Raw genomic sequence first — 68,355 nt, forward strand, 5'->3', positions numbered from 1 at the left:
CGAAGGGTTGTCATTTTCACCACTGGTGAAAAAATCTCGTCGAAGTCGACGCCATATTCTTGTCGGAAGCCCTTCGCAACTAATCTGGCCTTGTACTTTGGGGTGGTCGAATCAGACGTCTCTTTTAGTCGATAAACCCACTTGCAAGGAAGAGCACGTCGGTTCCTAGGTAATTCGACCAGATCCCAAGTCTTGTTTGCCCGGATGGAGTGCATTTCCGACTCCATCGCCAGATGCCAGGTGGCCGAATCGACAGATGTCGATGCTTCTTCGTAAGACGTCGGTTCGCCGGCGTCGGTGAAGAAAATTCCAGGAGAATACCTCTCCGGAGGTTGCGACAGTCTCTCGGATCGTCGAGGTATGATTGGACTGGTCGCATCGGGTATCGTGGTCGGATGGTCCGAAACCGAATCATTCGGCTGTGCCGAGTCAGAGTTGTCCGAGTCGGTAGTATAAGGTTCAGCTACCCGTGAAGCTGACCGTGTGTTGAGAGCGGGGCCTTCTTGAAGGGTCGGCACATCGGAGAATGTTACCCTTCGGACTTCGATCGGTTTGTCGACCGATGGATTCATAGCCGACTCGTTGAACACAACGTCCGAACTTCGAACGATTTGTCTGCGTTCGGGGTCCCAGAGTCGGTATCCCATTTCGCCGTCTGATCCATATCCAAGGAAAATGCATTTCCTGGACCGAGGTGCAAGTTTTCGGCGATCATCTTTCGGAATAAGGGCGTACGCCTCGCATCCGAAGATCCTCAGCTTGTCGTAATTCGGCTTGCTGCCGATCCATAATTCCTGAGGAATTTGAAGTCCTAGAGGTCTACTTGGCGACATATTGATTATGTGTACTGCCGTGAGTAGAGCCTCTGCCCAGAAGCCATCCGACAGTCCGGAGTGTTGGAGCATGGAAACTGTCCGTTCTTGGATTGTCCGATTCATTCGTTCTGCAATCCCGTTTTGCTCCGGACTGTGTGGTGCCGTAAGTTCACGTCGGATGCCGCGTTGTCGGCAGAATTTGACGAATTCTTCGGATTTAAACTCTCCCCCGTTGTCGGTTCGAAAGCATTTCAGCTTTCGGTCGGTTTGATTTTCCACCATAGCGAGCCAATCGGTGAAGATCGAGAAGGCACGATCTTTGGTGCGAATTGGATAAGCCCACACCTTTCGAGTCGAATCGTCAATAAAACTGACGAAGTAAGAGGCACCGCCTAGAGACTGATGCGGCATTGGGCCACAGACGTCCGAATGGACTAAATCAAGAGGTCTCGTTTCTCTTGGTGCTGATGTCGGGTGTGATGCGGCTGCTTGTTTGCCATACTGGCAATGCTCGCAGAATTGATGGTCGGAGAAGGAGAGTTTGGGAATGTATCCGGCTCTAGATAGGTGCGTGATGCCGGCCTTGCTGAGGTGTCCTAATCTTCGGTGCCATAATGATGACACAGGAATATCCACCAAAAACAGGTTACCCTCTCTGAGCGTAACATGTAACGGATACAGTGAGTGTATCTTGGGTCCTCTAGCAAGCAGGAGGTTCCCCCTGTGGAGTGTCCACCCTCCCGAAGAAAAACCGGCACGAATGCCGTCTTCATCTAGTTGTCCGACTGAGATCAATGGCCTTGAGAGCTCGGGTACATGTCGGACATTGTGGAGTACAAGTGTAGAGCCACCTGCAAGGTTGAGCTCTACTGTGCCGATTCCAATGATGTCACAGTGTTGCGAGTTGCCGACCCGAACTGAGTCGGAGTGACGGATCGTATATTGCCGAAATTGGGATCGATGAGGAGTCACGTGAAATGACGCGCCCGAATCTAAGAGCCATGTGCTCGATTCTTCAGTCGTGAGCAGAACTTCTGAGCCGACTGGATTTTCGATTGATAGTATATTCGGGTCGTCTGGTAGCACATCAGCTGAGAAGCTGACGTAATTGATCTCCTCATGCCGGCCACTCTTCTTGTTGTTCTTGTTCTTGAGTGCGCGGCAGTCGGCTTTGATGTGTCCGGGTTTCTTGCAATAGTTGCAGATTCGGTTATCCCGTGACTGGCTCCGTCTTCGCTGATTGTTCGGCGGTCGTGAGGAATCTCTTCCTCGTATGTTTGATCGGTCTGTCGAACCTTGTACTACGTAGGCGTCGTCTGTTGAGTCTTTGGCGAAAGACTTTCTCCGAGCTGCTTCGGTCAGGATTGCGCTCGTGACTTCGGAGTATTTAACAGCCGTGGTTGACGCGTTGCACACGGTTGTGACGAAAGTTTCCCATGATGGGGGAAGGCTGCTCATGAGTATCATTGCTCTGAGTTCATCCTCGATTGCCGTCCCCTGTGACGAGATTTGGGAGCTTATGCTTTCGTACTCATTGAGGTGTGCTTGGACCGAGTCGGATTCTTTCATCCGCAAGTTGTAGAGGCGCCGGATCAGAAACATCTTCGTTGCGGCGACCTTCTTTTCGTAAGTGTCCGACAGTGTTTTCCACAGTTCGAATGCTGTTGTACACGATTGCACCGTGAAGTATACCGATTCCGATAGGTGCATCCGAATCGTGGCGCGGACGATTCTGTCCAGCTTCTGCCACTCAATTGGTTTGTATCCTTCTGGAGGTTCTTCATTTTCGATGGGATCGATTTGCCCCTTGACTATGAGATAGTCCTGCATTTGTTCCTTCCAGAAGTTGAAGTTCGATCCATCGAACTTGCGTAGACTCATTTCTGACGAGCCGGATGTTGATGCCATCAAATTCGGTTTTGGTTGACGAAGCTCGGTTCGGAGTTGACTGTGAACCTTGTTGGAGTGCAGCCGGTTGGCTCACCCGATATCGTTCTAGTCGGATTTGAACCCGAGTCGGTTCGGCTTCGGAACTTGCTCGAATTGACTCCGGTAGCTTGAGGGACAGAACCGACTGGTCTTCCCGAATGTTGCCGAGTCGGAGTGAGCCCGGTTCGCTTCGGATATATGTGCCGAATACCGATTATTGAAACCGATTATCTGAACCGATTCTGCTTCGGGTGGCTGCAGCGACGAGAGAGACAGATCCAACTGATCCTCTCGAATGTCAATTAGCCGGATGAAGCACGAATTGGGGTTGTTGTCTTGAGACCGATCTGCACCGAGTGGTTACAACGAGCAGCGTTTGGAGACCTCTTCGGATGCCGTTTAACCGAATGGAGCACGATCGTGTCAATGATGCACAAGGGGATTTCACCTCGAGCGGTTACGATCACAAGGAGGGAAGTACAACCTGCTGGCTTACTCCAAGCAAAGATGATCTAACGCGATGAGATGCAAACCTGTTTTTCTTCTTCTTCTCTCTTCTTCGAATGACGCAGGAAACCGAATGCAGAGACGACGGCCGACAGCGGATTGAAGGACCGACTACTGTGCAGGCTCTGATACCAGATGTTGGAAGCAATGTCGTCTGTGCGGAAGATCGAGAAGCACTCGATTCCTGTTTATTCCCTGTGTATGACAGAATGTAGGTCGTTGCACAGAGAGAGAGAGAGAGAGAGAGACACAAAAGTACTTCTTATTTCATAAAGCAACAATACAACAACCAACCTCACAAAGAGGTTACAAGGTCACTATATATAGTGACCGACTTAGGGCAACTACCCTTTATGCTAATTACATAAATGGCCGAGACGGGATGGTGTGAATACGTCCATTATACACATGTATTCGACAGTACAGCCACACAAAGAAGCCGACAAAGTGATCAAAGAAATCGACACAGAGGTCATAACGGCAGAGGCGATTCAAGCGTTAACAAGCCTTACGGAGGGAGGCATACTCACGATCGACAATCCAACCCCGGAGCAACTCATCAGGTATTTTGGTGAGTACTCTCTAGCCAGCAAGGGCTACCGGACACAGGGCGGCGGAGATATGTTGTTCCGCGAGATTGCTCGTGTGCTCCACGAATACGACCACGTGTACCCTAGACCCCCTGTCATGCCGCAGAACCGGGCAGGGATGATCATCGCCACCTATGAAGGGATCAAGGTGGATTGGCCGGTATTGATCGCAGACGGGTTGTGTGCGGCGATCGAGATTGTCAGAGGCAAAGACGACAAAGAAGGCCGAGACGGACGGAGGATATGGCACGCCGTAACGCAGTGGCTCACCTTGCATGTGCCACCTGTCCAGCCCGTCCAGCCCAAGAAGCGAGGAAGAGTGGCGGACGGCACCCCAAAGACGGCTTCCAAACGACAACACCTGTTGGCCTCTAAGGCCAGTAAGGGAAAGGCGGCGGATGCAGAACAGGCGGCAGCCGGAAGTGCCCAACGGAGGCGCAGGAGGAACCACCGGCACGGCCCGTAAAGGTTACACTCCGCCGACCGGTGAATAAAGAAGCGGACCCCTTGGCGGCAAAACTCAATGCCGGGGCTCAGGAAGAGGAAATAGAGGAGGAGCCTACGGAGCACCTCCAACGACGGTCGTCGGCAAGGACCGTTGAGGCAACCGGGAAACGGCTCCCCATACTGAGACTCCCACGCCAAGGAACGAACCGGAACCGGTGCGCATGGCACCGGACTCAGAAGCCCCGGCACCACCGGCAAGTCCCATCCCGCCAGAGCCGGAAAGGTCAATGCAGCCTCCCTCGGCCAGCCCAGAAGAAGCGCAAGGGGAATCAGGATAGCAGGGTGGTCCACGGGCAGAAACAGAACTGCAACTCGGCACAACCAGGTGGGACCACCCATCTACAAGTGAGCCCATCTGTCAAACCTCCGTGCAAACACAACAAGGCACCGGTAGCCTGTGGGTCTGGTGGATAGGCGAACAGATAGCCGGAGCAGTGGGGTACATTGAGGCGGAAGAAAGAGCGCAAAGCGAACGGTTGCTCGTCACAACCGAACAACTAGAGATGGCCAAAATGGATCAGGTGCCTTGAAAAAGACTTGGATCAGGTCACGACAGAGATGGCCAAAATGGCCTTAACGGCAACATAGATCCAATCACCGGTGACTCTGGTAAGTGTACAGAATAAAGAAACGGATCGACCTGTACATAGCAATAAGACCCCGGCAACGGAAACCGTTCCCGCAAGAGATGCGGCGCAAGCCCAGGAGCTTGCGGAAGCGAGAGATGCGGCGCAAGCCCAGGAGCTTGCCGCACAAGAAGTGCTAAGGAGCCGCGAACGAGAATTGAAGACAGCGGCCGAAGCCAAATTAAAGAAGACTGTTGAGAACCTCCGCCGGGCAGAGGAGAGCCTCCGGAAAGGCCATCAAGCGTACGACCTGCTAAAGGAGGAGAAAGACAAAGTGCTGTAGGAAAAGGACAAGTTGCGGAAAACTGCGGAAACAGAGATTGAACGGCTAAAGGAAGAGCTCAGCCAGCAGAAGGACTTCGAGGACCGGGCCCATCGACAGATCAACGCACGGCTCAAGCAAAAGACAGATGATTTTGAGCACCTACACCGGGACTACAAACGGCTGGAAACGGATCATAAGGAACGGATGGCCGAGCTCCAGCAGGAAGTTGATCGGGCCGCGACGGCAATCGCCGACGAACGTGCGGAAAATACAAGACGCTTGGACGAGGCGAAGAAGGTCCGGATGGAGCTCCAGAGGTAGCAACAGGAAGATAAAGAGAGAGCGTCAACAATATTGCAAAAATTACAAAGCACATATCAAAGGCAATTGACGCATTACAAGGCGTAGGCGGAAGACAATGTAAAAATCATCAAGCAACTGAAGGAGGAACGGCAAGCGGCGGAAACCAAATCGCAATTGGGAACGAACCGGATTCAGTCCATCCTCCGGGCATGGCTGAATCAGACAAAACACTTGATTGATGAAAGCTCCGTAAAATGGTGGACAAAGTGGGCACAAAACGCAGCGGAACTCCAGTTGCTACGGGCAGACATGGCAAACCGGCGGAAGGAAGGAGATGATTGTTATACGTTGACTTCTGAGGACTTCACCGCCATACGGGACGAGCTGGCCGACGACTTCCAAGTCCTGGCGGATGAACAGCTAGCGCAGGTCAGGCAGCTCGTAGCTCAGCTAGACGATGATAGGCTGGACGCTCAAATCCAGTTTGAAAGCTACGAGCGATCCCGGGTTCGGGAAGAAAAAGCACGGGAAGCGGCAACAGTTAACCTTAGTGATGAGGAACCGTCGCCGGCTGAGGGCCAGCCGGGAACCAGTCAACCGGAGACCACTACGATGAAGGGAGCAACGACGGAGATGCCGGTGTCAGGGCAACAAACGGAGGAGCAACCGCAACAGCCACCAACGGACCCGCCGCAGCAGACATCAACAGAGCAGCAACAACAACAAAAACAACAACCACTTCCAAATGAACCATTGGAGCCTCTCGAACAAAGCATTCTGGATATTTTGGACGAAGAATAGCAAGGGTCGGTTGTGGATTCTACGTACAAGGTACTGTCCCACGGGCGTGCCATGTGTTACCGGCCGGCAAAGGAGTCCAGAGTGGGAAACGGAGAGTTATTTAAGTAGTAGGAATGTGGTTGTAATTAAGTTATGAGTGTGGACGGACGGACCGGAATCGGTATGCTGTTCCGGATCCGGACCGATCCCGAACAGGTGCGGATGGCACCGTTTTGTAATACAGACCGGAAACCTATTTAAAGGCCCGGACACAATGTAATGAATAGCGGTTAATTAATGAAAGCTTAGCGTTGTTATCTCTCTATGCTAATTGCCGTTCTGTCTTAATTGTTATATCTTACGTGTGTGATTAGGAAAGACGATCATGCTTAGTAACTTAATTAAGTCGGAGTAAGCGTTGAGTCTAATCTGGTTGCCGTAACACCCTTTGGTGAAGTGTCTTCCGTAGACACCCTGTGTTAGGCCATTGTCCGGCCCTAAGAGTTAACAACTATTAAAAGGACTAAATGCATGCACAAACTCCTAGATCAAGAACACGCGACACCACGATGGCTCACCGCCCAATGAACCCTAAGCCATAAAAAGAAGGAAATAGAAGATCTTCTGCACAAAATAGAAACCCACCTTCTAACTATCAGCGCTCCCATCGCTCCTCCCCCTCACCTTTTCCTCCATCCTATCACAAAGCTCCAACCCCACTGCAACCACCAGTCTCCCCCCCACGAACCTACTCTTGCGATGCCGATCTTCATCTCTACTGCCTTACGCCGATGGCTAATGGAGAAACGCTTGGATGGGTACATCCGGGTCGCAGAAGCACCCCCACACCCGGATGCCATGGACATCGCTAGAAAGCTTAACATCGACACGGTCACCAACTCTTCCATCCGGAAAAAGTTGGACCTGTCATCGCTAGGTGAAAGGCATTTCGAAATCCCTCCTGCAGAGGCGTTGTAGAGATATTTCAGGCCATATTCCTCCTCAACCAAGGCCTATAGAACGAAGCAGATCCCGGATCCCTTCTTTCGTGAAGTCGCCAAGTTCCTGTTAGAGGTCGGTTGCATACACGTCAACGCATATGGGATGCCCAAGCAGAAGGCGGGTATCATTATTGATACCTTTGAAGGGCGTGCGGTTGATTGGGGGGTCATCACAGGGCCGACGTTAAGGGAAGGCCTGCATGCGTATCAGGCAGGCAAGAAGCTCAAGCCGATCATACAACAGTACCTTACGGTTTAGGGTTTGCCTTACGGCTTTGCAAGGAGTGCGGGTCGATATACTGCTCGAATACGGAGCATGTCCACTCTTGATAGCAATGGCCCCCCCCGAACCCATTACTACAGTAGATGTAACCAGGACTTCCCGGGAGGTCACCCATCCTAGTACTGTTCTAGCTCAAGCACGCTTAACTTGCAATGCTTGAAGCATCCAAACAACCACAAAACTCATGGCATGTGAGTTGCCAAGGTAGGTAGGAATGTGCTACACATTGATCCCCGACAAGTGGTTGGCGGTCACCCGTACTGTTGCAACCTTCATCATAAAGGCGTAATGGTATGCCATATATTCATCATAGCTATTAGAGACATGTACTAAACTAAGCATTAGATAAGGATAGATCTAGGTAGATAGAAAGAAAGTGGAATGCACAATCCTTCCACTTGTGAACACGAACGTGTTTCAAATGTATGCATAGGTTTGATTGCGAGAAGGTCATTGAAGATAGTAAACAAACGCACTTGAGCATGAATTTTAAACGAGCGCCCATGTATTCCAAGATGGTTGAGAATATGTTACAAATGACAAAGACACAATATGGTGCCACACTAGAATGCAAATGGAAAGCTTTTAAGAATGTCATTCTCTCTTGTACAAACAAATGTTTTTCGACCAACCGCACATCAGGGAAATGCACCAAGAAATGTAATAAAAAATGGTTTGATAAAGAATGTCATGAAGCTCGAAAGTGCCTTATGGTTTTGGATGTAGTTAAGGATAAAGAAAATTACCAAAAGCATTTGCATGACTATAAAAGGCTTATTCAAAGAAAGAGACGAATATGGGAAGTTACTCAACAACGTCTTCATGGAGATTGATGCGTTATCTAAAGGGGAAACGTGTTGAGAGTTATGGTGACTTAACTCTTCATGACTTGTCTATGCATTGCAAGAATTTATATGCGTTATCTCTTGCTGGAAAGATAACGAAGCCGTACACATCGATACATGTTAGAGCCCATCCCAATATCTGCCATTCGAACCATTGCTTCCATGTGACTTAGCTCGCACGCATTGAGATGTGAGACGGGGCATTGGGCCACACGTGATGAGAGTGGTCGACTATGCACACTTTGCCCTAAACAAGTTCAAGAGTCTAAGTATTACACTTTGATACAATGCTCTGCCTTTGATCATATTCGACCATGCTTTCTACATCTCTTCGATTGAGCCCAATCCTTGCACGAATTTCTCTCACAACCACAATGTGCACTCTCGATTGCAACATTCATCGGTAAAGTTCTTGAACATCAAGAGTCACTACTCACCTTCACACATATCACATGAAATGTAATATTTTTGCTCTCATAGGTCATATTTGACCTCCAAAGACGATAATATAATCTATCTATCTATCTATCTCTCTCTTACACATAAACACACATATCCCTTCCGCTGCACAGAATCATTCCCGATTCTTTACATGGTATTAGAGTGATTGGTAGTGTGATCCAAGCCCATCTATGTGTGTTATTTCTAAGGACACGTTCACGAAGAACCGACCGATCGCTATAGCAACGACCTGCACTGTCGGATAGACTGAAATGCCAAAGAAGTCGTTGTAGAAGAACCTCAAACCCAATACCCCTCAAGCAAGAAGAGAAAAGAAAGAAAGAAAGATATATTAACGTCTTCTAAGGCCAAATTTTGGCCCATGAGACAATTGGTGTACAATAAAATAGGTTGTCTACCCAATCATCAAAAACAAATAAAAATAAAAAACTCACACTCACACAAACCAAAACTCTCGTAGAAGAAGAACCCTTAACCTTCCCAACTAATAGAGAAGAAGCAAGCAAACTCAACCCTAAGTCCTCTCGTAGGAGAACACCAACCCTAAAATGAAGAAGAAGAAGATGGGAAAGAACTCCATAACCCTAAACCCAAGAGGAAGTCGAAGGAAAGAAAACTACGGAAACCCTAATGGTGCTATCCCCAAACAACAAAATGGTCATTCCGAAATAAGCCCTTTGCCCTTTTTATAGAGGAAATGAGGCACCTATATTAGGCATTTAACAAATTTAATATTCCCTTGGCCCAAAAGCAAAGGGAATAAATTTTAAAATGCTCCTTAAATTGCAGTAGCAAATACTCAAACTTTGCACCTGTCTATCTAAACTTAATGGCCTTAACCACTAAGGCATTGCCCCTTATTTATTATTTTCTTGTTTTACATCTATTCGTGAAATGTGCATGTATTCCCACTTTTTCTCGTTTTCTCTCACTTGACATGCCACATCACGATGACGTAAGTCCTTTTCCTTGCAAACATATGTGTCCTAAAGCTCCACCATAATGTCCATCGCTTTCATAACCGCTTCACACACATCTAGATCTTCTTGGAAGGTTATTTGCAATACATGTGCTTTGTTTGTTTCTCAAGAAAACTGGTAATTGCTACTTGTAGCTACAAATTCCATGGCATACTGTTGTAAATACATTCATACACATTAGCACTAACTGTGTATAAACCTGAGCAGCTATAGTATTGCGACATTGGGACATTGATGCACTTGACCAAATGAGAGTACATGTACGCCACTGCTTTGTCTTCTAATAGCCTATACACATAATCGTAATCATCTAGTCTTGCATAAAAAATACCTTCGATGTAGAATGTCCCGGTAGATTCTACGTTGCACATTGTTTACTAACCGTGCACTTCAATATATAGAAATCAGCACCCTCTGAATTGCCTTCTTTTGCATTTATAGTGAAATTTTCCCCAACATTTAAGACATCACTCAGAGTATCTCCACGTCCTTGATATGTGAAGTCAACATTCTTTTCTGTTTCTCCAACAACTGCTTCCTTATCGTTCAATGTATGATACTATCATACTCCCAATTCTGAATATAATATGCTTTGTTTAAACAATACCTCCAATTTCCCTGCACACAATGGAAGCAAAAACAAGTTAATTCTCTAACCGCAATACAATGACCATCCAACCTAGAATAACAGCGAACAACATGGAGAGATTGCAATTCGGGAATTCCTTGGCACTCCTAGGTCTTCTTCCTCTTTACTTCATCTATCTTCACTTCCCAAAATTCACGTTTGATATCTTGGACCTGCGAGGAATAAACATCAGTTGCAGTCATTGACATATTAGCTCTTAAAAATTCAACTACATCTGCTGCACAATTCATCTACACACCATCTGCCTTTAGTTGTTCATGGGTAAGTGCCCGCTTTATAACAACACCTACACCATCATGTTCACGTTTACCATGGCCATACCCAAAAAATTTCCATCTCATCTCCAAACCTGTTATAGCAGGATACCTCCCCACAAAATAAAATGGACGTCTAGCCTTGAATTGTGACGCAACTCCGTCAGACCAAACCCAATGTTGAGTAAGTTGTAAACGTTTCGCTAATAACCATTGCCAATGTAAGTTAAAACAATGTTGGACGAACAAGGTATCATGCTTCTTATCATCAGAAATAAAAAAATGAATTACTTTTTTAACATCGCTTGAAACTCGAAAATATGTTATGTGCACAAAAATGGTTACATGCGTTGAACACCAATGTATAGATTGAATTTCATTCTACTGCTTGAAAGTATAATTTTCTATGAAATCTACTACGGAGACTACTACATCATTTGGAAAATCAAATATGCAAGTCTTAAATTGATGGGCTTGCCATGAATAAATGAAGTTGTGTTTAATGAACTTTGTTAGAGATACTACAAATAGAGATGCCAAATCCCTTGGTTTAAGCGACTTCCTAACTAGATCCTTTCTTTTACACACCTTTCCTTCGAAATTGGTGTCAACTAACTCAAATAACTTGACAGAGATTAATATTTCACTACTCAATTCATTTGGACATCACCTAAATCTACTAGGGCCACAATCTTGACATAAACCCATGACACATTTATGACTGTAGAAGATAGCCTCAGTTTCTCTTGGACACAATATTGAATCTAAAAGACAACTCATGGAAGAGATAACTGCATTAGTTAGGGAGGCGCTATGGTGACATAGTAGATTAACAAAGTCCTTGAGAAAACCCATTTGTACATGGTAAATGCAACAACATGTGTATCGATCCTTCAAGCGTCTCCCAAAACTTTGATATTTGGATGCATTCGCCTGAACCTAATAAATAAATCGACACGCATAATAAAATGGACATACTGATTAGCTATGCTCCAAACCTGTTATATGAGCTAATAAGCTATTTTGGTAGCTAATTAGTTATTCCGGTAGCTAATTAGCTTATTAGTTGGTAATAACTATTGGGAATAGCTAGTTAGCTAATTTGAAAGCTAATTACCTATAGTCATAGTCAGCTAATTAGCTATTCTGGTAGCTAATTAGCTATGCTCATATTCTTAGGCAACTAATTAGCTATTCCAATAGCTAAATAGCTATAGTCAGAGGCATCTAATTTGCTATTCTAGTAGCTAAATAGCTATAGTCAGAGGCAACTAATTTGCTATTTTGGTAGCTAATTAGATATCCTAGTAGCTAATTAGCTGGTAATAACAAAATTAGCTATTAGGAATAGTTAGTTACCTATTCTGGTGGCAAATTAGCTATAGTCATACACAATTTATTAGCTATTCTGGTAGCTAAATAGTTATGCTCATATTCTTAGGTAGCTAATGAGCTATTCTAGTAGGGGATTAGCTATTATGGTAGCTAATTAGCTATAGTCATAAGCAGCTAATTAGCTATACTCATAAGTAGCTAATTAGCTATTGTCATAGGTAGCTAATTAGCCGTTGTGGTAGCTAAATAGCTATGATTGGTAGCTAATTAGCTATTTTGGTAGCTAAATATGTATGTTCGATATTCTTAGGTAGCTAATTAACTATATTGGTAGAGAATTAGTTGGTAATAGCTAAATTAGCTATTGGCAATCGCGATTAAGCTATTACTAGTAGCTAGTTAGATATGTTCATATTCTGAGGTAGCTAATTAGCTATTCTGGTAGTTAATTAGCTATTACTGGTAGCTAGTTAGCTATGGTCATATTCTGAGGGAGCTAATTAGCTATTATGGTAGCTAATTAGCTATTGCTGGTAGCTAGTTAGTTATGGTCATATTCTGAGGTAGGTAATTAGCTATTCTGGTATGGTCATATTCGGAGGTAGCTAATAAATGTTGAGATAAATGCAAATACCTAAGGTATATCAAGAAGATGAATGGGATGCTCCTCGTATTGACTCCTTCCAACACGTTTCCTGCATAAATCCTTCTTATTGGGTGAAACCATACTCTCATTAGTCCAAAATATGTGATTATATCCTTGATTTCTGATGTTATGGGTGTCATTGGCTCACATCTTGTTGTTAGCTTTAGCACACTAGTTCCTTCACCCGAGGAAACTATCTGGTTCAATGCATTGTACACACTTTTTCTACTAACTCCTTTATCGATGGATCAACTAACTCCTTGTTGTCTTCATTGCTGATGTGCTTGGTTTGAACATTGAAATAGTCTACAACCTTTCTCTCTATGATAGTAGTCTCATTACTTCCATTCTCAATGATATTTGGACCTATATCGCAACCAATACTATCTTTACCTTTAGTGAGTGTGGCTTTCGTATCCTTCAACAATTGACGATGTTTTCTTTTTTTTTTCTGCCCAATACTTTCGTATCGCTTATTGTGTCCTGATAGCGTCATCCCTATCCTGATGATCATTGAGAGGTAATTCTAAACACCCTCCTTCCCCTTCCATTTGCCTTGACGGGTTTAAACCCTAATTTTCCTGAAAAAAAGACACGTATTAAAGATGGCTATGGGCAACAACAATACACAAAAATATTCTGCAATACACAAGATTATACACAACAATACACAAGATAATTAATAGACAGAATAATTATTGAAATCCAAGATCCAACAATGGCGGTAATCAAGGGTTGAATAGTGGCAACAACTGAGTGTAGAATGGCGGCAGTGGAGGAGTGAACTCTGTTTGATCAAACAGTTTTGGCAATCCATGACCGAACAATGGTGGCAATTGAGTGTAGAATGATGGCAATGGAGGAGTGAATCCCGTCGGATCGAACAGTGGCAAATGATGCTTGGAACGCACAGTGACAACAACTGAGAGTAGAATGGCAGCAGTGGAGAAGGAGTGTAGAATGATGGCAATGGATGATGGCAGCGGATCGAAACAACTGAGAGTAGAATGATGGCAGCGGATCGAAAAGTCACAACAATACACGACCAAATAGTAGTGACAACTGAGTGTAGAATGATGGTAATGGATGAGTGAATCCCGTCAAATCGAAAAGTGGTAGCAATCTAGGACCAAACAGTAGCGGCAACTGAGTGTAGAATGATGGCAATGGAGGAGTGAACTCCATCAGATCGAACTATTGCAGATGATGATTGGAAGGCATAGTGACGACAATTGAGAGTACAATGGCAGTAGTGGAGAAGGAGTGAACTCCCTCAGATCGAAAAGTGGTAGCAATACACAACCGAACAATAGCGCCAACTAAGTGTAGAATGATGACAATGGATGAGTGAACTCCGTCAAATCGAAAAGTGGCAACAATTCAAGACTGAACAATAGCGGCAATTGAGTGTAGAATGATGGCAATGGAGGAGTGAACTCCATCAGATCGAACAGTGGCAAATGATGCTTGGAACGCACAATCACAACAACTAAGAGTAGAATGGCTACAATGGAGAAGGAGTTAACTCCGTCGGATCGAAAAGTGGCAACAATATACAACCTTCATAGTAGTGGCAACTGAGTGTAGAGTGGCGGCAATGGAGGAGTGAACTTGGTAGATGATGCCTAGACTGAACAGTGGTGGCAACTGAGTGTATCATGATATGGCAAGACTCGAACCCATGACCTTATGATATATGGGTCGAGCTCTTAACCATCACACCATCTATTGTAATTCGTAAGATATTATTTTCATTTATGCTTTATTATAAGAAATTAATGTATATTCCAGATTTCTCTGGAACATTCTAGAAGCTTTAGGATTACTCCTGAGAACACTATAAAAGAAGGCACTAGGCATTATGTTGAACCAAATTGGTTCAACGCCAATCTTAAGCCTCTTAGCCACTTTGTACCTATCCTTCACATAATATATATAGTTGTTATCATCATCTCTCTCTCTCTCATCCTCACTATTTCTTTCTCCTCTTCTCTCTCTCTCTCTCTCTCTCTCTCTCTCTCTCTCTCGGGAATCTTATGCAATCCCGTCCTCTTAGTACTAATAGTACTTCTCTTCTTTAATATCCTTGCAAGGATGTACTGATATGGCAAATATCATCCTTACGCCGACGTATTTGACAAGGTAAAAGCCGGTACTCTTCCTCATCATCGTCCCTACGATTGTCCCATCGATTTACAACCAGGAGCAGAGCCACCATGGGGACCAATCTACAACTTGTCACCCACCGAGTTAGAAGTCCTTCGAGCCTACATAGAGGAGAACTTGGCAAGCCGGTTTATTCGTCATTCGAAATCTCCGGCTGAAGCACCCATCTTCTTTGTCAAGAAGAAAGATGGCTCACTTCGTTCGGTTATGGGCATTTCGAATATACGGTTATGTCGTTCGGTCTAACCAATGCACCCGCAGTCTTCCAACACATGGCAAATGATATATTCAGAGACCTCTTGGATATCTGTTTGATCATCTATCTGGATGATCTATTGATTTTCGGTGCCAACTGGGAGGAAGGAAGAGACCCGAATCTGGCCGGAGTCGGGGTCGGCATCGAACGACGTGGTCAGAGGCCCATCCGGAGGAGTGGCTCTGGAGGAGCTAACACAGATGGTGCGCGACCTGCAGATCGCATAGGCCCGAAGAGACAATAGTGAACAACCTCGCGACCGGAGGCCGCCGGTTGGGCAGTGGTGCATGTGGTGTGACGCGATCGGTCACATTCGGAAGGATTGCGTGGATTTCGCCGACGCGCTCAGGACCAACGTGGTGTACCTCTGGAACGGGCGGGTGCACGCGAGCAAGACCCAGAGAGCCCTGGAACTGAATACGGGGCGCAGCGGAATGAAGAGGTTGATGGAAGAGGCCGCGGCACGGCACGTCGAAGCCATTAACTACTCAGTGTCGGCGGGAATTCGGGTCGGGGGTGATGAGACCCGGGAGGCGAAGGACTCCGGATTCTGGCCCTGAATACGGGGCGCGGCGTGTTGGGAGACAGGTCCCTCCGGATGGGAAGCGAGAAGAACAGTGCCGATGAACAAACTCGGGTGAGGCCGAAACCGTATAAGGTGGACCCGGCTACGGAGAGCCGGATGGTGCAGACCTGGTATGAACCGGATGAGGAGTACCCGGCTACGGAGAGCCGGATGGTGCAGACCCGGTATGAACCGGATGAGGAGTACTCGGCTACGGAGAGCCGGATGGTGCAGACCCGGTATGAACCGAATGAAGAGACATATTCGTAAATATGTTTATGAGAGTCCATCGAGGCTATATTTGTAAATAGCCGAAAAGTCATATTAGTATAAATATGACTTAGGGCAAACGTAAAGTTGTGGTTGTCATTTCTTGTTGGTGCAAGAAAAGAGAGAGTGCGTAACTGTACAGAGAGAGAGAGAGAGAGCGAGAGAGAGAGATAGAGGTCGTTGCCTCTATTGTAACCGCCGCCTGTGGCGAAGATCCGTGAGCACGAGGTCGGTGCCTCAGTGAACTCACTATTGTACATTCTTACATAGTGACAGTTTGCAGCCTGTGGGTTGCCGTGGTTTTTCCCCCCTAGTTTGGGGTTTTCCACGTAAACCTCTTATGTATCTTCCTCTTCTTTGTGTCGTGTTTTATCTCCCGTTTTTTGTGTATCATTCTAAGCTCGGTTGCGGCCGAGCGTTGCGCATAGGTGCGTTGAGTTCCCGACACGGCGGAATGAAGAGGTTGATGGAAGAGGCCGCGGCACGGCACGTCTAAGCCGTTAACTACTCAGTGTCAGCGGGAATTCGGATCTGGGGTGATGAGACCCAGAAGGCGAAGGACTCTGGATTCTGGCCGCTAGTGCTAGAAGGCCTCTCCGGAGTTCGGCTAAGGAAGGAAGAGGCGGACCGCGCGGAACAACGGGTCTAGGAGGTCACCGGTTGGGACGATCCGGTCGAAGAGAAAACGGCCTTCGTAGAAGCCGCTTGCCAGAACAACGAGGTTCTGGTGGAGGACAAACGGGCAGGAAAGGCCGGAGGGATTGGCCCCCCGAGGTATGAGACCCGGTTCGGACCGAAACCAACCGGTGCCGGCAACCCAGGCGTGCCAGATGGGAAAGAAACAGGCGGGGTTTCGGTTGAACACCGAAATCGAGAGAGCAACGGACCTACGGAAGGTCCTTGAAGAGCGAATCCTCAACAGTAAAGTGGAGTTGTCGTTGCGGGAGGTGCTGGGAATCACCAAGAGGGAGTTCCACGACTCTATCGTAGACTTGGTGAAGCAGAAGAGGCTCTCGACGGAGCCGGAACCGGAGAAGCCGATGGAAGTGCGGACCAGGCACCTGGAAGACGGAGCCCTGGAAGATGAGCTGGTGGGAAGCCACTACACAAAGCCGCATTGGGCCAGGGCAACTACGGAAACCCCTGTACGGATCGGCAACGTTCTGGAACCGGTGGTAGCGTTGGTAGACCATGGATCCGAAATCAACCTGATGTCCATGGATTTCTACAAGAAGGGTAAATGGCCGATCAACACCAAGCATGGCTGGAAGATACGGGCAGCGACGCGCGCCACGAAAGAACTACATGGGGCCTGTCCGAACGTACGGGTGAAAATCGGCGATGTCGAGATCGACCAGCACTTCTTCGTGCAGGAGACGTCCTCACATCCGGTTATACTAGGAGAGCCATATATCACGGCGGCACGGATGGAGACCAAGGTTTTGGACAACGGTTCAACCTATGCAAGAGTCAAGAGCCAGGACGGGTATCACTCGGTCCAATTCCTAACGGTGCGACCAAACCACGAGCGTAACCACGAGGCCCTCGACAGCGAAACCCGAGGGGATTTTTTGAAAGGGCTATCAAGGCGTGGGGCCGCGATAGTCCGGACACCCGAGAAGAACCCCACAAATGTACAGTACGAAAGAAGACCTGTACCATAGGTAGGAAATTTTGGTTCTCCGACAGCGGAGGTTGTACTATAACCAGCGTCAGCGGTAGGGAGAGGAAACGAGCAGAGGAGCGGCTCAAGGGATGCGGAGTCCTCTTCCCCGACGAGGACATCAGTGGCGCCGTGGAGGCGGTCTCTTTTGACGACACCTTGGGCGAACTACGAAAGGTGATCAGTGAAGACCTTAGGGAAGACTGGACCGTTCCGGTAGGGTCAATGGGAACGTAACGAAGTCATCGCAGACTTCGGGGAAAGGATCGGGTCGGATCGGATGGCCCGCGTAGATACGAAATACAAGACTGTGGACCGGAAGGTGAGGCCAGTCGCGGCACCCTTGCTGGAAGCCAGCGAGGAGCGGATAAAAGGGGCCGCGTTTGACCCAAGTTTACGAAATCCGGCTGGCATAGGGCACCGGTTCACCGACATAACGCTACGGGAGCTCAAGGTCAGTGGGGGCGACTTTCTACTGCCAGCGGAGGAGGACCGGTTTCGGAGGATGCTCGGGAGGCATGGGAAGGCTTTCGCATTCTCACCGGAGGAGATCGGGTGCGTAGACCCGACAGTTGTCGAACCAATGGTGATCTTCACGGCACCGCATGTACCGTGGAATCTCAAGCTGATTCCGGTACCGAGAGCTCACATCCCGAAGTTGATGGAGCTCTTGAAGCAAAAGGTGGAGATGGGCATCCTCGAACCATCGAGTGCCCCGTATTCGAATCGGTGGTTTACGGTGCCGAAGAAGAACGGCACGTTGCGCTTCATTCAGGACCTACAACCGGTCAACAAGGTGACCATCCGTAATGCAGGGATCGGACCGACCATAGACGAGTTCGCGGAGGCCTTCCCTGGAAGGTCGATCTATTATGTCGGTGATCTGTACTCGGGGTACGATCAGTTCCAACTAGTCGTGGAGAGCAGAGACATTACGACGATTCAGACTCCTCTCGGCCTAATGCAAATGTGTACCCTGCCACAAGGAGGGACGAACTCAGTGGCTCACATGGTGAACGCGATGAACAAAGTGCTTAGGGATTGTATCCTGGACATCACCATGCCATTCTTGGACGACATCCTGATTAGGGGATGCCCGGTGGAGAAAAGGGACGAGGCAATCGGGCCGGACGGATGTCAGAACTTCGTGGCGTCCCACATCGATGACTGCGAGAAGGTGCTGCAGAGACTAGAACACGCGAGGCTCACCTTCTCCGGGGAAAAGTCGGCCTTCGGACAGTCGGAGATCTTGGTGGTCAGACACCTATGCGGTCCTTACGGTAGGAAACCGTCTCCGGCAAAGGTGGAGGCCATCTCCGCGATGAGGAACGATTGCGGGTCGGTCACGGAGGTCCGCAGATTCTTGGGGGCATGTGCGTTCTACCACATCTGGATCCCGCACTACGCACATGTCGCGGAACCCCTCTACGGACTATTGAAAAAGGAGCGTAGCTTTGAGTGGAGGACAGAGCACACAGAGTCGGTTTGGGGACTAAAGGTGGCGCTTACGGCAGCGCCGGCTCTCCGTAAAGTGGTTTACGACAAGGATGTTCCCATCTGCGTAACGGTGGACACCAGCCCAACCTGGATCGGGTGGGTAATCAGTCAGGAGGACAAGGGCGGCGTACGATTCCCGATCCGGTTTGGGGCGAAGGTATTGAGCGAGCGACAGCGAGGGTACGCCCAAGTTAAGCGCAAACTTTGGGTGTCGTTTCAACAGTCAAGGCCAACAAGGATTATCTGATCGGGATGGAGGTGATCATCGAGACGGACTGCTTGTCAATACTCGGCATGGTTTCCAGATGCGCTGTCGTGAAGAAAACCGTCCCCAGGCGCAAACTGTGTATAATGTGTGTGAACCATCCCTTACACGTGGGCACGCCCCTTGTTGTATAGTAGATAGGTAGGCACAAAAGTCGAGGAGTATCTCTGTCCGAAAGGAGAGAGAATTAATGTGATGTAAACGGGTAAAACGGCCTCCCTCCTTGAGCTATAAAAGAGAGGGAGACGGGGGGGAGAGAGGATATCGCGCGCTAGAGGGGACGAAGTGTTGTCGGACTGGGACCGAGCTCTTCTCCTCTGTCGTTCTCCATAGCTTTCTTTACGCAGGTTCTCAAGAGGCTGATTCTGCTCCGTGGAACGCTCGTGTGCTTCTGACAGAATCTCCATCTTGCCCCCCATGTGTGCGTGGGTGATCAGGCGTCGGCACCCGTCTCGCCGACCTGATCGGCTATAACCGTTCGGGTCATCTGTATATATATATTTATATACACGTTCTTATACTCTATCTCCTGCCCAACTTGTGTCTCTTGTGTTGTTGGGTTGCGTTCCCGCGCGCTTCTTTGTCTATACGTGTGTGGGCGTGTCTCTTCCTCTCTCCTTTCGCTTCCTCACCTATTCCTCGGTCCAAGACCCTAGTGGTCCCGCCTTGTTCTCCACGCACGCGCGTAGCAACGCGGCATATTTGGTGAACCCGACGTGAACAGGCAGCAGAGGAGTAGAAGATGAGGGGGTCGGACCTCGCAGAAGCCATGACTTCGGCTGTGGACCGTATAGTGAGTGCGCGCGAAGGCACCGCCGCCCTTGATAGGGCTATCGACGCGGTTGTCCGTACGATCGGCCGGTTTAGTGGGAAGGATGCCACGAGCTACTTGGCGTCCTACCGGGCTGAGATGGTAATGAGGGACATTCCGGAAGAGAGGCGTCTAACCGGGTTCCCTCGAGTGGCAATGTCGGGCATCCATATGGAGGTGCTCGAGGTATGGGCCGAGAGCCGGACCTGGGAGGAGTTCGAGGTCGGCTCCTCGAAAAATACGGGCTTGAAGATGCGCTTCGACTTTCGAAGCGGGACTTCATGGAGTGGGTGGAGACCCCCGACAAAGGAAGGAACGCATCGGTGCTCCTCTGGGAATTTGAGGAACGCTTCGTGCGCCTCTCGGTGCTTGACCGGACCGTTCTGGACACAAGCCGTGTCCTATTGTTTGTTAAGTCAGTTGATGAGCGGGATCGGGAGCAGGTAGGCCTCCTATTGGAGACTGATGACGGGCTGACGGCCGAGTGGGCCGTGGTGAAAAGGGTCTGTGGCCATTTCTACAAACGGCGGGAATGGGTTTACAAAGGATCGACAGGGGCGGGCTCTGTCACAGCAAGGAAGCTCGAGCCAACACCACCAACGCGAAGGGAAGAGACCCGAGATTGGCTCGAGACCGGATCGGCTTCGACCGACATGGTCAAGGGCTCGTCCGAGGGAGAACCTCTGGAGGAACTGACGCGGATGGTAAAGGATCTCCAGATCGCCCAGGCACGGAGGGACGGTAGTGAACAAGGCTGTGACCGACGACCTCTAGCTGGAAACAGGTGCATGTGGTGTGACATGGTTGGCCACACCCGGAAGGACTGCGGGGACTTCGCCGAGGCGATGAGAAGCAACGTGGTGTACCTACGGAATGGTCGGGTGCACGCCAGCGAAACCCGAAGGCCCCTAGACCTGAACGTCGAGCGAGGGGGTATGAAAAGGCTAATGGAGGAGGCGGCGGCTCGTCACGCGGAGACCGTCCACTACTCGGCGTCAGCTGGTATTCGGGTCGGAGGTGGCGAGGCCCCGAAGATGAACAAAGCCGGGTTCTGGCCGACGATGCTAGAAGGCCTCGCCGGCGCACGACTAAGGAAAGAAGAGGCGGACCGCGCGGAAAAACGGGTCCGGGAGGTAACCGCTTGTCAAAACTACGAGGCTCTGGTGGAGGACAAGCGGGTAGGGAAAACCGGAGGGGCCGGGCCCTCGCAATGATATGAAACTCGATTCGGGCAAAGACGGAATGAGGCCGGTGTAACCGGCGCCCAGGATAATCCCAAGAGGGGCGGGTACCAGCTGGGCACAGAAATCGAAAGATCCACGGACCTACGAAAGGTCCTAGAAGAACGAATCCTCGATAGCACGGTGGAACTGTCGCTGAGGGAAGTGCTCAGGATCGCCAAGAAGGAGTTCCACGACTGCATCGTAGACTTGGTGAAGAGGAAGAGGCTGTCGACGGAGACAGAACCGGAGAAGTCGGTGGAGGTGCGGACGACGCACATAGAGGACATGGCGCTGGAAGACGAGTTGGCGGAGAGCCACTATTCGAGGCCACACTGGGCCAAAGCGACCACGGAGACCCCCGTGAAGATCGGAGATATGCATGAACCGGTGGTGGCGTTGGTGGACCACGGTTCAGAAATCAATTTGATGTCCATGGACTTCTATAAGAAAGGGAAATGGCCGATCAACACCAAGCACGGGTGGAAAATACGGGCAGCAATGCGTGCCACCGAAGAACTGCATGGAGCCTGCCCGAATGTACGAGTAAAGATCGGCGATTTCGAGATTGACCAGCACTTCTTCGTGCAGGAGACGTCCTCACATCCGGTTATACTAGGAGAACCGTACATCACGGCAGCACGGATGGAGACCAAGGTGTTGGACAATGGCTCGGCCTATGCAAGGTTCAAGAGCCAGGATGGGCGTCACTCAGTCCAGTTCCTGACGGTGAGACCAGACCATGAGAGGAACCGCGAGACCCTCGGGGGCGAAAGCCGAGAGGATTTTTAGAAAGGGCTATCAAGGCGTGGGGCCGCGATAGTCCGGACACTCCAGGAAAACCCCACAAGTGTACGATAGCGAAGAAGACCTGTACTATAAGTAGGAAATTTTGGTTCTCCGACAACGGAGGGTGTACGATAGTCGACGTCATTGGCCGGGAGAAGAAAAGGGCGGAGGAGCGACTTCAGGCATGTGGTATCCTTGGCCCTGGGGAGGAAATCAACGGAGCCGTGGAAGCGGTCTCTTTCGATGATACCTTGGGGGAGCTGCGAGAGGTAGTCAGAGGAGTCCTTAAAGAGGACCAGACGGTTTCGGTATGTTCGGAAAGGATGTACGAAGTCATCGCGAACTTCAGTAGAGGGCTTGAGTCGGATCGGACGGCCTGGGTGGACACGAGGTACAAGACTGTGGACCGAAAGGTGAGGCCAATCGCGGCTCCCTTGCCAGAGGGAAGCGAGTTGCGAATAAAGGGGGTTGCATCGGACCCGAGTTTACGAAATCCGGCCCGCATAGGACACACGTTCACCGACATAACGCTACGTGAGCTCAAAATCGGTGGGGGTGGCTTCCTACTGTTGGCGGAAGAGGACCGGTTTCGGGGAATGCTCAGAAGGCACGGGAAGGCTTTCGCATTCTCACCGGAGGAGATCGGGTGCGTGGACCCGACAGTTGTAGAACCGATGGTAATATTCACGGTACCGCATGCGCCATGGAGTCTCAAACCGATTCCAGTGCCCAGAGCTCACATCCCGAAGCTGATGGAGCTGTTAAAGCAGAAGGTCGAGATGGGCATCCTCAACCCATCGAGTGCCCCATACTCGAATCGGTGGTTTACCATGCCGAAGAAGGACGGCACGCTACGCTTTATTCAAGACTTGCAGCCGGTCAACAAGGTGACCATTCGAAACGCAGGAATCGGACCGACAATAGACGAGTTCGCGGAGGCCTTCGCCGGAAGGTCGATTTACTCGGTCGGTGATCTCTACTCGGGGTACGATCAGTTCCAGCTAGCCATAGAGAGCAGAGACATCACGACAATGCGAACTCCTCTCGGCCTAGTGCGGATGTGTACCCTACCGCAAGGAGGGACGAACTCAGTGGCTCACATGGTGAACGCAATGAACAAGGTGCTGAGGGATTGTATCCCGGACATCACCATGCCATTTTTGGACGACGTCCCGATCAAGGGATGCCCGGTAGAGGAAAAGGACGAAATGATCGGACCGAACGGGTGCCGGAAATTCGTGGCGACGCACATCGATGACTGCGAGAAGGTGCTGCAGAGGTTAGAGGGCGCGAGGCTCACCTATGCAGGTCGTATGGCCGGAAACCGTCTCCGGCTAAGGTAGAAGCCATCTCCGCGATGAAACACGACGGTAGCTCGATCACGGAGGTTCGGAGGTTCTTGGGAGCATGGGCGTTCTACCACATATGGATCCCGCATTACGCCCACATCGCGGAGCCGTTATACGAGTTGCTGAAAAAGGGGCGAAAATTCGAGTGGAGAGATGAGCATACGGAGTCTGTCCGAAAGATGAAGGAAGCACTTGCCGCAGCTCCGGTGCTCCGGAAGGCTGTCTACAGAAAGGACACTCCAAGAGGACGTAACGGTAGACACGAGTCCGACCGGGATCGGATGGGTCGTCAACCAAGAGGACGAGGACGGCATGCGTTTCCCGATCCGGTTCAACGCGAAGGTCCTCAGCGAGCGACAGCGGGGATACGCCCAGGTTAAACGCGAACTATGGGGTATCGTTTCGGCGGTAAAGGCCGATAAAGACTACCTAATCGGGACAGAGGTAATTATCGAGACGGACTACCTGCCAATTCTTGGCATGGTTTCCGGATGCGCGACGCCGGACCTGGCAATGCTCAGGTGGATAGCGTAAATCAAGTCCCTGAATCCGGAAGTACGACACATTTCCGGGAAAGACAATGCCATGGCTGACATGCTTTCAAGGGCGAGGTTCAAAAACGAGGGCGGCATGGTTTCGGAGGATGAGGAAGTCGGCGTGGACTTCTTCGAGGCGGCTTATGTAACAACCGGCAAGGAATGCACTCCAACGCTTAACGATTTCGACGAGAGCAAGTACAGCGGGGAGTGGCTATAGATCGGCGGGTTCCTGAAAACAATGACACCGGACGCGGCATGGACAAAGGAGGAGGCCAATCGGATCCGGAAGAAAGCGTACCGATTCTTTCTCCGGGACGGGTACATACGGAAGCACCCGAAGAAGAGGAATGGCATCCCGCTCCGAGTGGTGGCGAAGAAGGAGGAACAGGAGGATTTGCTGGCGGCGTACCACGATAGTCCTTGGGCTGGACACCGTGGAACGTGGGCCACGTTCGAAAAGCTAAAAGGGAAGTATTGGTGGCCGGGACTATATCGGGACGTGCATTGATTCGTGACGACTTGTGAAAGCTGCCAGGTGCACTCCATGATCCGACACCGGAACGAGCTTCACCCGACCTACCCTCCGACCGTCCACTTCAAGTGGATGGTGGATTTGGTGACGATGCCAATGGGGGTAGGACAGATGCGGTATCTGGTGCTGGCTCGGGAGGATCTAACAAACCAGGTTGAAGGCCGAGCCCTGCAGAACAAGACGACTGCAGTCGTATGACGGTTTTTGGTTGAGGACGTGGTATGTCGATACGGGTGCGTAGGGAAGATCGTGGCTGACCGTGGTGAGTTGGACGCAGAAGAGGCTGAAGAGTTGTTCGACCGGCTAGGAGTCAAACTTTCACTCACCACAACGTACAATCCGGAGGCGAACGGGAAGGTGGAGCGCGGACACGGGCCAATTGTCAAAGTGCTAGTACGGGCGTGCGGAGGCCAAGTCGGGAACTGGCCACGGCTGCTACCTTATGCCTTGTGGGCGGACCGGACTACGCACAGTTCGGTAACCGGGTTCATGCCGGCTGAGCTTATGTTCGGACAGAAGCCGATCATGCCAACAGAGCAAACAGTCTCCTCGTGGGCCATTGTGGACTGGAGGGATGAGATGAGCCAGGAGGAACTTTTGGCGACTCGGATTCGACAGCTCGAGCGGAGGCCGGAGGACGTAGAGAGAACCCCGGAGAAACTTCGGGAAGCGAGGATAAGGAACAAAGCCCGGTTCAACCAAACACACCGGCTCCAGCCAAGGAAGATCGAGGAAGGCGACTGGGTGCTAGTCTACGACAGCAGCCTCGACAATCAGCATAGGGCCACGCGGAAATTTGTGAGGAGGTGGTTCGGGCCTTACGTAGTAACAAGCGCCAACGACAATGGGACGTACCATCTCGCGGAGCTCGACGGTACGAGAATGGCGATACCGGTAGCAGGGAAGAGGATCAAAGCGTTCAAGAAACGGCACAACGGTGAGCCGGAGCAAGGGGGCATGGACAGCAACGACGAGCAACGCGAGGCGGAGAGCGAACCGGTAAACGAGGAATAAAAGCAAGGACCGGTTTTTTCCAATAGGAACCCAATTTTGGCGCATACCGGTGGATGCGCGGTTAGGTGGGGGCGGATGTCGTGAAGAAAACCGTCCCCAGGCGCAAACTATGTATAATGTGTGTGAACCGGCCCTTACACGTGGGCACACCCCTTGTTGTATAGTAGATAGGTAGGCACAAAAGTCAAATCCTAGGTAGCAATATTCTATATGGGAAATCGAGGAGTATCTCTGTCCGAAAGGACAGAGAATTAATGTGATGTAAACGGGTAAAACGGCCTCCCTCCTTGAGCTATAAAAGAGAGGGAGACGGTGGGGAGAGAGGATATCGCGCGCTAGAGGGGACGAAGTGCTGTCGGACTGGGACCAAGCTCTTCTCCTCTGTCGTTCTCCATAGCTTTCTTTACGCAGGTTCTCAAGAGGTTGATTCTGCTCCGTGGAACGCCTGTGTGCTTCTGACAAAATCTCCATCTTGCCTCCCCTGTGTGATCAGGCGTCGGCACCCGTCTCGCCGACCTGATCGGCTGTAACCGTTCGGGTCATCTGTATACATATATTTATATACGCGTTCTTATACTCTATCTCCTGCCCAACTTGTGTCTCTTGTGTTGTTGGGTTGCGTTCCCGCGCGCTTCTTTGTCTATACGTGTGTGGGCGTGTCTCTTCCTCTATCCTTTCGCTTCCTCACCTATTCCTCGATCCAAGACCCTAGTGGTCCCGCCTTGTTCTCCACGCACGCGCGTAGCAACGCGACAGCGTGACGCCGGACCTAGCAATGCTCCGGTGGATAGCGTACATTAAGTCCCTGAACCCGGAGATACGGCACATCTCCGGAAAGGACAACACCATGGCCGACATACTTTCGAGGGCAAGGTTCAACGACGAAGACGGCATGGTTTCGGATGACGAAGAAGTCGACAAGGACTTCTTCGGGTCGGCTAACGTAACGACGAGGAAAGGGAACACTCCGGCGCTTAACGAATTTGACGAAAGCAGGTACGATGGGGAGTGGCTCCAAATCGGGAGGTTCCTACGGGAGGAGGCGAGCCAGATACGGAGGAAGGCATACCGATTCTTCCTGCGGGACGGGTGCATATGGAGGCACCCAAAGAAGAGAAGCAGCATTCCACTCCGAGTAGTGGCAAAGAAAGAAGAACATGGGAAACTACTGGCGGCATTTCACGAGAGCCCCTGGGCCGGACACCGCGGAACGTGGGCCACTTTCGAGAAGCTGAAGGAGAAGTACTGGTGGCTGGGACGTGCATCGGTTCGTAACGACTTGCGAAAGCTGTCAGATGCACTCCATAGTCCAACACCGGGACGAGCTACACCCGACCTACCCGCCTACGGTCCATTTCAAGTGGATGGTGGACTTGGTGACGATGCCGATGGGGGTAGGACAGATGTGATACCTGGTGCTTGCACGGGAAGACTTAACGAACCAGGTGGAAGGTCGTGCACTGCAACGCAAGACAACCGCGGCGGTATGCCGGTTCCTGATCGAAGAAGTAGTGTGTCGGTACGGGTGCGTCGGGAGGATCGTGGCGGACCGGGGAGAGCTGGATGCGCGGGAGGCCGAGGAGATGTTCGACCGGCTAGGCGTCAAACTCTCCCTCACCACGACGTACAATCCGGAGGCGAATGGAAAGGTGGAACATGGGCACGGATCAATTGTAAAGGCGTTGGTGCGTGCATGTGGTGGGCAGGTCGGGAATTGGCCGCGACTCCTTCCTTACGCACTATGGGCGGACCGAACTACGCACAGTTCGGTGACAAGGTTTATGCTGGCAGAGCTGATGTACGGACAAAAGCCGATCATGTCGGTGGAGCGGACGGTTTTTTCGTGGGCGGCGGTAGATTGGAAGGACAAAATGAGCCGGGAGGAGTTGCTGGCAGCGCGGATTCGGCAACTCGAGCGGAGGCTAGAGGACGTGATACAGGCGAAGGAAAGGATGCGAGTGGCAAGGGAGCGGAACAAGATCCGGTTCAACCGGACGCACCGATTGTGACCAAAGAAGATCGAGGAAGGCGACTGGTTCTTGGTATACGACAACAGCCTCGACAATCAACACAAGGCGGTGCGAAAGTTTGCTAGGAGATGGTTCGGGCCCTACACGGTGATGAGCGCGAACGACAACGGCACGTACCACCTCGCGGAACTCGACGGGACATGGTTAGCGGTGCCGGTGGCCGGAAAGCGGATCAAAGCGTTCAAAAAGCGGTTCGAAGACGAGCCGAAGCCTGCAAGCGGGAGCGACAACGACGATCAGTTCGGGTCCGGCGGAGAATCAGAGAGCAACGAGTGAGGCCGGGTTTCTTTGATATCTACCCGTCTCTGGCGCATACCGGTGGATGCGCGGTTTGGTGGGGGTGGATGTCGTGAAGAAAATCGGCGTGGATGTCGTGAAGAAAACCGGCCATAGGCGGAAACGGAGAGAAAGTGCATAAACCGGCCCTTACACGGATGGACGCGTGACTTGGTATTTACACAAATCGGTGGAGATAAATACTAAGCCGCACGCATTTATTAGGGGGGGGATTGTGCGTATCGCTGCTAGAGGGACAGGGAATAAAGGGAATACGACAAGAGAAAAAGGGGTATCGCGCGCGAGGGAGGAGGGGTGTTGCTGTAGATCTGGGTGGGAAGCCTTTCTCTTCTCGGCCGACCGTCGTTCTCTGCGGGTGTCGGGAGTTCGCTACCTCTGCTTCGGGGACAGCCCATGTGCTTCCAGTAGAGTCTCTCCTTTTCCCCCTTTTGTTTCTAGGAGTCGTGTGACTGTCGTCGGTGTGCGTGAGTAGGGTCCCCGTGTCGGGTCCGTTGCCGCCTTGTCGGTTGTAACCGTCGGAGTTTGTAATCTCTTGTCATTGTAATTAAGTGTTATGTTCTATATCTCTCCTTCTCGCTTCTACGTGTCTGTGAATCTCTCTCTCTGTCTCTCTCTCTCTCGCTCCTCGGTCCAAGACCCCCGTGGTCCCGCCCCTTTCTACATGTACGCGCATAACAACGCGACAACGGGTCGATCGTCAAAGCGTTAGTATAGGCGTGTGGAGGCCAAGTCGGGAACTGGCCACGGCTCTTACCCTATGCGTTGTGGGCGAACCGGACTACGCACAATTCGATAACGGGGTTCATGCCGGCGAAACTAATGTACGGGCAAAAACCGATCATGCCGGTGGAACAGACAATTTCTTCGTGGGTCGCGGTGGGTTGGAAGGACGAAATGAGCCGGGAAGAGTTGTTGGCGGCACAAATCCGGCAACTTGAGCGGAGGCCGGAGGACGTGGAACGGGCAAAGGAGAAGTTGCGCGCTACAAGAGAACGGAACAAAACCCGTTTCGACCGAATGCACCGGCTACGACCAAAGAAGATCGAGGAAGGCGACAGGGTGCTGGTTTACGACAGCAGCCTCGACAACCAACACAAGGCGACCTGCAAATTCGCAAGGAGATGGTACGTGTTGTTGTCGTTCGCGCTCGTCACTGTGTAGGGCCCGACGGCCTATAAAAGGGAAGGAAGCCGACGGATGAAGGGATCACGTTTTTGGGGAGAGAGGACGAAGTGTTGTCAGACTGGGACCGAGCTCTCTCCTCCATCGTTCGTCGTTCTCTGCAGGATTTTGGACTAAGTTGCCTCTATTTCGTGGACAACTCGTGTGCTTCCAGCAGAGGCTCCATAGTGCAGTCAGGGCTGTGTGCGTGCGTGAGCCTCGTGCGTGTGTGTATTCGCCTGAGTTGGGTTCGTTGTCGGCTTGCTGGTTGTAATCGTTACTGATTTTGTAATTAAGACTTTGTTCTCCCTTTGTGTTTCTCAAGCTGTCTCTCTCTCTTCTTTCTCACACTCATTGGTTCAAGGCCCCTGCGGTCCCGCCTCTTTCCGCACACGAAGAGAGTAACAACTCGACAACGTTCCGCCTTGATCTTCCTCCGCATCTTCGGATACATCCAATCTTCCATAGTTCTCTTCTTGAACCTTATAAAGCAAACATTATTCCCAATCGTGTTACACCACCGCCGCCCCCCCTTGAGTTTGACGTCGGCTCGGAGTATGAAGTTGTTGCCATCCTCGACTCCAAATTTGTTCGCAACAAACTTTATTATTTGGTCGATTGGCTCGGCTATAGTCCGAGCGAACGTACTTGGGAGCCCGTCGAGTATGTCGCCAATGCTCAGGATCTTCTTGGTGATTTTCACTGACAGTATCTCGACAAACCCGGTCCTCAATCAACGTCGACTCGTTCCACTCGTCATCTTAAGGGGGGGATAGTGTCATGATATGGCAAGACTCGAACCCATGACCTTATGGTATATGGGTCGAGCTCTTAACCATCACACCATCTATTGTAATTCGTAGGATATTATTTTCATTTATGCTTTATTATAAGAAATTAATGTATATTCCATATTTCTCTGGAACATTCTAGAAGCTTCAGGATTACTCCTAAGAACACTATAAAAGAAGGCACTAGGCATTATGTTGAACCAAATTGGTTCAACGCCAGTCTTAAACCTCTTAGCCACTTTGTACCTATCTTTCACATAATATATAGTTGTTATCATCATCTCTCTCTCTCTCGTCCTCGCTATTTCTCTCTCCTCTTCTCTCTCTCTCTCTCTCGGGAATCTTACGCAGTCCCGTCCTCTTAGTACTAATAGTACTTCTCTTCTTTAGTACTAATTCTCTCTCTACTTTAGTACTATTCCTGACAGAGTGAAGAATGGCGGCAATGGAGGAGTGAACTCCATCGGATCGAACAATGACAGATGATACTTGAATCGCATAGTGTTGGTAATTGAGTGTAGAATGGCGACAATGGAGGAGTGGACTCAATAGGGTTTAGCAACAGTGATAGTAATCTAAGCCAGAATACTAAACCAGAGATGACCCACATGATGTGGCAAACGATCATGCATAATGGACCTAGGAATTCGGTATATAATTTATGGTGCACATTTATTGTGCACATATCAATTTATGTTGCATATTTAAGGTGCTCATTTATATAATTAAAACTCTCTACTATTTTCAATGGTAGCTTTTTGTATAGCTAATTTATTAATGGTAACTTTTTGCAAAAATGAATATTTATCAATGGTAGCCTTTTGCATAGCTAATTAGCTATGTCAAGGACATACCTAATTGTTTCCACTCGCATGCTTTCACCCCAAGTGGTTTTTTTCTCCACCATCGACAATGTCCACACAACTCCTATCAATGCCAAATCTCAAGTTGTGTTGGAATTGGTCAGCCTAATAACTCTTTGGATTTTATGGAAACAACGGTGTAGACAAGTCTTCTCCAACCAAACCACACAACCAATAATGTTAATGCAAGAGATATGGAGTGAAGTTGTAGCCACTCTAAAGAGCCAATATGATGGCCTCAAGGGCGACTCCGGTGGAGTTGAAAGACAACGACTAGCCTTTATCCAACAATGGTCATCCTCCCCCTTTATTGAGTCGGTGGGCATCCACATAAGATGGTCCTATCGCGTCACTACAAGGATTTGTATATATTAATCTCATATGTAAAATTTTATAACTAATGGAAGGAGTTTTTTTTTTAAAACAAAATTGTAAAACCATTTGTTAAGGAGCTTGCGCATTTTACTAACCTAAAATTCTAAAGATTTTAAACTAGAATGTATTTCCAAACCCATCATTGTACCTAGTTTCAAGCCTAACAACATTAACACTATGTACACTATCTTTTATAATCGCAATAATTTGACTAATTAATCTATAACCAATAAAGATTCCTAGTTATTATAAGAACATGCCATTAATGCCTCACATTTATGAGCACATGATTTTGTTCAACACCTTTTAGAATTATCGTAGTGTAAAGTGTACACATGGAATGTCTTGCCCTAGTTTCACTAAAGCTATTATTGTCCATACAAAGTTTGTTGCACAAGAAAATATCGCTTTTCCCTTATTCCTACAATAGTATGTATATTATTATTATGTATTGCTTATGTCTTGCTCTCACCTATCACCTACCATAATTCTTGTGCTTCTATCCTATTTTTGTATACACCACACCTTACTTGCTTAATGAATGACAAGTTAGATTTAGCTCAAATATATATCTCCCATTGATGTAATATATTGATACTCCATGCTTCAAAACTTTTTAAGGCCCCCAAGTGAAGACAAGCAAAGATAGGTGTTGGGTTGAGATAGGGTTCCAATTTTGACATGGGATGGCCTTAATATGAGGTCATATGATTATGAGACGGCCTAATGTGAGCTTCTTCATTTTGAGTAGAACCAAGCTAGTAATCATTGACCCATGTCTAAAGTATCTAGGGTTCACAATCAATGGGTTGATTGTTGTATTCTAGCCGAAAGGACTCAACAACCAATTCTCATTCTATATAATAGGTTCCCAATGTGCATGTATGTTGATGTTTACAAACTCAACACTATTCAACACTATCATCTAATCTTGATTTATAAAAAGTTCGAGCAATTTCAAACTACTTTGAAGTAGTTAATGATACTTTTAACTAATGGCAATAGTTTCCACAATGTCCAACATATGAGCGAAAAGTAATTTATAGGAACCACGAATGGATGAAGCCGAGTAAAGTTCATGATTATGTATCCAAGGATGTAAGTTAGCTTTAACATGAAGAATTGAAATGAGAAAGGCAAATCTACAAAAAACAAGAATTCTTTGTGATACACAATTTCAAAAGCCAAGTAGGAAGATCTAAGCATCATTTGTAAGTGAAGCAAATATATGAAATCTTCCTCATTATGTAGAAGTTCCTCATATATATAGTTGGGGCTTGAAGGGACTAAATTAAGCCAATTCAATTAATTAACCTTTGCCTTTGTTATGTCTTATTTTCATAAAAGAGGAGGAGCATATGGAATGTAAGCATCTCTGTTTTGTGGCAAGCATAGTAGGGATGCCCAATAAATGTCTCCCCTAACCTTCTTCAAGTTAATACTATGATTTTGGGGAAACAAAACATGGATGCTTCAAGACCCAACGTTCAACCATGAGAAATTTCAATAGTCATGGTTGGCAATCCTTATCACATGGACAATCTAACCAATCAACAAAAACACTATGCTTATGACCTAGTATGTCATGACTAACCAAATCTAAGCCTCCTATGGCAATCACAAATCTGCGCCTTCCAATGACATTTACAAAAATAAACAATCTGTATTTACAAGAGTGGGATAGAAATAGATAAGGACAAGACACATGTATATGTTGAACTATGGACCTATTATTGGTATGGATGCCAAAACGAGGAGTTGTGGTTTTGACCTCAAATATCTCTATTTGATATCCAATCAAATTTGTGTAGATTATTGACCATTGGCTATATTATGTATTTCAAAAAACAATAATAACATAAAAAAATCAAGGTTGATAATGACTTTCGAGAAATGTTTATGCATGAGCACAAAATTTGTGAATAAGATTAAAGTATTATGATCTTAGGAATCCAAAGACACGTTCCAATTCTTATCATTTATGGGAAATGTTATTAATTGGTAATATGATTGTGTTGCATAGGTGAAGGAGTAAAAGAGGCATTGAGGGCCACGTCACATTATGTGACATTTGAAACATTTGTATGAATCGGGTGTGATGAAAGAGCCTATTGTGTGTGTTTGGGGAGACAAGATGTGCAACATCTCCAAAGGAGCCAACTAAATTAAATCAGTAAAGAAGCATTCAAGGCAGAAATCATTCTATGTGATGAACTAAACATAACAAGATGTGAAGCGTGTGGTGAGCATTAGGAGGAGGGGATGACTTTAGTGATAAAAGCACAAGAGGTTTTTTTTCTCCACCAACAGCAATGTCCACTCAACTCCTCTTAATAACAAATCTCAAGTTGTGTTGGAATTGGTCAGCCCAATAACTCTTTGGATTCTATGGAAACAACGGTGTAGATGGGTCTTCTCCAACCAAACCGCGCATCCAATAAGGCTACTGCAAGAGATATAGACTGAAATTGTAACCACTCTAAAGAGCCAATATGATGGCCTCAAGGGCGGCTCCGATGGAGTTGAAAGACAACGAATAGCCTTCATCCAACAATGGGTGTCTTGTCCCTTTCTTGAGTCAGTGGGCATCCACATAAGATGGAACTATCCCGTCCCTACAGGGATTTGTTTATAATTGTCTCATTTGTAAAATTTTATAACTAATGGAAGGAGTTTTTTTTGGAAAAAGAAAAAGAAAAAAGAAAAAAAGATGTGAAACGTGTGAAGAGAAACACCAAAAACTCTAAGCTAGGTAGATGAAATGTAACAAATCATGTAGAAGACCTCTTGTGTAAGTGTGGAGAGCAGAGGTGAGGACCTCCTACAATGTGTTGACCTTGTCATGCCATGGGTTGTAAATGACCACACTACGCTAAAAGTGCAATTACATAATGTAGTCCCAAAGAAGAGCACAATAAATGAATTTATGTGTTGCCCACTCAACGATGCCAAGAATCTAATGTGCAACGAACATTCAATGTGGTTTGTGAAGAATGTGCCCTACTCCGCCTAGGAGCCATGATGGGGATACAATTTACATCGAGACCACGGGGAACACCCACATTGAAACCCTTCAACAACCTCCTCCTTTTTAGAGACTTGGATGGAAATGAAACTAGTCTCAACACAATCATTTTCCTTTATAGAACATACTACACCCCGTTACACTTTTGTACCACGCTATAACTCTTTTATTTATGTTACTTTCAATGATTGGGTACACATCAAAAGATGTCTTTAAGGAGACCATTAGGAGTTAAATCCACCAACTCCTATTAAGTTATGTTCTTGGAAACAAGTGTTCGATCTATAGAGATATTGGCGCTATAGAGAGTATATAGATACATTTAAAAAGTCGAGAATATGCCAAATCATAGATTACCACACCTCGCTTAGAATATAATATGTAAAGCACAAAAGAACCACAAAAGCAAAATTCTCTCATCCTATTGGGTAATTGACATCAAAAAATGGTTTAAATGATGGGATGGGGATGATCTCCTAGAGCTTTGAAGTGATTCCATGAAATACGTAGTTATTGAGGAAAGATAAGTGGAAAGATGCTAAAATGACAAAATTAGAATATTACGTTGCAAACATCAAACCTGAATGTTAGGTTCTATATAAGATAAGAAAGCCCATTAATCAAATTCAACCTTACCTCATTACTAACATGAGTATTAACTCCCGTAGAGCCCTAATAGTCCGTCGCACTTGATCACACAACCTAGGTATTGAAGTTGCATTATAGAATAAAAAATCAACCAAATATAAAGACATGTAAGGTATGCAAGGAAGGGCTAGTAGAGGATGAATATCACTTGCTTTTTACATTCTTTGCCTATATGTATTGCAATTCGCGAAAGCTATGATGATATATTAAGAGGGGGTAATGACTTGAGTGTCCCAATAAAGAGAACACCTAGAAGGTTGAGCTCCTATGTTTATGCCTTAATCACACATCGAAACTTGGTCCATTGAAGAATGAAGATCACTTCTTAGGAAGGAGACACACATCAAGAATACTTTTGTGCTTGGGTCCCATGGGTCATTATTGATCTCTCTATGGACGCTAAAAATATCTATCTATCTCTCGTGAATTAAATACAAGGATCTAAATACAGGGAACTACAAGTGCTCTAAACTCGATGGATCTAAATACCGGGAAGTTAGAACTACAAGAGGTCTAAAACTGGGAATTTAACCCCACAACACACACATGACTCACCACTCACAAAGTAGACTTCACAACACCATATCCTTCCTTCATTATCATGAGAGCATGTACCAAAATGGCCGACTCCATCTTAGATACACATGGATCATGAGAGCGCGCACTCCTAATTTCATACAAATGGATCATGAGAACGTGCACTCCTGATTGCATACACACATGGATCATACCCCATGAACGTGTATAGTCCTAGGCCCCATATAACCTTTGCATACATTAAATGGTGGCCATGGTTGCAAGCTCTCTCTCTCTCTCTCTCTCTGGTTTATCCACCCATTCATGCAGGCCCACCTTAGAGAGGTGTTTTGGGTATTATTTTCCAAAGTTATAAAATGTAGAGAGAGAGAGTGTGTGTGTGTGGGTATGTATGAAAGAAACTACACAAAACTTGAGCACAATTCTAACTCATGTTGAGCTTCATACACAAAAACTCGAGTCCAATTCTAAATCCAATTCATCGCGACCTCTCACAATTAGCTAAAGTTGGTGACGCATCAAATCAAGCAAGAAACCATGGCTGCTGCTTCTTCTTCTTCCTCCTCTACTTTTGAGCCCCTTTTACCCTCAAATCACCAGAAGCAGAAACAGAGCTACAATGGAAGAAGCAGCAGCAGAACATCCAGAATTAGCTCCGTTTCTTCAAAATTGAAGACCGCTGCTTTTTGCATTGCCTCACATCGTGAGAACATCTCCATAGCTCTAGGCCCTCTGCTTTTCCTCATCCTCTACCTCTGCCTAGACATTGGGGAGGAAGGAGCAAGAGGGCAATGTGCTGCTATGGTAGGTTCAATGGCATGGATGTTCCTGTGGTGGGTCACAGAAGCTGTACCTTTACCCATCACTGCCCTGATACCGCTATTTCTCTTCCCTCTCCTTCAACTGGAGACAGCCTTGGAAGTCTCTAAATCATATGCCACAGACACCACATTCCTCATACTGGGATCCTTCATTCTTGCCAGTGCAGTTAGGGTTCATAGCATTCACAAGATGTTTGCCCTTCGGATGCTGCTCTGGTGTAAGAAGGATCCGAGGTTGCTCCTATTCGGATTTGCTGCTGGATCCTCATTCATAAGTATGTGGGTGGACAACGCGGCTGCGTGTGCCATGCTCATGCCCATGGTCCTGGTAGTGCAGCAGAAGGTGCACACGGGCTTCCACCAGTTCAACAATAATGAGGATAGGCATGATGTGAATAATGACACTGCCCCATCATCCAATGGGGCTGTAGATGATGCCCCATTGGATGATACTGTGTTGTCCACCCCGGACCCGAATGGTTCGGAGGAGACCATATGGAATGCCACTGCAAATTCGCAACCCGAACAACATCAACAACAACAAGCAGAAGCATCGATCCATGTAGAACCGCACCTTTCGACCCCCCTCGACAGGAAGATGTCATTACACCTCGACAAACATCTCTCCACTGTCCTCAGCACACACATGGACTTCCGGCATGCTCTCGAAATGGAGCTCAATTTCTGCCGTGGTGCGGCCCTTTGTGTGGCCTACGGGGTCGTCATTGGCGGCATGGCCACAATCACTGGAAATGGAGCTAATATGGTCTTTGTTGGCTTGTGGGAGGTCACCTACCCTAACGAGAATGACATCTCTTTCTTGCAATGGATGCTCTTTGCCACTCCATTCGCGATCGTCCTCACCGTCATCATGTGGTTCATTGTCGTTCTCTTGTATTGCCCTCCATCTGCCATCAAACCTGTCTCCGCTTCTCTCCAATCTCTCCAGATGGAAGATGAGCTTGCCAAGATGGGTAAAGATGCATACATCATCATGGTTCATACGTCTCTGTATGATCTTATTTATGTATGCATAAAATGTAAATGTCTGCCTGTGTGTACCTTATGTACATATGTATGAATGTATATGCGGATGTATCCTTACATATCTAGTATTTATTGCCTAATACTGAATTATGTGCATACATGTATGTATGTATGTATGTATGTATGTATGTATGTATGTATGTATGATGCACATATGTGTGCAATATGTATTTAATATGTTCATATATGCATACATTCATGAATACATACATACATGTATGCACATCAATACAGATGTATGAATGTAGGCATGCTGCATGTATTCATAAATGTTCAATTCTCGATATGGTCCAGTTGCAACATGGTCTTTGGTCTTATGATCATTTTCAACACTTTGTCTAAAGTTGCTTTAGTATATTTAACTGCACAGAGAACTATGAGTTAAGGGGAAAGAGAAGAAATAAACAATTAATTTCATGCAGGGCCTATTACATCTGATCAAGTGACTGTACTGGTCCTCTTCTCTGTAAGGGACCTTTCTCAAGTTGCATATATATATAATATATTTAACGCACTTATATGTGTATATGTACGTGGGAAATGTGCGTATATGTAGCCTGTAGGTACATAAACCTATTTGTATGCGTGTGTGCATACATACATACATACATACATACATACATACATACATACATCATGTATGTATGTATACCAACTGTAATGGACGCTTCATGTGGGTTCACTCGCCTATTATATAACATGCTAGGGCTTGTGTTGTTGCAGATCTTAATAGTGTTATGGATGACAAAATCAATTGGTGGAGAAAGCCTCGGATGGTCAAGTCTCTTTAATAGTTATCCCGGAAATGGATCTATTACAGTAAGTTCTGATTAGGATTGAAATTTTAATCTGTTAGTTTTTTTGGGAGGATGCAAAAGACGCCCAATTCACATCTGTGGTTGTGAAAGAAACATTAATCCTCATTGAATAAATCGACAGAGTAGAAAGCTATCCGATGTTATGGATATTCAAGGATGATGATATGGTTATTTGATTACCAAAATGTTGTGGATCTCGAGGATAAAGCACCCATGAATGAATGCTAAACCAAAATGTTATGGAACTAGATACTAATGTTATTAATGCCTACAATGGACCATGACAACCGTTAATGTGTGTGTTTCTGTACAGATCCTTATGGCAATCTTACTATTTGTGATTCCAAATCCAAGGAAACCGAAAGAGAAGCTCATGAGCTGGTCTCAATGCAAGGACATCCATTGGAATGTTATTCTTCTTGTGGGAGGAGGTTTGTTGTTAGTCTCTTCACAAATTCATAATGGCTCATGTTATATGTATATATATGTCTATGGATGTGTTTGTGTGTGGGCATATGGAGAATTAGCATTATGTACAATGTAGAACAAACATGTTCATTAATTGGTCCTCGGTTCATGGCAGATCCATTGTGTAACCAACGAAAATGTGTGTGAGCTGTTATGTTCCTTAACATTTCTCTACTCTTTTGTGTAAAGCTCACATTATCTACTTACATTTTTGTTCATAATGGGGCCACACAAAAAAAAAACATCGGGCATAGGTTTCGCACTGGCGGATGGCATCAATGAAAGTGGTCTCGCAGATGTGTTATCCACGAGACTTTCATTTCTGGCCTCGACACCCTACTGGGCAATCACGCCGGCACTTGCAGTTATCGTAGGCATTATGACTGAGTTCACAACAAATGCGGCAACGGCATCTGTGTTCCTGCCTCTCATGGCAGAGCTCGCATCATCCATTGACATGGACCCTCTTTTCCTCATGGTCGCAACCACGATAAGCTCTCAATTCTCCTATATATTGCCCACTGGCACCGCCACAAATGCCATGGCATTCACCATCGAATCTCTAGAGGTCAAACACATGGTTAAACCCGGGATCTTTCTCAAGCTCAGTGCCATCATTCTGCTCTCCATTCTTATGCCCACCCTCGGTTTGTGTTTTCTCTGCCCTTCCCTCTCATTTAGTTTCTCTCTCGGGAAATCATGTTAATTCGCGGCGTCTTTATTGACTTATGCTTTTTTTTCTTTTGCTTGTCGATAGGGGCATATGTCTTCAACACTACTACCTCCACAACCTCTGGGTGATGCAAAAGCTCACACGAGGAGATCGGATTCTGATTCTTTACCTATCCATTATAATTCTTTTCTTCCCATTTAACAAGCTCATTCAGAATTATTATTTGTTAATCATTTGAACATGACACATGGTTTATTATTTGATTGCTCGAAAGACAACTTCAGTTATACAGAAATAAAAACCCTACCAAAAAGAATTCATGTAGTTATGTTTCCCCCAAAGGGACCAACACATACTCTTTTAGATCGAAGTGTTTGTTTTGCACTTGCGAGGGTCACTACCGATTCTTGAAGGCTACTTCCTACACATGAAAGAATGCTTCCACAATACCTTCGAGACCATGTCCGATCTCCGAAGTCATACATTTTAAGGCTAATTGTCATATATGCTTGGAAATTATGATTAGAAAATCTGCTCCGTGAACAAATTGAAGTGTGCATGGGTGGAAGATTTTTTGTTCCATGGTGTGGTTGGAGGCAAACACTAAAAACTTTTGAAAAACGTGTGAAAACAAAAAGAACATCAATCCATGTGGTTCTTGTCGCTATTTCCCCTTTTCCACTTTCTCCTTTACCTTCTTTGTCATTTTCTCCGCTTTTCTTTTAATGCCTCCAACATTTATGCCTTTTCTTCAAACTATGTATTAACTAATAGAGACACTCTACCACTATTTAGGAAACTCTTTGAATGCTCGTTACCATGCACCTGATTAATCAAATCTTAAGAAAACCTTGGTAAGGGAATAAGACATAGCTTTCTATAACCTATATTGAAGGCAATACAAGTGCTTAAGAAGAATCCCTTGACCTTATTTTTGCCCATTCTTGGGTGCACTCATTTGTGGTGTGATGTGCATCTAGGGGAGAGTCACTCGCAATCCACTAAATCAAGTTCAAGGGACGACATAGGGAGGGTAATATAGGGATGCTAAGTCATAGTCCACTTTATCTAATTCAAAGGGCAACATAGAAGAGGGGGATATCGGATTGGAAGTGATGTCCTTAGGCATGGAGATGGATTGAACCATATGAATGTTAGAGTGGGTTGACAACTAAATATTAGAAGGGAAGGTCGGACTTGGGTGGTGTGGTATACTTCAAGGGATGAAGATTATACGAAAGTGACAGGTGAGATGAGGTGGAGGTTGGAGTGGTGGATAAGGCCTTGGGCATGTAACACTCGGTGTTAGTGGTGAACGTGTAACTATGAATGATTGAGTATACCACTTGAAGTTGAAATATGAGACCTTTACGAAGTTCAAGGTGTGGTTGGTAGTCATGAATATTGAGACCGTTCTTTGGTGAAACAATGGGATGGAGTACAATTATAATGAACTCTAGATTTTTATGAAGAAGGAAGAATCCAATGAGAATGGGCGGCCTTGTACACTTCAACGTAGAATGGTGTTGTTGAGTGAATGAATCAAACAATGCAAGATCAAAATTGCAAGTTTTAGGTTGAATACTTCTTGATGGTTGTCCATATTATCAACTTCTTAGGCCAAGTGTTTTGAATGTAGCATTGAGCTCAAGATCAAAAGAAGTGTTGGATTATGACCACCTATAAGCATTTCGTTGTGAAGGGACTGCCCATGTGCTTAGGGAGTTACACTAAAGATTGTATCCAAAGTTGAAGAAAATGTGTTTTTGTTGGATATAACCTTGATCCAAAGAATGGTATCATATGTGGGATCCTCTAAGGTTTGGGTGCCCTACCTTTTGGTCCTCATTTTCTCCCTTTTACATTCACTAAGAGATACTTTTCACGTATAACTTTTCCTCGAAATCAATTGAGATATACATACGTCTTATTTAGTAATTATCTATTTAATTTAGACACCTTATATGTTTTTTATATAGACATTACTTATTTAATTAAGATTAATATATATTTTTAATTACTGCAATGATTAGATGGATGTTAATTTTTAATTAACTCAAGAGGTTTCAATGGTTGCATGGAGTGGAGAGCTAAGTGCGTTTATGTGTTGGTTGATATATGAAGTGATCTTTGCCATTGGGGAGTGAAATCTAGGGGCCGGCATGTCAAATTTGGAGAAGGATTGGATCACCAAGAATGAGAGGTCGCAGTAGCCTCAGGGCTCGTGGTTTGAGTGGTGGGAGGCAAGGGATTCTTGGATGTCCAATGGTCTACAGAGAGAGAGTCGTGGAGGTGGGACTTGGACTTGAATTTGGACTCATCCATTGGTAAGGGTGAGCCGGTGGGAGTTATGAGGAGGAGAAGGAGAGGAGGAAGTGGTAATGGTGTTTTTTGGGTTTCTTCACACCTCTAAAACTTTTTTGTCCCAAACCAAATACCAAACTGGTTTAGGGATCGGTTTGGTTTGGTTTGGTTTGGTTCAGGTTTGAGAACCCCAAACGGTTTAGGCCAAACCGGTTAAGCTAAACTGAACCGTTGTCGATTCTTAGTGAAATCCCATAATCCTTTGATTAACCCACCAAGAGGAAGGCGACCTCTCCTGACTTGGTAATGGTCCTTGGAAGTGCAACACTCCAAGGTATAAGTCATGTATCACCCATTAGAAAAACTTGATCCAACCATAAAGTGAAATATAACGTGTTAACTAGGATTCATAAATAATCCTTAAATCGTTGTAGTACTTAAATATGAGGACCATGATCGTTAGTCAATTATGCAACAATTATGTGTTTAAAGTTGAACACTAGGATAATGACCCTCTAACCATCTATAAATAGGGGGCAATGTTTGAAATAGGAAAAATCGTTAGGTAGGCAATATTTTACTATGCGTAGGGTATACAACATAATGTATATCACACTATAATGTAAATATGATACAATAACTATGAAAAACTCTATTTTTGGCTATTCAATAGGTGTGTACGTGGCCCAAAGGCCATAAAGTGTAATTAACATCATTTGTAAAATAGGAATAATAAATATTCCTTAAGGAGTACTTGAATAAGATGACAATGATCATTAAGAAATTGTCCAGCATTGATGTATTTAAAGTTGAATGACACGATAATGACCCCCCGTCAATGTATGAAAGTAGGGGGTGACATGTAAAATAGGAAAACCTTCAAGTAGACAATTCACGAATCACGCCTCGTAGTGATTGTTTTTGTGTTGGAATGTTTTGTAATTAAAAGTCCGTAGCTACATAGGTGTTTTGGAAATTTATGTAACACAATTTTATAAGAATTAAAGGCTTTAGACATTCCACTCTTGAAAGTGAGGATTTTATAAAAAGGTAGGGATGAAACAAATGGAATTTGGTTGGGAGGATGTCGTAGAAGAGAAGACATGTTGGGTGGGTGGAAGCCTAGTGCTAGAGGTGTCAGGTTCTAGTTGAAGGGAAGAGAGAAAGGATGGAAGAATGAACGGGCTCATCTCAAAAGCTTGAGACAAGGGAAGCTAAGACGAGACAAGAAGTGATCGCACAAACGGTGAACAAGAAAGGGTAAAGAAAAGGGATATGTGATCTACAAATTGCACTCAAACATTGAACAAACGACGGACCTAAATCATGTGGTAGGCGAAAGAATAATCGATGAGCATGTCGAGTTTGTGCTCCAGGAGGTTTCTCAAAAGCACAAAGAGGAGTTCTATAACGTTATACTTTATCTCATCAACCATAGAATGAAGCATACGTACCATTCATGCATTCGCATTTGCAAACATTCCTATCATTTGTGTATGAAAAACACCCTTGAAGTATGATAAATACCATACTTTTGCAGTCATTATTTATTACAAGGTTTAAAAAAAAAATTTAAGGTAAGAAACTTACGGTAAAAAGTGTAAAAAAAAAACACAAGAATGTTTTAATAACATACGCATTCGTCTGCGAACGTATGAAAAAGGATGTTTGGGCTAACGAACACGAATATTACGTACTATGGGTTCAACCCCTACATTGCGAAGGTAGAATTTGTAGGGCCTTCTAAATAGAGAAGAAATCAAGACAAAAATTTGGTGGGTCAAGAGATGTGTTTGAGAGAGCAAGACTTAAGAGTGCCTAGATCGATGTCGCTGAGTTGGTAAGGTTGCCCAACGGAGATCAGATGGCCATGGGTTCAACCCTTACATTCCACATTCAGTTGCATCTAGTGAAATAACAAATATCCATGGAGTAATAGAAAGATATATTAACGTATTCTAAGGCCAAATTTGGCCCATGAGACAAATGGTTTACAAAAAAATGGGATATTTACCCATTCATCGAAACTAAAAATAAAAATAAGATAAAAATAGAGTTTAAGCTAAATAGTTTTAAGAAAATAACAAAATTGTTCTATATAAATAACATGTTCTAGAATGAAAATGATGTTAAACTAGGCCTAATTTCATTTCCATCCAAGTCCAAAATTGGCCCATGAGACAAATGGTTTACAAAAAAATGGGATATTTACCCATTCATCGAAAGTAAAAATAAAAATAAGATAAAAATAGACTTTAAGCTAAATAGTTTTAAGAAAATAACAAAACTGTTCTATATAAATAACATGTTAAACTAGGCCTAATTTCATTTCCATCCAAGTCTCTTGAAGAGAAGCGAGAGGTCAAAGGGTTGTGATGTGGATGTGGCCCGTGGTCCCAATGTAAAAGATACCCCAACCATAGCTTCTAGTCGATGTAGCTCACGTTCCCTTATCTTCTTAATCTTTTCTACTCCACGTTGACTTGTTTTGAAGCCCAACACGAGGGCGTTTGATTGTTCTTTGCATTTCTGTTTCCTCAAGGGAGATGCCCGAGCGGCGTAAGTGTATCCACATTCATCGTCTCCCCTTGTTCCTGAAAAATTACACTAGTTACATGTTAATGAATAGTAAAAGGGTTATGGTTAATTAACACTTTGTAATTTATTCTCCCTATATTGTTTTAGTTCTAAGAGAAGTGAGGAAATTGGGTTTCGAGCCCAAGATGTAGTGCGGGGTACCCCCTACAATAAGAAAAGAGATCAAGAGAGAGAATTGGGCTCCAAATATGTCCGGAAGAGAGAGAATCGGGCTCCAAATATGTCCTGCTCTATAGATGTTTATAATATCTAATGTGGCCGATTGAAGGCCATTTTTTGCCATCTTTGGTTGACCCCCGCGCTATTCTGGCTGCTATATACATATGTATGTACATATATATATATATATATAATATACATATACATACATTATTACATATATATGTATGTATGTATATGTTATATCATGGATATATTATATATATAAGAGACGTAGATCAACGAATACTCATCTCTCATCGATGCTCCCCTGTCTCTGCTGCAAATCGTAACCATGGCTATGGCTATGGCTTCTTCTTCTTCTTCTTCTTCTTCTTCTTCTTCTTCTTCTTCTTCTGCCGAGCCTCTTTTGCCCTCCTCACATCGCCACAACCAGAAGCAGACCTTCGACGGGAGAACCAGAATTAGCTCCGTTTCTTCCAAGTTGAAGGCTGCGGCTTCTTGCATTGCCTCACATCGTGAGAACATCTCCATAGCTCTAGGACCCCTGCTCTTCCTCGTCCTCTACCTCTTTCTTGACATCGGGGAAGAAGGAGCGAGAGGGAAATGTGCAGCTATGGTGGCTTCAATGGCATGGATGTTCCTATGGTGGGTCACTGAAGCGGTACCCTTAGCCATCACTGCCCTATTGCCGCTATTTCTCTTCCCTCTCCTTCAGCTCGAAACAGCTTTGACTGTCTCTAAATCCTACACAAGTGATACCATCTTCCTCATACTCGGCTCTTTCATTCTTGCCAGCGCAGTTAGGTTTCACAATATTCACAAGAGGTTTGCCCTGCAGATGGTGCTCTTGTTTAAGGACGATCCGAGATTGCTCCTATTCGGATTTGCGGCGGGCTCTTCATTCATTAGTATGTGGGTGGACAATGCTGCTGCGTGTGCGATGCTTATGCCCATGGTCCTGGCAGTGCAACAGAAGGTACACACGGGTTTCCACCAGTTTAATGATGATGATGATGATGATGATGATGAGCATGTTGTCAGTGGCATTCAAGGTGAAGATATCGATGATATAGATAGATGTCCACCCTCTGATCCTGTGTTGGTGCCAGATCCTGTATTGGATACCATCATTGCCACAAATTCCCCCGTTGAACGTACCACAAAAGCTTCGATCCACTTCGATCGCACCCTTTCGAACCTTGATAAGGAGACATCATTGCACCTCGAGAAACATCTTTCCACCGTCCATAGCACACAGATGGACCCTCAGCGTGCATTCGAGATTGAGATGAACTTCTGCCGCGGCACTGCCCTCTGCGTGGCCTACGGAGTCACCATTGGAGGCATGGCTACCATCACTGGAAATGCTGCCAATATGGTCTTTGTTGGTTTGTGGGAGGTCACATTCCCAGATGAGAATGATATCTCGTTCCTGCAATGGATGCTCTTTGCCACACCTTTTGCACTTGTCCTTACTCTCATCATGTGGATCATTGTTGTTATATTCTATTGCCCTCCATCTGCCATCAAACCTGTCTCTGCTTCTCTCCAATCTCTCCACATGGAAGATGAGCTTGCAAAAATCGGTAGCGAAGCGTAGATCATGATACATATGCCTCTGTTATTTTATGTATGCAAATGTATATCTTTGTGTGTGTACTTATGCATGTATGTGTATTTGCGTATGCATGGATGTATGCATACATACCTAGCACGACCCGTCTTGACTAAGCATGATTTTTTGGATCACCCCGTCTGCTTTTATCATGTATACATTCATTGGCATATTTTTGCAATATGTAATATATGCATACATTCATAGATGCACACATGTAGGCACATAAATACGTACATACATATGTATGAATACATGCATGCATGTAATATATTGAATAATATGTCTATGAATGCTCAATCCTCAATATTTATTTCAGGCATGGGGTGGGGTGGTAGCCATATTGATCTTATAATCTTTTTCAACCCTTGATCTGATGCTGCTTTAGTCTATTGAACTATGAGTTAAGAGGAAAGAAAAGATAAAGAAAACAATTGATTTCATGCAGGGCCTATTACTTCTGATCAAGTGGCTATATTGGTCCTCTTCTTTGTAAGGAACTTTTCTCAAACTGCATACGTATAGACAACATTTTGTATACATGTATATGGACACAGGCAATACATATATGTGTTTATGTAAGTCTTCATACAAATGTGTATATTTATATGTATACAAATAGGTACAGATACATATGTGCGTGTGTACTTGTGTACACCAACATTATTGAAATCTTAAGGTGGGTTCACTGGCCTATATAATATGTCGGTTCTTTTGTTGCAGGTCTTAATAGTTCTTTGGATGACAAAATCTTTAGGTGGCGGAAGCTTTGGATGGTCAAGTCTCTTTAATGATTATCCCGGAAATGGATCGATTACTGTAAGTTGTGATTGGAATTCGATTATAATTAATTGTTTTGTTTTATCTGAGGATGCAAAGACATCCAATTCACATCCTTGATTGTGAAAAATACATAAATCCTCATTGTATAAGTTGACATATAGAATGCCATCCAAGGTTATGGATATTCAAGAATGATGATTCAGAGATGCATGCACCTGTTCATAAATACCTAGTTATTATGGATCTCGAGGATAAAACAGCCATGAATGCTAAACCAGAATGTTAACAAACTGGACATCAATGTTATCAATGTCAGGAATGAACCATGACAACAGTTGATGTGTTTGTTTGGATCTCGAGGATAAAGCATTCATGAATGCTAAACCAAAATGTTATGAGACCCTGCATCAATGTTATGAATGTCAAGCATGAAGCTTGACAACCATATATATGTTCGTTTGTTGTACAGATCCTCATGGCAGTCTTGCTATTTGTGATTCCAAATCCAAGGAATCCAAAAGAGAAGCTCATGAACTGGTCCCAGTGCAGGGACATCCATTGGAATGTTGTTCTCCTTGTGGGAGGAGGTTAGTTCATCTCTTCATGAATGCATCATCATACCTCATGGTCTTCCTATATGGAGGTTAGTTAATCTCTTCACGAATGCATCATATCTCTTGAGTTTTATATGTTTATGACATGTATGTTTAGATGCACGCATATGGAGATACTAGTATTATGTGCATACATGTATAACAAGTGTATTTTTACTAATTGGTCCTAAGGTGGTTTAAAGCATTTTTTGGTTTGTAACAAAAGAAAAATGCATAGTGTTCACGTGGATGTTCCACTATATTTTTCTACTTTTTTGTGCAATGCTCACGTTACTACTTTCTCTTTCGATTCACAATCGGGCCACGAAACATTGTGTAGGATTTGCACTGGCTGATGGCATCAATGAAAGCGGCCTTGCAGATGTCTTATCAGCGAAACTCGCCTTTCTGGCCTCAACGCCCTACTGGGCAATAACACCAGCGCTGGCAGTTATCATAGGCATCGTAACCGAGTTCACGTCGAATGCGGCTGCGGCATCCGTGTTTGTGCCTCTCTTGGCAGAGCTTGCATTGTCCATGGACATGGACCCTCTTTTCCTCATGGTCTCGGCAACAATGAGCTCTCAATTCTCTTTCATGTTTCCCACTGGCACCGTGGCGAATGCCATGGCATTCGCCCTCGAATCTCTAGCTGTCCAACACATGGCTAAACCTGGCTTCTTTCTCAAGATCCTTGCAATCATTTTGCTTTCCATTCTTATGCCAACCCTCGGTTCGTGTTTTCCCATTCTTCCTTCTTGTATTGTTTTTCTTTTCTAACCACAGATCGTTTTGTCGTCTGATCTACTTTTGCTTTTTAATAGGTGCACTTGTCTTCAACACTAATTCAACAACATCCGTGTGATGCAAAGCTCGCATGGGGAGATCATGTTCCAATTTTTATCGATGTATATTATTCTTATCATCCATTTCCATAGCTCATTTCATATTATTAATTATTAATTCGTTGAACATGCCACGCAAATTATTATTTAATTGTTTCTCTTTACTTTAAAAACTAAAGAGAAATTGAAATAAGAAAATTTCATGTAGCCTATTCAATGTCCATACTTTCCTTTTAAAAAGCCAAATGTTGCACTTTGTCACTCATTGATCATGTTGAAATCAGAAAAGCAAACAATTTTTTATATACAATCCAATGCACTTTTGAAACAAAAAAGAATATATATGTCCATGTTCCGTTTCAATCAATAGTATAACTAATGACATATGAAAGGCCCCATTTCGAACCACGTCATACAAAATCGCTATTGTGTGAACCATGGTTCATTATTCAGCATTGTAGTGTCATTTGGCCTACAAAGTGCTTGAATTACACTATTAGGTAGCTTTCCCATTTTTCTTAACCGAAAGATGGTTGTGATGAGAGAACGAAAGAGATTGTTTTGTTTCAATAGTTAAAAGAAAATGTGCACCTAACTGTTTACAATTGTTTAAGTATTGCAAGTTGACCATGGCATTACTTGTATTTATCCCATGAACTTTCCCTCCTCGTGGACTTGGTGACTCAAGTCATGAACCAAACTTTGGGCAAGTGGGAGTATCATGTAGTTCCCCTTTATATATAGCCTAATACTTTACTCCCAAACAACCACATGTTCCCATGCGTTGTATGTTCTTATGGGTTTGTCTTAAGTCTTAGGAGAACTAGTTTCTCACTTTTACTACCATTAAACCATTAAATTTAGCTTTAGGAATGGTCCTTACAATTATTACAACGGAGTAATTAAATTTTAACATCTAATAATTTATACTTAATCTTAATCATTTAGACTAAACATCAAATATATCATGTCCAAGACGTTTGAGGGAGATGGTGCATTAGGTTAATCACAAGCACTAGCTTGATTCTCTTCCTCAAGGATACACATTATGGATTGCCCAACCCTAGGGACACTCCCATAATTTTAACTTTATGTATTTGTTGGCTAGGGGTTTAGATGGGTTGTGTGGCAAGGTGCAAATTTCAAGTTCATATTTGCCATTGTCTAATTGTACTTTTTGTTGCTAGTAACAAAATTACAAAAATCCCACAAACTTTTGCGTAAGGTAAGTTCATTTTAATTTTTATGAGTTAATAATTATGACATCTCACGTTGGAGAAGCTCACCAAAATAGCAAAAATCATCGACAACTTCTTAAGTTGGATTTTATATTCAAAATTTTGTAAAGGTTGGAGAAGTTTGTTTGGATGCTATATATTGGATTTTGTTTGTTTTGCAAAATTTTATATTAGATAGGAACTTGACATGTTTTATTTGCTTGTACACTAATGTCCCAATAGTTGAGATGATGACATACATTAGTGGACATGTCCAATGTCCACAAGGGCCAAACATCACTAATAGGACCTTGAGAGTAAAATATATCTAATGACTCCCAATCCACCACAAAAAGATCTTCACCATTATCCTTGTAGCTCCAAATAAGCAAGATTTCATAGGGCTCCTCCAATAAACACTCAACATGTGGGAAGAGAATCAAGATATGAAGTTAGGACTATTGAAAAGCCAGAGGAGGTGCAGAGAGTAGTTGACATACAAGTGTGTGTTGTAGCTACCAAGTAATGAAGTTCAATGACAAACTTCATGAGCATCCCATCCAATAGGAAAATGTTCTCGTGTCACGCAATATATAAAACTAAAGCAAATCACATGAACATAATTTATCAATACCATTTGAAACAACCTTCTATGTGCATGTTATTGTCATGTATTCATTTGGAATCTTGTTTTGTACACTTTGCAGAATCTTGTTTTGTACATCTACATCCATGTGCTTAGCTCAATCACAGTTTTCACCCATATATTTGGGCAGTGCGTACACATTGCTTTCACTTATTTTATTTGTGAACCGAAAAAGAAATACCAATAATCCTCTGTGGTTCACTTTAATGACTACCTACATATATCAACTTATAATTGTCTCATAAAGTGCATTCTTTTATTTTTGTAGATATGGATAGAAAAACAAGTCATTCAAACTAGGTGCCATTCACAATCAGACATTTTGAAAGAGTATTCCTGTTTATCAATGCCTCGCACTATAACCCAACAAAGCCTCATATGTTGGATTCCAGGATTCAAAATATGAGGGTCATACGAAGAAAATTTTGTGACATATTTGAGAGAATAATCCGTTTCAATGAATATAAGAAAACCCCTCATATACAGGAAATCTATTAATTTGTTTTTTTTCTGTTCCTTTAGAGCAATGGCCTGTTAACAAAATATTTAACTATGTTGATCCGCATACAATAATGTACGGATCATTATGTTAGTAAGGCATACAGGGGAAAGGCTCGTTAGCGCAATGGTCCCTTGATGAATATGTTTATGCTAATATGAGAATACATTAATTAACCTTTGTGTAAGAAACACGTAGTTATATAACTGGGAGTCTAATATACTGAGAAAGTTATAAATTTCGCTCCCTATATTTAGAACTATCTGATGATAATGATGATAATGAGCGACAATAGTAGACCCTGCGATAAAGCTTCTGAAGGTATTCAACCTAAAATCTACCCCCAGCAGCTGCCAAGTTTTCTTCACTGGTATATGTCTCATCTCCTCCTTTACATATTCTTCAATTAAACCATGTTGTCGCTGACTCAAACTCCTAATGAAAACAAACCCTTCACATATTTTGGAAGACACAAATTTTGTTGTGGGAATTGAAGAGCCCAAAATAGATTATGCTTACCTAGGTATTGTAACCAGAAGATGAACAAACAAATCCCCATAAAATGGAGAGTTCAAAGCTTTGATTCCTGCATTGTACATGTACACTGTTCCAGATCACATAATCCCAATATTAAAAAACACTTCTCTGATCTGAGATAACAGCATTACAATCATATTTACCTCTTCCTCTAAGTACTTCCTTATGGCCATGTTGTGTCCCTGAACGCACCTGAAAGAAACAAGAAACATTAATCAATCAGTCACCATGCCCACTTATATGTATGCATATGAAAAACCTGTCACATGCTGAAAAAGAAGCAACAACAACGAACAGTTTTCAACTTACGTAGTTAAGACTTTTTGACAGTACACATCACCAGTAAGCAAAGCAAACATATTTGATTGAAATTCCGAGAAATGCATTAAACAACAACCACCTTTACCTTCAATATGACATCCCCACTTAGTGTAGGTACTTGCACTTTACCCCCAAGAATAGCCTGGTGACAAAATCCATTGACATTTTTAGCTTGATGATTCGATCAACAACAGCATTTGCTGTAAAATCCAATAGCATGTTACCGTAGCAAAACTAATGGGTGCATCCACATGAACATTATTTCCCTCTCCCCTCCTGAAAACTAGATCCAGTAAAACCTATGAATCAAACCTTATGCATTTATTTTCCATCATCAGTTGAGTATGAATAGCAGCGAACAAAACAATAGCCACAAGAAAAAATTTAACCTTCATTGTAACATAAACATCTCCAGGCCGACTTGATTGTGGAGAGCATCCTCCCTCTCCAGGCACTCTTATGGTATTATCATTATCTACGCCTTCAGAGAGACAAAAGAATCTGGTAGGAAAAACACTTTTATTATAAGATTAAAAATACCACAAAAGATACCCACTTACCAGCTGGTATGTTGACTGTCACTGATTTCTTTGTCTTCGCTGCTCCTTTTCCACTGCATTTAGAACATTTCTCCTGCAATGTAAGAAACTGCTATTTTTCAAGGCATTAAATTATTTTGAGACGATCAAACAGCATTTCCAAAACATGTATTTACCGTTACAACTTCACCAGTACCATCACAATGCGTACATGGCTTTTGAAACATAAATCCTGGATATGGCTGGTGAACACTCTACATAATGTAGCATTGCAAATGATTAACATCAACTTTTGCAAGATTTAAATACAAATATGAACATTTACTACGTTCTCAGCTATGCAGAAGGTTCGCAAAAATCAAAACTCACCATTCCTGAACCTTTGCACAAACTACAAACTTGAGATTTCACACCTCGAGCCACACCAGTTCCACCTAGACAAGCAAGAGAATCAATCGAGAACATGATCAAAAGTCTCTAGGTGTCAATTAGAATCTGTAATAATAAAAACTCATATAATTTGGATGCAAAAAATGCATTGAGAAAACTAAAGTGCTTACTGCAAGCATCACAGCGTGAAGCAGCATACAAGGAAACCTTTTTCATACATCCATTAACCGCTTCATGGAATGTGATATCAATAGAAATCTGCAGATAAACGTGTTAAAAATAAGAATAAAAAACAAGTACCCCAGAGAAAAGTCAAGGATATAATGATTACCTTTACATCTTCAGAGTCTCCACCCATTCCATGAGCACCTTTCATCATTTTAAAGAGGTATTTTCAAGATCAAATTTAAACAATTTAACAGTCAATAAAGATCAATATACATTTTTTATACATGGGTAATACAGGAAATCAACACGAAAGCTTATCATTCAAGATCCACACGACATCATATTCTTAGGAGCATGATCAATCATTTTGTACACATCTAATCATTTACATAATACAAAGGCTTTCGTGGTTAAATGAAGTAAAGAGGTAAGTGCTTTCACGTGTTGATGGATAACGTGGTCTTTGCAATTGGAGAGTGACATCCCCCAATCCCTCAGCTGCCTCATTGTGAGAAAGATGACCCCTTAGAACTTAGTGGTGACCCTTGAAACTGCAACAATCCAAGGTACTTACTGGGAAACAAGATTCAGCTGTTTTCACAATAGTATGCACAGTATTCTCCTTTTATTAACTCAAAAGTAAATAAAGTGCTTCGGTACCATGATAAACAATCAAGTTTCGTGTGCAGTTCGCTTCATACTACAGAATTGTTTGCATGATAGCAAACACTAAAGAAAACAATGTGCAGTTATTGGCCAAATATTAGCTCAAAAGTAAATACATAGCTTAGGGATACTGGAGAAAGGCACACTTGACACTTCAAACTGCCTTCCAATTGGAACAACAAGAATAGAAACTATGATCACTTCCCATTATTTGTCAACTAAGAGATTGGCTATATCACATTCTGACCTCATCAAAACCGCCAAAACCTCCAAACCCGCCAAAACCACCAGCTCTAAAACCAGGTCCACCACCAGAACTCATTTTCACAAATGCATCATACCCGGCCAGTGAAGCAAGAAGCAAAGACAAAAAAGGGAAAAAAACATGTCTGGATGTTCTACACATGCATCTGATATTTTGAATTACAGTTGATAAGGCGCCGTTATAAAATTTACGAGAAACTAGAGAAATTATTAATATTACCAACACTATTATTAATATTTAGGTGAACCCTTCTTCTTCTTCATGGAGAAACTAGAGAGAGAGAGAGAGAGAGAGAGAGAGAGAGAGAGAGAGAGAGAAGAGAGAGGACTCCTTCAGCCATTTTAACGACCATGTATGCCATTAGCTGGCAAAATGTAGAGCATATTATGATGAACAATTACTCAAAATCCAAACACTTCATCATGCAAACCTTATCATATGAAGCTCGTTTTTCATCATCTTTCAGTGTCTGCCATGAAACCAAACTTTCTTTTTAAGGTCTTCGTTTCAAAGTCAAAATCCATGTGTAATTAAGCATAAACGAAATTCCAGTATCTTGAGACCTCATAAGCTCTTTGAATCTCTTGAAACTTCTTCTCGGCATTTGGATCATCTTTATTGATGTCTGGGGATGATGCTTCTTCGCCATCTGCAAAGAAAACACTACAACTTGTAAGCTAAAAAAATGCAGAGGGAATACTCTCTTTGATAACATAACTATTAAAAAAGAGATATAGTTGTAACCTAAAACAGTACCACGTAAAAACTCTAATTTGTGACAGAAAAACGTATGAACCGCGAAGACACAATAGCAAAACTTTATGCATTTCAAAAGCTTTAGTTACCACATAGTAAGCTTTCTTGATCTCAGATTGTCCTGCGCCTTTCTTAACACCAAGAATGTCATAATAATCTCTGCTAGCCATAGCTTGACCTTCCAAACGAGTTAACTATAATCACTTTCAAGATACTCCAAAAAGCTCTCTTGGAAGAAATGATGGTCATATGTTGAAAATACCAGTGTATAAATGTTTTTCAACTCACATGTGAATGTGTACCTGTGGCATGAAGCATCGATTCTTTTGTCGAGAATCAAACTGATAAATCCTATTTTTCCGAAAAATTAGATCGCCGAGATGAGCTATCAAGGAAACAATTGTGTTAACCTTTGTCTGTTCCTTCATTTGCCGCATTCCAAAACACTTAAAAGTACAGCAGCATTTTGTTTACCAAACAAATAGATATTAGCTTCAGAGACATCCAAATTTCTTTGTCAGTTCCATCATTGCCACATTTTCAACATTCAAATAAACAAAAGAACTTCATATTGATCAAGAAAATATACTGAAGTTTCAGATTCGTACCAGTCCTCAGTCTGTTCCATCTTTTTCATGTTTCAACATTTAAATAAACAGTAAAACTTTGCATTGACCATAAACATTTGTCTCGTGCTCACATTCAAACCAATAAAATAGAAAAACTTGCTTTCATCATAAACATTGTCTTTTACATCATTTAGCAGATAAATAAGCAGATCACTTGTCTGTTCAATAATATTTGCAACATACATCATCAATCAAAAAACAGGAAATTTTGCATTCATCGATAAACCATTGTCTAGTTCATCCTTAACCACATAATTTCATGAAACAAATAAAGAGATATTTCCTATTCATCGAGACCCTTTGAGTAGTTCATGATTTAACACGTGTTTTATAAATAAAAATCAACAGCAAATTTCACATACATTCTAAATCATTGACTGCTCCATCATTGCCAAATTGTATCAATCTTTTTCATCATTAGCCTTTGTCTTATCCATCATCATTTCACGGCGAATTTCTTCCAAACATAGCAACATAAAACCTCGCGTTCATCACAAAACTAGTATGCTCCAGCATTTTCCAATTTTCATCGTAAAAAGCTTGTCTGATCAATCAAATCATTTACAATGAGCATTAATCGAATAGAATAACAAAAAAATTATCTTCTCATGTCAAATTACCTGAGCTAAATCCATCGGTGTTGGTATGGTAAGAAGAAGAAGTGCAAGGCTTTGATGGGTTCTTGATATAATCCTTCGTTGTCCTCCGCGATACTGTTGCAGTTCGAATTCTCCTGAGAGTAGACATGCGAGGCATAGTTCGCTCTCTCTGTGTTTCTGTAACTGTTCTCTGTATGTTTCTGGCTAAAACCCGAACCATAAACCCTACGCCCTAAACCTTCATTCAGTTATCTGGTATATTCTAGAAACTTAACGACTCCGACCCCAAATTTTCGTTTATTTCCCTGAGATGCCCCTCTCGTTGTGGTTTCTTCTATTTCGGCGTCATGCCCCCCAAACCATCCCTTAATGTGGAGAGCCGAGCAATGGCATGGCAGCATGGTAGCTATTTTTGCTCCGCTATGTCGGGCAAGATTCAATGAATCTGCTGACACTTCATGGTTTCCAAAGATAGGACTTCTTCTTCAATGTATTTTAGTGGGTCGTCATTGTATTTTAGTCATTGAAACCACCTTGATTCTACAAGGTTAAATGAATGATTGTTAATTGACGATTCCAATAATATCGTAGCATATATCAGCCACGAGAATGCTGATTGGGAAATTCTTCTTTGTTGTGGTCGGAAACAACTTAGTTGTTGAGGTTGGTTACCCAATGCAATTTTTTTAGCAATTTCTTTCTTTGCCCAAGTTTCCTTTTCTTATATGTAACGGTAGACTTTGTGTGAGAATTTGTTTTTTTTTTTCAAGAAAGAAACACCTTAGTATATTACTTAGAGAAATGTACATAGAAAACAGAAGGAGACATTTCATTTCACCTCTATTGTAAGACAAAAGCTACTACCAACATCTGATCAAACTGATGATATCATATAAGAAACGAATGGAGCACAATCTACAAGTTATGCAATAAAAAAGAAGGTATGGCATAATTCCACTTCATACCATAAGTTGTATCTGAAAATAAGTGAAGCCCTCACCACCGTTTCTTAAAAGTCCACTTGACGTTGCCTTTGAGCATCAATTGAACCCTGCATATCATCATATTGCCCCCACGTATGGTATGGACAAATAACAACCAAAATTCAATAAGCATAGTACTCAAATGTATGTGAGCATTATTAAAAACAGCCTCACATCTCATTTTCCATATTGTCCAAAGAGCTAATGACGTAATAATACGCCAAATAACCAAATTTTTAGTTCTAAACCGTGGAATAAAATATGGAAATGAAGTGAGATAGATGTACCCATTGGAAAAGTGAAAGACATGAGAAGCATGCATACTTTCATACTTCATAACATCTCCATGAAGGACACCCCATAATACTCCACCCCACGAGAAAATAGAACTAGAATAATGGTGATTCAGTAATAAAAACAACTTACTCCAGAATTGCTTGATTTTGGGACATAACCAAAACAAATGCAAAATAGATTCCGTAGATGCACCACAATGCATTCCACAAGCATATTGCCGATTTTGCCTCAACCAATCACCAATACGAAGAGCATAATGCATCAACAACCAACGAAAACAAATCACTTTTTTCGTCAACTACATACTCCACAATCATTTCCAAAAATTGGTGTGAGAATTTGTTGCGAATTTATAGGCTTAGTAAATTTTCCTATCGAATTTGTATTCCCTTTCAATTTGACTAAGCTTTTAGTGATTGCTTTCTACCATTGTTTCATGCATGATAATGATATTGCTCCCTTGTATGATATCAATTTAAGGTTCTATCAAAGACCGCATTGAGCTTTTGTTAGTTCTCCACACACATTAGGTTCTTTATGATTGTCAACATTTGAAAACGTCGTCAATTGCATTTAGAGGTTCCCTCATCAATTGCTACAAATTGTCCATCGTCAATAATAGTTGCCAACTTATAATGTGCATTCCAAGTTCTCCCTTGGAAAGTACTACTTTTTGTACTTTTTGGCCCTTACACTCACCTCACTACAAAACATGAAATCCCATTTTATCAAGGTCACCTTAACTCCCACTCGATATGTTATAACAACCCATCATCAAAAAAATTACATGTGCAACTTATTTGTGGCTCCCTAATCCCACTTGTTCCCATCATGAATGAAACACCAATTGCAATTTATGCCATCAAAATATAGTGTTTGTCATAGAGCTTGCATTTGCATTTTGCAATCCAAGTGGCATTTTGTCTATATACATACTCCAAAGTATAACAAGGCGTCTTCTTTGGTCTCTAAAGCTACCCCTATTCGAAATCACCTACAAAATCTATGAGGCCGTATATCTTTTGTTTTGCCACCACATCTATTATTAGTGTGGTGGATAATGGGTCCAATTGGTGTCTTTATTCAAGGGCAAATTCCACACATGTCCAGAACTTATCGTTATCATGGAACATTCACCATATGCAAGGTTCAATTGACATCTCCACTCAACAAACAAAACTTGTCTACCAAAACTTAGTGATCGCTCACTTTCAAATTTCTTTTCTTTTATGGTTACAAACCTTCTTAATTTATGAGCATTGGGATTACAATCTACTTTTGGTTTGAACCTCGTGTAGGTAATGTTCATATCTCTTGTATGTACACATTTTGTGGCAAATGTGTTTTGCTACCTCTAAAACATGCTATCGTATTCTTGCTTTCCTTTTTTGTAAATTTTCCCTAAACTCTTGTTCAAATATTTTTGGTGGATCTTGACATGCTCTAATGTGAGAGTACATGTCCAATGAATTTGGATGCACATCACATTTTTTTATGTTTGAGCCATGTACCCCTTCAAGTCAATCTTACCAATAAACCCTTATCTTCTAATGTGATTATTTTATGACATGTGACATGTTTACCCATTGGTCTCCAAACCAATAAGCTCTTTTGTGTTACTTTTATCCCAATAAGCGATAATGTGTCCACTATGACATGACATTCCTTATTTTCTAGGGCAAACACATGTAATGCACATCAAATCCTTTTCTCTAGATACATTCTATTAACTTGACTTGGCTATGCCCAAATGTTTCATCAACAAGACATTAGTCATTCAAACACCACAAACAATGATTTTTTTTTTGCCAACTCCTTCAATATGCATACAAGGCTTGTGACAAAATCTAAAACTAGCATTGTGTCCCACACACTTACCTAATGTTCATTAGAACATTTATGGATTAAGGCCATTTGATGGTGCTCACTTTCTTATGGTGAGGGCAAATTCTCGATTCCCTTCTTATCCATATTTAAGTACTAAATGCATGTGCAAATGTCATGACTACCTTTCTCCTTTTGAAGTTTATTTTACAAAGCCACGAGGAGTACTTGTTAGTCAGAGACTTGGTAACTCCCGATATTATGTGAACTACCACATTGTTGACTTATGAAAAGGGAAAGAGGAAAGATCAACTGCTATCTAAACCGCATTAAATAGAAATTTATAATAATAGGCTTATGTTATTCATATAAACTTTACAACATCATGTTTCATTTGTTAGACTTTGTACGTCTAGCTCTAATTACGACCATTAAATTGATCAAGTGAATCTCATTATCACAATTTGTGCATATCCTATGCTCAATCAAATGAGACAATCCTGTTTTATTTCCTCTTATGCATTTAACAACTAGAACAACTAGAATTCCAAGCAGGGAATGGTAAGCATGTTTTTTAGTCACACAATGGGTAGAGAGAGAGAGAGAGAGAATCTTGATGTTCACGAAAGACCAATTGCCATATATATGTTGTAGTTGAGCTCATGTCGATGATCGAATTTGGTTTTCTTAAATTGAGACATTGATTTGATATGGCATGTATTTTAGGATAAATGATGCATGGTGTAACGAAGATGCAGAAAGCATATCGTCAATGAAAAAGAACTTCACATCAAGCTAATTCCCACATATCAAGCATATCTTGCAAGAAACACTGATGGCCTTGTTATACACAAGTCTTTGGTTGACCTAAAATTAAAGCAAATTCTTTAATTCATTACCGTGCTAATTAAAAAGTTAACATGTGACAATTGGGATTACAAACTCGAGTATGCTCGATATGTAATTCCGAAATTTTGGCTTTGTGCATTTATGGGATGAGAGATTGTGTTGCATGGCTTATAAAAGACTCCATCAAAGGCCAAAATGTCATGCATATTTTGCTCGGTAAATTCCATAACAAGAGAAAAAGTTCTAAAGGTCTAATACAAAAGCAAATATGGCAAATCACAATCATTATCTTTGAAATCTTGAAAATTTAGAACACCTTATTCTATCAAGTCAATCTAAGTTTTTTAACTGGATTTGAATAATGAACTTAAAAGTGCATGCACTCACTAGTGAAAAAACATTCTTGCATGTAAACAAGAGTTTCATGAATATCTTACTATTCAATATATGCACGTGCCGTTTAAAAATGATATTATCACTCATGGAAATATTGTGTAATTAGGGCCTTAAAATTGTGTTCACTTAAAATGCATATATGCGCTCATAATCATGAGTGACCCCCTTTAAGAATCTATCCAATGATCATTGTATATGGGTTGCTATTTTCTTATGAATCCATGATATAAAAATTGTCCCCTTCACAACGCAAGATAAAATACATGCAAGGGCATGGATGAACTTCATTCGTCTCTTTTAGGAAAAACTCCCATCTCGCAAAATAGAAACCATGTCATGTTTTTGTCATCCTCTCTCATGTTTGAGCCACCCGAAAGCAATGATCTTGATTATTGTGTTTTGTAAATCATCATTTTAAGAGAAACTTTTTATAGATGGGGAACTAAACAATATATTCCACTTTGAGTTCAACCCCCAAAACGTCATTGAGCAAAAGGTCGATCCTATATTTACCTAGCCATGGGTGATTGTTTCATTTTGTCAATGTGAAGGCTTTAATTTAGCCTCATAGGTAAATTTTAGTTCAATCCTTTAGGTTAAATTTAGTTCAATCTTTTTTTGAATGGGTTCACGGTCTGACATATTGGGTCAATGGTTCGGTTTGTGGCTCTAACAATGTTGTGAGCAGTTCAGTTTAAGTTAGATTTTTTTTTTTCAAGTGGCTTGGTTTTAATGGTTTAGGTTCAAATGATTCGGTTGAAATGGTTTCAAAAGGTTCATGTCAATGGTTTGGTTCAAAATGGTTTGTTTTAAGTGATCCAAACAAAAAACGAACAGATTTAAACAATAACCTAGATAGAAGGCAAGAACATTCACTATAACAATGGCCCAAGCAAAAAGCTAAAAGGCCCTTGAAAATTTTCTTAGGTTAGATCTTACACCGCACAATTTCCTTGCTTGTTCGCTCAAACAAATTTCAAGTTTCATTAAACTCGGTGGTGCCAGAGAAGAATAAACTTTTGGCGTGTTATTGGTGTAGTGTATGCCATGCTTATTTTCGACCAAAGATCATGGGCCACAATGACGAGGTTCGAGCCATGGCAGCGGACCACGAAGAGTATATGAACCTACATAGTAGAGAGAGAGAGAGAGAGAGAGAGAGTTCGTCTTGCCTATTGGCAATTCAACATGTTCCATTACCCATGTAGTGTAGTGTAGTTAGTGGGTGACCATCCTTCGTGGTCACACCCATTGTAAGTAGTGTTTTTTACACACATTTATTATATTAATATAATTGTGTGTTTAACAGAGAGAGAGAGAGAGAGAGAGAGAGAGAGAGAGAGAGAGGAGAGAGAGTGAGCGTGAGCCACACGGAGTTGCCAAAAGAAGGAAGACTTGGGGGGGGGGAGGGGTAATGCCAATTAATAGGATTTTAATCAACACTCTGTCTTCATCTGGATTAGGATTTTCAGGCGAGAATGAGGGAAGAAGCACAAATGGCGAGAAGAATCTAGAGAGCCCACAGCCATCAATCATATCATATCATGTCATCAACAGCTAGCCAGCCACCCTTCCCTCCGAACCAAAGCACAGAGAGGCAGAAAAGCTTGTAAATCCTTCAGTCATTATCATAGATATGCATATACGTAACACATACATACGAAAGAGATAGAGACAGAGACAGAGAGAGGCGTGTATACGCATACATACATACGAACGTACGTATGTACGTACATATGACATAGTCATTCATAGCACTTATGTAATGCTCTGTTTCTCATCAGTCTGTCTATCTCTGCTGCTGCTGCTGCTGCTTCCTCGATGCATCTCTCCAGATTGATTGGGTTCCAGAGCCTTTCCATGGACTGCGATTGCCCATGGACACCTGATGACCTTCATTTGAGATACCAATACATCTCCGATTTCTTCATTGCGTTAGCTTACTTCTCCATCCCGTTGGAGCTCATCTATTTCGTCAAGAAATCTGCTGTTTTCCCGTACAGATGGGTTCTGGTTCAATTTGGGGCGTTCATAGTGTTATGCGGAGCAACCCATCTGATAAACCTATGGACATTCGCAGGCCACTCACACATAGTCTCCGTGGTGATGACCATCGCTAAGATTCTAACAGCCGTGGTCTCCTGTGCCACTGCCCTAATGCTGGTCCACATCATTCCCGACCTTCTAAGCGTGAAGACAAGGGAGCTGTTCTTGAAGAACAAAGCGGCGGAGCTGGACAGGGAGATGGGCATGATAAGGACACAAGAAGAGACAGGTCGGCATGTGAGGATGTTGACGCAAGAAATAAGGAGCACATTAGACAGGCATACAATACTGAACACGACATTGGTGGAGCTGGGGAAGACATTAGCGTTGGAGGAATGCACGCTGTGGATGCCAACAAGGAATGGGTTAGAGCTACAGCTCTCCCACACATTGATGAGGCAGCATAACCCTGTGCCACTCACAGTACCCCTGCATCACCCAACAATCAAGCAAGTCTTCAGCAGCCACCGAGCGATTAGCATATCCCCCGACAGCCCTGTCGCGATGACCCGGCCGCGGGCCGGGAAATACATGGTCGGAGACGCGGTCGGTATGCGTGTCCCGCTCTTGCACCTCAACAATTTCCACATCCGCGATTGGCCCGACCCCTCCAAACGCCCCTTTGCCCTCATGGTCCTCATGGTCCCTTCCGATAGCGCCCGCCGATGGCATGTCCACGAGCTAGAGCTCGTCGAAGTTGTGGCTGAACAAGTAAAAAACTTCAAAACCTTCTCTCTCTCTCTCTCTCTCGAATGAACCTTAATCAATCCTGTAGAGATCACCAATGAACCCTAATCAATCCTGTGTTGTGTTGTGTTGTGTGTTTATCCTTTTTTCCTCATTCCTCATCTTTGTGTACGCTTTTCTGATTTTAAAACTTGTCATCCCTCGTGTTGTGTGTTGCCATCCTCGTGTATATATGTTTTTTTCCCCTTGTTTTGATCTTTGTGCTTATCTCGCATATGCATGCGTCTCTCGTCGCAACCCTTGTGTCTCTGGTTTTTCAAGTCCTTTAGTTGGGGTTTCATCGGAGGAGTTGTTGCTAATTACGCCGCCGCATTCTTACATGTGGCAGCCAAAACACCAAAATATGTAGAGTCCTCGAAAAGTTGTGAAATTTTATAGTAAAATCTTGAAAGCAAAGGGGCTACTTTGGTGGTTTGCACTACTATTTGGGTGTTTTTTAGATCTTTGTATGGAGTCCGGCCCTCAGAGGCTCATTATAACTTCGAACATCATTGGGAAACATAAGGCAAAGTGAACTCTTTCCCACGTATGTGGAAAGAAATGTCAGAAAGCTTCTTCAGATATTATTATTGTTGTCAAAATCTACTGAAGGGTTTTTTTCTTTCTTTCTAAAGATCTCATGAATATTCAGTTGACGCCTGCTGTATGTTGTAGGTTGCAGTTGCCCTTTCACACGCCGCAATATTAGAAGAGTCGATAAAAGCTCGGGACCTTTTAATGGAACAAAATGTTGCTCTCGACATGGCGAGAAGAGAAGCAGAAACTGCAGTTCGAGCTCGTAATAATTTCTTAGCCGTCATGAACCATGAGATGCGAACCCCTACACATGCCATCACTGCATTTTCTTCCCTTTTACTGGAAACCAACCTCACCCATGATCAGAGGACCATGGTAGACACTATCAATAAGAGTAGCAATCTCTTAGGAACATTAATCAATGATGTTCTTGATTTGTCTCGTCTCGATGATGGTAGTCTTCAGCTTGATGTTCGTACATTCAATCTTCCTTTGTTATTCCGAGAGGTAAAGTGTATGAAAAAGCATCATTATGTATGTCAGGCATTATGAAGTCGTGTAAAATCCTCAAAACTCTTTTATTGATAGGTACTAAATCTTGTAAAACCAATCGCATCTATGAAGAAACTTGGCCTAGCTTTGCATTTAGATTCTGAAGTGCCAGACTATGCGAAAGGTGATGACAAGAGGTTGCTACAGATAACATTGAATTTGATTGGGAATGCGATTAAATTCACAAAGGATGGGAATGTGGCTCTCATTGTTTGTCTGGAGAGGAAAGAGTTTTTGAAAGATTTGCGGGCTCCAGAATTTCGTCTCGTGCCTGGGGATGGCCATTATTATATCCGAGTACAGGTGACCCTCCATTTATAGATTTTGTGCATATATATATATATATATATATATATATGTAATATGTATGTATGTATGTATGTATGTATGTATATGTATTATATATATTAATGGAGCTAATGAGAGTATATCTAGTGTAATTGACTCCAATAATGTACGATTTTATGTAACAATGCGACAAATGTGCATCCTATTGCCTTTCAAGCAGCTCAAAAATATTTATGTGGTTATATTGGACGATGAAGGTTCGGGACACTGGAGTAGGTGTGAACCCAGTTGATATACCAAAGCTGTTCAACAAGGTTTCACAGGGAGATTCATTGAGTCGAAACTATGCAACGACAGGGCTTGGCTTGGCAATTTGCAAAAGGTTTGCATCAACATTTTATCATCAAAGAAATAGAATTTCCCTGTATCCATGTACATGTCCATGTTGAATGTCCATTAGCTTTGCTATATACATGTTTCTGTTGTATGTCCATTAACACTTGTCCATGTTCACAATGTCCCATGTGCTCATATCCACATGTCATCTTGAATGTTCTTGTTTGTGTCCATGTCTAATATTTTCGTCCATGCACCATGTCCACATGCATGTATTGAATGTCCATTCCATTTTTGTGACCATGATCATGTTGCGATTTGATTGCTTGATGAATGCTCCAGGTTCGTGAATTTGATGGATGGGCACATCTGGATTGAAAGCCAGGGAATTGGGAAAGGGTCCAACGTTACATTCATTGTTAAGCTTCATGTCCCTGAAAAATTGCCTGATGTGGCACATAATGGACCTCTACTCCTTCCAGCTGCACCAACTCGGACGGATTTTACAAACCTCAAGGCCTTGGTCGTTGACGACAATATGTAAGTTTTAGTTATTATGCATTTTTAGTACTCTGTATTGTTGTTTGTGAACACATAACAATAATACTAACGTTTTTGGTATTAACGTGAATACTCCTATGTTCACAAAAGCAATAAGAATATCCCTTCTTGAAACGTTTACAACTCAAAGGGGATATACAAAGTAATATTTGTGAAGCTAGGGGTATTCTCGTAAATATCCAAGTGTGGGGTACTTCAGTGTTTTTCCCTCTTTGGGATTTTGAGCTTCTAAGTCTAAACATCCATTCCCCTTGACATATTGTAGGGTAAATAGGAGGGTCACCAAGGGTCTATTGGCGCGGCTTGGTTGTGATGTAACGACGGTTGGATCTGGAAGAGATGCGTTGTTGATGCTATCGCAACCATCAACTCAACCTTTTAGGTTGCTTTTCGTGGATATATTAATGCCGGAAGTGGATGGGTTTGAGGTAGCCATTCGAGTGAAAGAACGATTTCCCATTCGGTCAGAGCGGCCATTGATTATTGCAGTTACAGCTAACACGGATCTTGCCGTGAGGGAACGATGTTTTAGTATTGGCATGGATGGTGTATTGCTAAAGCCCTTCTCTCTTGAAAAGATTAAAAGCATGCTTAATGAGATTTTAGATAGGGGATTAGTATCATGGTAACACTTGGGCTTGTGTTGGTTGATGTGTACATAGTTTTCTCAAAGGTGGGGACCCTACTATAAAACCAGAAACCCTTGATGCCATTATCGTTCTGTTGAGATAATGGCACTGAAATTACAAACCCAAATCCTTCAAGCCATTGTTCTACTGTACGAGGTAATTGCACTGGAAAAATGGCAATCATCTATCTGATTGCCATTTGCGAGTTGGATTGAAATTCTAGTCAAATTTTATATTGCATTAACTTGAGAGAATGTCTAAACAAATATCCGCATGATTTCACTTTCTAGTGATCGGTTTCTGGAGCATCCAAGAGTGTATATTCAGAAAACAATACTTGAGGAAGATTATGCACTTCCCATTGTACCATAGAGTGTTTGTTTCCTTTGTCAGGATCAATAAATACATAAAGAAATAATCATTATTCATTTCAAGTCCCATAAAGGTCTAGAAGCGTTTTATGGTTACTGCAGCAATTATTTTTGGCATATCACAATTGGTTCTGTTTCAGATATTTTCCTATAATCTTGAAGGGCATTCCTCACTATAAATAGTCTCTTATTGTGTTCTCTTAATGGCCCTTAATTTAATGTGAGACATGAATGACGGTTTTCTAGGGTGTTCTTGTCTGGCTTAAATAAATCTATAGATGAAAAAATCATGTAAAAATGCCCTATTTTTATAACTGGTGTTTGAACTCTCTGCTCTTAGTAGTGTGAACAACATACTTAGTTTCAATCTAGAAGGGTTTGATTTCAAGTTGGAACGATGCTTGTAATGTTTTCGTCACAATCATTGAGTTGCACAATCTTCCTCTAATTCCATCCTAGAATTGTCTTTTATTTTTGGTTGGGGGGACGGGGGAACTTGAATGTCCTTGCCAAGTTGCCCCCTATGTATTTATGAGATAACCTCAATGTAGTACATGATAGGTTTTGTAACCTTTGGTGGTATCATGTGCAAAGAACTATAATATATAGTTTTATGAAACAATATAGATCAAGTAACAGAGGGAAAAAGCACGCAATATTTGATGCATTTGATGCCAAGATGAAACTTCAATACCTAGATTGTATGGTTGGTCACCGGAGTGCAAAGAAGAGTAGGGACTCAACAAGAGTTAAGTTTCATGTTGGTTATAACTTATAAGGTTTGGTTGAATACAATTAGTAGACATTCTCATAGTATATTAAATCCAATATTCAGGTTGACTTTTACAATGTTAATATTTCATTTTGGACTTTTTAGCATCTTGTCATTTATCCTTAACACTTTCCATAAGTCTTTCCTCAATAGCCACATGTTGCATACACGACATTATCAAAACAGATTGTATTAAGCAAACCAAGGAATAATTGTACAATGATGAACAAGGAATCTTCTTTATATATCTTGTGCAAATCACCACTAGATATAAGATTAAAGAGAGGGTTTTTGGTTTATATAGAACATTCTATATGTCCTTCACATAAAAGTTTGAACGTATCTATCATGAGAGGACGTGAGTGGGATATTTAAAGTATTCACTTCATTCAATAAAAAGCCACATGTGCGCCAAAGAGCATGCGTTTCGCACTTTAAGTTGTGTGGTTGAGCATGATATCTCAACGCACCCCAAAGCTCAATTGGTGTTGTATGGTCATTTGTATTATGAGGTTGAAATTCTTTTTCACATCCATACACTCCCAAGTCCTTTTCAAGCTCGGCTAATCAACGGGATTTACAAAGGTGTCATTGAAAATTGTACGATCTTGTTTGCATTGAGTGTTGTTATCTTGTGATGATATCCATGGCTTTTGTTAATTGGGGAACAATTGCAAGGGAATAGATTAATTAAGGCATATGTGCATGTGTGTGTGCATGCATGTGCGTGCGTGTGCGTGTGCGTGTGCGTGTGTGTGTGCGTGTGTGTGTGTGTGTGCGTGTGTGAGAGAGAGAGAGAGAGAGAGAGAGAGACACACACACACACACAGAGAGAGAATACAATAGATTAGTAAAAGTGATCGTATCAAGTAAAATGCTAGATAATTATATGATGATAAACAACTAAATCAATCATAGAGATAAAGTATAAATCACCATTACATACAAAGAGAGGGGCTTATTTTATGTAGAACAGTTTATGTGTACTTGACATAAAAGTTAGAGCCAACTTTTTCAAATAAAAGTCTATATGAGGTATCTAAGTATTTACTTCATTCTGGACAAGGTATCTCAATCCCATTTATTAGAAGGGCGGACTTAACACACACGCATACACGCATGTGTGTGGCCCAAGGAGTTTGTATTCACAAATAATGTGTGTGCTTGAGATTGACATCTCAATATTACGATAATTACATGATAAGTTATTTGTGTTTATTGATATATCTTGATCTTTGAGATTGCTTGACTTGTTATTATGGTAGGTTTCTGAAAGTAAAAGGTGCTCACATAGAACATTTAACTTATGCTTCAAATGCTTACAATGGGTAACGTGTTTCGTATTAAAGATACATTTGTGTGATATTACTCAATGTGCATGAACTTCGAGGATATTTGCCTCATTTTGAAGCAATGAATTAGGAATACATGATATAAATAGTTTTATTGAGATCGTCACAATGCATTATGAGGATCAAAGAAAGAAGCTAAGTTGACACTCATACCTTCGAGAATTACGTCTTCAAGTTGGATTCATGTCGTGAAAGATAACAATTGCTTTGAGAATAGGAATATTTAGATGATTCTCTCAAACATTTTTAGGCCAAAAGCTATAGTTTTTGGGGTGGTCCCTCATATAAAAAAAGGGATATGCACAGGGATGTAGACGTTTTTCCAAAAGCATAGGAGTGAACAATTGTGTTTCCCTTTGGAAGTGACACAACCAAGAAAAAAAGTCAAACCGTGTAAAAAACAATAGATAAATGCGTACACACACTAATGTAAGTTA

General features: G+C 43.4%; 3 protein-coding genes and 1 pseudogene across 5 annotated transcripts; 3 read left to right on the plus strand and 1 right to left on the minus strand.

Annotated features, from left to right (window-relative positions):
- Positions 1–35,941: 35,941 nt before the first annotated feature.
- LOC147858495 (tonoplast dicarboxylate transporter-like) lies at positions 35,942–39,545 on the plus strand. 2 transcript variants are annotated; one of them, XM_087327258.1, is made up of 6 exons: positions 35,955–37,235; positions 37,731–37,774; positions 38,032–38,127; positions 38,440–38,557; positions 38,849–39,241; positions 39,352–39,545. In XM_087327258.1, the coding sequence occupies exons 1-6, from the start codon at positions 35,978–35,980 to the stop codon at positions 39,393–39,395; spliced, it is 1,953 nt and encodes a 650-aa protein (XP_087183384.1). In that variant the 5' UTR covers positions 35,955–35,977; the 3' UTR covers positions 39,396–39,545. The 2 variants fall into 2 exon arrangements, with proteins under 2 accessions (XP_087183386.1, XP_087183384.1); XM_087327260.1 differs by lacking the exon at positions 39,352–39,545 and having other exon boundaries at positions 35,942–37,235; positions 38,784–38,902.
- Positions 39,546–44,673: 5,128 nt separating this feature from the next.
- LOC147858496 (tonoplast dicarboxylate transporter-like) lies at positions 44,674–48,380 on the plus strand. The gene is made up of 6 exons (XM_087327935.1): positions 44,674–45,917; positions 46,395–46,438; positions 46,670–46,765; positions 47,199–47,316; positions 47,663–48,055; positions 48,147–48,380. Exons 1-6 carry the CDS (start codon positions 44,675–44,677, stop codon positions 48,185–48,187), a joined length of 1,935 nt encoding a protein of 644 aa, XP_087184061.1. The 5' UTR covers position 44,674; the 3' UTR covers positions 48,188–48,380.
- Positions 48,381–50,786: 2,406 nt separating this feature from the next.
- LOC147858497 (uncharacterized) lies at positions 50,787–55,692 on the minus strand (annotated as a pseudogene). The gene is made up of 17 exons (XR_015530481.1): positions 55,421–55,692; positions 54,460–54,522; positions 54,261–54,343; positions 53,979–54,064; positions 53,844–53,884; positions 53,398–53,494; positions 52,648–52,704; positions 52,487–52,574; positions 52,296–52,360; positions 52,103–52,180; positions 51,948–52,020; positions 51,777–51,868; positions 51,612–51,686; positions 51,473–51,529; positions 51,210–51,258; positions 51,049–51,115; positions 50,787–50,964 (listed from the first exon to the last, which is right to left on the minus strand). The product of XR_015530481.1 is annotated as an uncharacterized LOC147858497 (transcript).
- Positions 55,693–61,549: 5,857 nt separating this feature from the next.
- On the plus strand, positions 61,550–65,832 carry LOC147858498 (ethylene receptor 2-like). The gene is made up of 6 exons (XM_087327525.1): positions 61,550–62,505; positions 63,196–63,564; positions 63,646–63,912; positions 64,155–64,279; positions 64,576–64,773; positions 65,060–65,832. Exons 1-6 carry the CDS (start codon positions 61,570–61,572, stop codon positions 65,421–65,423), a joined length of 2,259 nt encoding a protein of 752 aa, XP_087183651.1. The 5' UTR covers positions 61,550–61,569; the 3' UTR covers positions 65,424–65,832.
- Positions 65,833–68,355: the final 2,523 nt, after the last annotated feature.

Source organism: Azolla caroliniana, unplaced genomic scaffold, assembly GCF_043228905.1.
Source record: "Azolla caroliniana isolate FFs.n. ecotype wild unplaced genomic scaffold, voAzoCaro1.0.p SCAF_11, whole genome shotgun sequence".
Taxonomy (NCBI): Eukaryota; Viridiplantae; Streptophyta; class Polypodiopsida; order Salviniales; family Salviniaceae; genus Azolla; species Azolla caroliniana.

Coding starts and splice junctions, on each gene's coding strand:
- LOC147858495 (XM_087327258.1), top strand. CDS start 35,978: ATGGCTGCTGCTTCTTCTTCTTCCTCCTCTACTTTTGAGCCCCTTTTA. Junction 37,775..38,031: donor CTGTACTGGTCCTCTTCTCT/GTAAGGGACCTT, acceptor GTGTTGTTGCAG/ATCTTAATAGTGTTATGGAT. Junction 38,128..38,439: donor CCGGAAATGGATCTATTACA/GTAAGTTCTGAT, acceptor GTTTCTGTACAG/ATCCTTATGGCAATCTTACT.
- LOC147858498 (XM_087327525.1), top strand. CDS start 61,570: ATGCATCTCTCCAGATTGATTGGGTTCCAGAGCCTTTCCATGGACTGC. Junction 63,913..64,154: donor ATTATTATATCCGAGTACAG/GTGACCCTCCAT, acceptor TGGACGATGAAG/GTTCGGGACACTGGAGTAGG. Junction 64,280..64,575: donor GGCTTGGCAATTTGCAAAAG/GTTTGCATCAAC, acceptor TGAATGCTCCAG/GTTCGTGAATTTGATGGATG.
- LOC147858496 (XM_087327935.1), top strand. CDS start 44,675: ATGGCTTCTTCTTCTTCTTCTTCTTCTTCTTCTTCTTCTTCTTCTTCT. Junction 46,439..46,669: donor CTATATTGGTCCTCTTCTTT/GTAAGGAACTTT, acceptor CTTTTGTTGCAG/GTCTTAATAGTTCTTTGGAT. Junction 46,766..47,198: donor CCGGAAATGGATCGATTACT/GTAAGTTGTGAT, acceptor TTTGTTGTACAG/ATCCTCATGGCAGTCTTGCT.